Raw genomic sequence first — 58,689 nt, forward strand, 5'->3', positions numbered from 1 at the left:
GAACTGGGGTTGTTCAGTCTGGAGAAGAGGAGGCTGAGGGGAGACCTTATCACTCTCTACAACTACCTGAAGGGGGGTTGCAGAGAGGTGGGTGTTGGTCTCTTCTCCCAAGTGACAAGTGACAGGACTAGAGGAAATGGCCTCAAGTTGCACCAGGGGAGGTTCAGGCTAGATATTAGGAAAAAGTTCTTTACCGAGAGAGTAGTGAAACATTGGAATAGACTGCCCAGGGAGGTGGTAGAGTCACCCTCCCTGGAGGTATTCAAGGAGCGTGTGGATGTGGCATTGTGGGATGTAGCTTGATGGACATGGTGCTGTGTGGTGTTGGGTGGGTTGGTTTTTGGTGTGTTGTGCCTTGTTGTTGTTGTGTGGTGGTTGGCTTGCGTGGGTTGGTGGTTTTTTTTTTTTTTTTTCAGGTTGGACTTGATGATCTTACAGGTCTTTTCCAACCGTAGTGATTCTGTGATTCTGTGATTCTGTAATGGTGACTGTGTCCACACGACATCTCCCAAAGCTGGACATGAAGAGCTGTGGTCCCTGCCTAGAAAAAACTGTGCTGGCAGGAGTCCCAGACTAGCTGCAATTTATACTGGCACAACTGGACTCTCTCTCACTCAGCCTGTTTTGTTCAGAGGTTTAAGCTGCGGCTTAGCTCATATTTGCTGTTTTGCAGTGCCTCTTTCCCAGTGTTGTGGCCTGGCATCCCCATCCAGGTAAACTGGATGGTGTAATGGTGAGGAGGGAATGGGCTTCTGGTTTGGGGGACAAAACCCTTCCTTCTCCCACAAAGAATTCAGATCGTTCTTTTCAGGTGAATGAAATGATACTACATATTTCATTTTCTCTTGTTTTATTACTTAATCTCACAAGAAGTTGAATAAGGGGATCATAGCTTCATTTCAAGGTAAAACCATTCCACAAGACAGAAAAAGCAAGAAATTTCATTTTGAAACTCAGGGCAAAATGCTTCAAAGTTTTCTCCATTTTTTTTTTTTTTGGCTGAAACAGCTTGCCAAATTTGGCCTGAACTTGCAAAGAGACTTGATCTGCCAAAACCTGCATTTTTCAGTGAATTAATGATTGTTATGAAAAATTTCAGCCAGCTCAGACAAAACCCAGAGCTGTTTCAAAGAGATAAAGTTAAAATGGTGCAAAAATCTTCCCAGACAAGCCTTTATGGTTAGCTTCTTAAAGGAATGCATGTACCTAACTCCCTCTCAAATGACGGAGAGTTAGTACTTAATTCTTGGATGACATTGGCCCTTCATGCTTATATGGTGACGACTGTTTTCGACAGCAGAAGGGACTGAACCAATGACTACCGCGAGCAAAAAGCAGAGTTCACACTAGCTCCATTGACCCCCGTCCAAGGATTTGCACAGACTTTTTTACAGTACTGTTTGAGCAGCATTTGGTAGCACACCACCTGATGTTAACGGATCTGGCCCTTCTCCCTAGGAGCAAAGTTCTGCACTTGGCAGGTTTCAAGCCCGGCTTGCTATAAAATGCACATTCTGCTGAAAAATCCCAGTGACCAGCTCTGCTCCTTGGCCTTGCTTCATTTTCAAATCAAAGCACAGCCTCAGCATCCTCCCTCATCCTCCCTTTTATTTCCCTCTTGGCAAAAAATAAAGGCGTATATTTTTCCTAGGACACTGGTATCTCTGCCCAGAACATGCCATGATATTATTTTTAACTCTGTTTTCTCTTCCTTGCTTTTCTTTATGGAAGAGCCTTGGAAGCCCTCTTTTTTTTTCATCTGCACCCGCATCTGCTTTGCCCTTTCCTTCCCTTCCTCTCGCCTCTTGATATGAAACCCTGGTCCGATTCCAGCAAACTGCCAAATGTACCGTGCAGGGAGCTGGGCAGAAATACCTCGGCCGATTAAATCACCCTTTTTAAATAGCCTGAGCAGTTCATGTCAACTCTCCCTGCCAAACAGTTTCTTGCCTACCCATCTCCGTTCAGCAGTGCGGCGGCCAACCTCTCTTGCTCTTGACTTGTGCTGAGAAAAGGCAGCTCACAAGCCAGACAGATATGTAGACATCCCCTGAAACAACAGGAGGAGGTGCAAGGGAATAGTAAGAAGCATTGCTGGGCAGATCGGACATGGCATTTCACCAAAACTTCGTTGTTCCCTTGCTGAGTGTGGAACAAGTGTTGTGTTAAGGGTCTTAGAGGGCTGACTGCTTAGTTGCAGTGTACCTGGGGGTTGTAGGTGAGTTTGGAGCTTCACTGTGCTGGGGCTGCTGTAGGTGGATATAGGGGACCCTAAAATCTAGCCTTCTGCATGGTGCCTCTGTGGAAAGGCTGAGGGGGACTTGGTGAGGTGGGAGCTACCCAAAGACTGGCAGGGAGGAGTGCCGGGCACGTGGCTTAGGTGGAAACAATGATGTCTGGAAAGCCACGGGGCAGTGAGGTGTTTTTAGGGGCTCAGATGTGTCTTGGTGACCACCAAGGTCCTGCCTTATCTCTGAGACACTGCGGTGCTTCCTGGTACCTCGAGTTTTCTTCTCAAGGGCATGGGTCAAAGCGGCTGCCCCGCGCACGCACGGTGGAGCTCCCAGCAGCTCTGAGGCTCCTGTTGACGCAGGGAGGAGGAAGGACGTGACTCCACCTTGCTGAGCACTCAGAACCTTGCAGGTGTTGCATACCAGAGAAAAGGTGAAGGAGAAGAAGAGGCATGAGGAGGTGACCTGAATTCCTCTGGGCTGGCTGTGGTCAATGGATGACCAGGGAAGGAAAGGCCCTTCTCTGGCTAAGAACCAGCTTTCTCTTTAGGATGGAAAAGCCTCTTCCCACCCAGCCCATCAATACTGGTGAAGGGTGGGCTGGCTGGACTGCAGCAAAGACTGAGACATTGTCCTCTGCACGGTGTGTGCAGGTTCAAGTGCACTTCTGCAGCTGATCTCCAGGCATTGCAGGGCCTTAATGTTTCCTTGTCCTCATTCAGATCCAGGCCATTAGCACTAACAAGTGAATGGGCCTGTGGACCAGGGGAAACCCTTTCCACAAGATGTCCCAGGGGCCCAGGTCACGGTGGGTTTACAATCCACATGAAAACGGAGTGGATGTTCATATGGATAGAAAGAAAAGCTAATTTTATAACAGCAAGACCTTAAATAATACACCAGGGCTTTGTAAGGGATACAAACCCTTATGTTTGAGGGGAGGAGGTAAATAGGGTCTAGAAGAAATATCCCATGGGAGCTGCTCATCCTGCTGCTGAGGGTATCTGGCACCTTCCTTTGATGCAATTGCTTCAATCCCCAGTGAAGCATCACCCTGGAGCCAGCAGCTTTGGGGGGGGACCCTGGACCAGAGCATCCTGCACACAAGCCCCGTTATTGCACGCTTGTCTGCAAGCGCAGCCCGTGCTTGTCCTTCCTGTTCCCAGGCAGAAGTCAAGGTCTCCGCGGCAGGAGAGCCTGACGCAGGCAGCTCCCCCCCGTGACGCTCCTGCACCCGGGTACAGAACATTCCCGTGGGGAGGCGTGGGGTGGGCAGGGGGGCCAGGGTGCAGATGCAAGCTGCCTGTTACCTTGAGCGCTGGGGAATGGCTCCGGAGCGAGCAGGGATACGGTTGGCTTGTTTTGCAGTCCTACTCCAAGCAAGAGGAGGAGGAGGAGGAAGAGAAGGAGGAGAAGGAGGAGGAGGAGCGGGGCCGCCGGCAGGGATTGCATGGGAGACTGCATTGGAAATAGCCGGCACAGCTGGGCTCTGTCCCGTGGCCTTCACCTCGCTGCTTTGCTAGGGTAACAGGAAAGGGGGGGACTTGGCTGGGGAGCCCTTTGATTTCTCCTGCCTTCATACTTCGGTTTCTTCCCAGGTGGAGGCGAATGGGAGCACAGGGGGTACCTTCACTCTCTGGTCCCGAAGGCAAGCAGACCAGCATGGATTGGATCCATCCTATTAAGCTCTCTTCACCTTCAGAAAAGGATGGCCACCTTCAAAATGACCATTGGGAAAGGTCCCTGGCCCGTGATAACCCCCAAACCACGCCTGGGACTCATCTGGGTCAGTGCTAGCCAGGCCAAGCCAGACCTGTGCCAGACTAAGCAGGATGGACAATTTGGAGATGGATGTTCAAAGGGCTTTCTCCATGTTTCCATGTGAGACAGAACAATGTGACAGTCCTCTTTCCCTCTGTCCATCTTTGTGAGCTCCTCCTGCTTCAGAAGCAACATCAGTTGGGCATCTCCCCTGAGATGAACCATCCTGATATCCCTTCCTTTGGCATCCAAAGAGGACAAGGCTGTGAGAAATCCTCTGAGTAAAATACAGCCTGTCCCCAGGGCTCAAACCTTCCTTACTTGTGTACAAGGAGCTGAGACTGGGAAACAGGAGGCATGTTTAGTCCACCAGCCTGGTGGGTGGCTGCCTTTATCCCAACAAATAGTTTTAGATTTGCAGGTCACACCTTGGGCTAGGATGTTATAGGTACATGCTGAAGGCTTTACAGTCTTCCACCATTCCACTCTTTTTAGACCAAATACCTAAGAGAGAAACCAAGGCAATGGTTTAGAAGCACCTACCAGTGCTTCTCTAGCACCGCACACACAAAGCTGTGCATGTGGAGCACACACACACGAGTGCTCCCACCCCTTCAGCCTTCCCCGACTCCCCAACCCACCGTAGCTGACACTTAGCCACAAGCTGAGCCTCCCTTAGCAATTTTGGCTACCAGCATGCCTCTCCCCGAGGCTCCCAATGCTGTGGGAGTGAGGAGAGGGTAGGGGAATCGGGGGGAAGGGTGTAAATTACTCACTGAGGATGCTATCACGTCAAGCCCACTGTTTACAAGCTGCTGCCAGGTTATTGAAGATCAGAGAGTCGCTGGGTCTAAACACAGCTACTCCTGGAGTGCAGCGTGTCGAAGCTGGTTGATACATGTCCACCCGCTGCCCTTGGGTTGACCTTTAAGACCTTGGAGTTATCAGAGGGAAGCGACCATGCGGTGGGGCTGGAGGACCACCTACGGTGCGACGTGAGCTGTGTGGTGATCTTGCACAGCTCAAGGAGAGGAGATCTAGAGATACAGCCTACACAGGGGGCTCTTGGCCCATATAGATCCAGGGCTGGGAACCTATATGAGCATCAAAACACCTGGGATAAATGATTGCCAGCTTATAGACAGCTTTTTCCCTGTCTATCCAGTTGGGTTGATTAACCTCCTCTGTGGTGTTGGCCCATGGAGCAAGGTGGCTCTGTCCACCAGACGAAAACCAATGCTGGTGATTTCAGGCAAAATTGGGCTTAGTGAATATATCTGTACTAGCAAATTCCACACAGACAGTAATTTGATCATCTGCACTGCTAAATTGTTAACATGCTCCCAGCATCAGCTTGGCCCAGCTCAGCTAGCATAGACCCAAACGACATCAGACCGGAGACAGCACACACCAGGGACCATTCCCAAAATGTATTTTGGATCTCTCCACCCTGTTCTGGAGGCTGAGAGAGTTTAATAGTGTGGACGTGGCCAGACCAGGCCAGCTGGCCTTGGGGTCAGAGGACAGGCCAGGTACTTTTTTTGTTTATCAGCACAGCCATAATGAGTGGGCTCAAAATTTTAAGGTACTGGAGAGTCCACACCAACCAGAACAGCCCCAGCAGCATTTGTCCTGCAGAAGGAAGGCCATTGAGGTCCTTGGTTGAAGATGGCAAATACAAAGGTCATTAGATGAAGATGGTAAAGGGAAGGTGCTGGTAGAGAAGGAAGGTCAGAGCACACCCTTGCTCTAGTGCAGGGTCCAATTTCAAGTGCAGAAGGACTTATTGTGATACTCATTACTGACCTCCTGGGCAGGACAGGCCACTTGTTCTGAAGGTTTGATCTGGATAAGAAAACGTGGGGCAAAGGCTCTCGCATTTACCTGTTCAGAGCAGCTGAACATCCCTCTGCTTGCAAGAACACATGCCCCAGTCAAGGCTTATCCCTATGGCTTGTAGGTGCTCTATGTTCTGCCTTTCTTCTTTGCCAGAGGGATATCCTTTCAGCAGTGGGCACTGCCCCATATGCCTCCAGTACTTACCTTTCTTAATATATCCCTATGGGTGAGCTGGGGGCCTGGATGGGACCCCTAGCTTGTGGGGCAGGGGAGAGCAGCAGGCATGTAGGGCTCAGTGGGAAGAAGGTCTGTTGTTGCTCACATCACATTGCTAGTCCGTAGCAGAGGGCAACCTGGAGGCTAGGCCAGATCTTTCTTGCAAGGTTTTCTACCCAGATAAAATAGGTGAGCTCAGCTCTGGGCTGGGTTCCTACATGCCGCTCTCCACTTGTAAATACACTGAAATTCCTGATCCGGAGCTGTTCCTCTGCTATTTGCTCAGAGTCACCAGGCAGACCCTCAAATTCCAGGAAAACTCAGAAAACTGACTGCAGTGCCTGTTAATGTCACACACAGAGGGATGCAGATATGTGAGCATCAAAAGCCAGCAGAAGCAGATAGGTCCAAACTAGATGTCCTCATTCCCAGACACCAATATGTCTATAGCTGCCATTTCTGATCAAGTGGGTCCACATGAACGGCCCCACACCTACGTCCACTGAACCTTCCTCAGAGTGTCACCCTCCTTATCACATTTATTGTTTTTATCCTTCAAAGACTTCACTACGAGCTGGTAATTGCACCCCACCTTCCTGTAACTGCCTGCTGACCCTTGATGGAGAAGTGGTGACCACCCCAATGGCTAAATCCAGAAGCAGTACTTCAGGCCCTCATGAGGCCAAAAGAAAGGCACATTGTTAATACCTGAGTTGGGTGTCAACATGAGAGCTAAGCAAGGTACCCCGTCCTGAGGCCCACATTGTCCAAGCTTGGCTGCCAAAAGGACTCAGCACCTTGACTTGCTTCCAGGGACCTCCGCTTTGCACCTCACTATGAAGAATTTCCTCAAAAGAGTGGCATCTTTGGGAAGGAGAGGCCAGAATGAAAGTTGCAAGATAGGACCAGAGACTGAAATAAAACCACTGCTCTCCAAAGTTTCGTGAGGGTTCTTGTTGTAGGTAGGCCACAGGGGCACAGGGTGGTTCAAAGTACAGAGAGAAGATTTGGAGAAGGGGTTTTTTTTCCCCACTGTTTCAGTATTTTTGAGATTTTGGAAATGTTGTCATGGTCCGCCTGAGACCCAATAAGTTTTCCATCCAAATGAGGCGTTTTGGGAAATGTGGGTGAATGAACTGTATTCTCCATGTGAGGGTTCCTTGTAGTTGGATTTTTTGTTGTCTAAAAAGATGTGTCCTCCAATCTGAAGCTTTTTCTGCATCTGGGGCATTCATAACATCTCTTTTAGCTCCTGTAATGGGACTGTTCATGCTACAGACTTTCCCTTATAAAGGACATCCATGGGGTCTCTCTTCTCCTCAGCTGCCCATTTCCTTGAAGCTCAGAAGAACATACTACCTCTGCGATCTTCACCCTTCTGGCCAGGGAATCAGGGCTACAGCAAGAGACACTTTCCTCCCTCACCTGGGTGGCCAAAAGCCAGGTGATACGAGGTTCAGCAGTGCTGTCAGAAGGAGAAGGGTTCAGGGGAACAGTGTCACCAAGGCCCTTGCTCTCTACACCCAGGTGATGATGCTCAGCTACTCCAGGACAGCTTCTCTTACCTTATCCTTTCCAGCTCTTCCCCTTTGTGTGCATTTGTAGCACAGGAGTTTGACCCCAATAGCGGTTCTCCAAGGCACTAATTACTAAGCTGGGCATTTAGCATTCCAAATATCCAGGTTTTGCCCCAAGAAGTCTACCAAATCCCTAGTTTCCTTGGTATGAATGTCTCCTACCCCTCTTTTGTGGTTAACTGTTTGTCGATCCCAAAAGTCTGCCTGACAGATTCAATTCAAGTAAGTGAGTGAAATTCAAGTGAAAACCTCACTTTTGTCCAGATATTTTCAGGTGGCATGTAGCAATAAGGAAAGGCTTGGGTGTTACAGCAGTTTCTCTTGGCTTCTTTTTAATCATGGAGACACCTCTAGTTTTGAAGAATATCCTCTCTCAAGCAGTGCCACCACAGGGATTTTCATTCAGAGCTGCCCAGTGCAAAGATCATTCATTCCTCCTCACGAGGTGCACATGATTTCATTTTTTTCTGCCATCACTCTGTTGCCCATGTTGGCTACCAGGGGCTCATGCACCAATGTTTGAGTTCAGGGTTGAGTTCAGCCTAGAGGAGATGCCCTGACTGGTACATCAGGGAGACAAGGATGCGCTTCCTCCTTGGCACTAAATTTTGGTGCAAATGTTATAAGAGTGACAAGCTACATGAGCGTTACTGCTGCACCGTGCCAGGGGTGTTTCCCTGGGCTGTGCACCAAGCTGGGATCAAGACCCTGAGTCCCTTCACCATCTGTGCCCTTTCCTGGTGGGCCAGACATCACACCCCCGAGCATCCCCAGCCCAGGGCAGGGGACTGACCACAGCAAAACTCCCATCACCCTGCCACGGCTGCCTTTCTGCTATCTCCACCCTGTGGCTTCAGCATGCCCTGGATAAAAAGGAAAGAAAGATAAGAAGACCGGGAAGAGGGATCAGGTGAGGACGAGTTAAATATAGATTTGAAAGTCTGGGGGAACTGTCTTGCTATCACAGAGACATGATCAGTAGAACCTCTGGCTTGGGTACAACGGGGGTGACATCTGGCTTTCAGAGTATGGTGGTGGGAACTGGAGGCTCCAGGGAGATGCTCCTTCCTCCTGCTTTGCTGGCACGGGTCTGGAGCTCAGGTTTAAGGCAGAGGGGGTGAGCTGGCTGCAAGTCCTTTGTTTATGACCGTGAGGACAGCAAGCACAGACTCACAGAATCACAGAATCACAGAATCACAGAATCACTAAGGTTGGAAAAGACCTGTAAGATCATCAAGTCCAACCTAAAAAAAAAACAAAACAAAAAAACCCACCACAAAACAAAAAACACAACACACCAAAAACCAACCCACCCAACACCACACAACACTATGCCCATCAAGCCACATCCCACAATGCCACATCCACACGCTCCTTGAATACCTCCAGGGAGGGTGACTCTACCACCTCCCTGGGCAGCCTATTCCAATGTTTCACTACTCTCTCAGTAAAGAACTTTTTCCTAATATCCAGCCTGAACCTCCCGTGGCGCAACTTGACTCCTCACCTCCAAGGGGAGAGGGGAGATGGATCCCCTGATGCCAGCTCCCAGGATTGTGAGCGGGGCAGGGAAGTTGGCCATTCCTTCTCTCCAGCACTGAATAAACTGCTAATTTTAACCAGGAGTGACCTTGAACAGACTGGTGGGGAAGGAAACCCCAGAGACAGGAGGTCTGGAAGCAGCCTAGAAAAGGAGCACCCATGGCAGGTCACAGCAAAGCCTGTCCACAGCAGCGGGCAGTTGCAGATGTCATGGGCAGAACGGGAGGCGTGGGACAAGAGCCCTGGGTGAGCAGAACAAGGAAATCAGCAATTTAGAGACTTTCCGAGCAGGGGATGGTGTCGTAACACCTGACTCAAATCACTGAGGGATGGGCAATTGTCCAGAAACAGCTCCAGCCCTTCTGCCTGCAACCCAGCAGGACGTAAGGGATGTCTTTGAGACATCCCACAAACCTCTCTGGAGCAGCTATTGGCCCTGAGTCTGTAAAGAAAATGCTCTCCTTGAGCCTTGTTATCCATGGAGGGTTTTTCTGGCCGCTGGCAGAGACGGGATGTTGCACTGAGTGGCTGGTGGGGATGGAGATGCCTTTCCTTGGGCAGATTTGCTGGACACTGTCTCTGCTTCACATCAGTAACACATCTCTGCTCTCTGCCACCCATGCCACCTGGCTGTGACACATGGCCCCAACATCTCCTTCGTTAGGGGGTTCTCAGGGATGGCCACCCACACTTTTCAGAGCCAGCCTGGAGCTTCACCAGCCCCTGGGGAAGCTCTGAACCAAGATTTCTTGGAGAAGCAAGCCAGATGAAGTCTCCCTTGGCTGTAAGCACTAGGCTAGCTAGCTGCCTGGCCAGGGAGGGGGCCCTCCTGGCAAAAAAGTGGCCATTGTTCCTTTTGGTGGAGCAGCTTGGAGACCAGAGCTCAGCCCGGCAGGCAGGACACTGATGCCCTTGTTTGTTCTGCAGTATTTGCCAGGAGATATTTGCTCTGCCGCATGTGGGTGGAGGTAAACCAGAGCAAGGGGAGGGCTCTTCACCACCTCCCTTCCCTGGCAGCCCTGCCTCGCTTTTCGGTGGCAGTGTGGCAAGCTCCAGGCAACCTGTCCTGCGTGGAGCGGGCAGGGGCACTTGGATCCACAGGGTGCCAGGCTCTTTATATCACCCTGGGAGAGGTCCTGAGCTCCCGGCACATGCCAGCGTGCACTGTTGGTGAGGCTGTGCCTGCCAGTGCTGTTCTGCTCAGGACTAAACAAGACCCTAGCATGGGATGGCATTGAAAAAAGCTCATATCCCAGGACATGACTTCGATACATCGCTGCTTTGCTTTTGCTTTACACCAGCTGACCAAGCCCACCTCACAGCTCCAGGGTCCAGCTGCAGCCTGTTGAAATAGATGCAGACCTCTCTCTGCTGGGCAACCTCCTTCCCAAAAAGGGTACCAGCTCCCCCATTAGCCAAAGATCTGGAAATGTAACGGACTTTTCTTCTTCACCCCTGCCCTGGCTGAGTCCTGCACACACAGGGTTGCAGTGTAAGCCAGAGTCAGGCAGTTTGGGGTGTTAATATGACATGGGGAGAAAGTAGAGGAGCCTTCCTTGAGAAGCCCTAGGTCTTTATCCCATGGGTATGGCCATACGCTCCCACCTCTTCCTTCTCCCTCTTCTGCTCTTCCATCTCGGATAATCTTGTCCTGCTCTGATTTTAACCCAGCTTCCTAAAGACATTCAGGAAAGCCTATAGTGTGGGCTATGCTTAATCTTTTATTAGACATGAGAAAATCCACATTGCTATGAATGCCTGGGTTACGGGAAAAGCCTCAGCTGGAGCTCACACCTTACTAGACATCAGAGAAGCCACCTGATTTCTGCAGTGCTGCTGCTCCCCGCAGCTCTGCCCTTTCACTGGTTTTCCTTTGCTCTCCCTCTCGCTCCCACGTCTCTTCTCTGAGCACCTGCTGATTCTTCCATGCCTGTCTTACCCCCTGGCCCTGGCTCCAAGTTTTCAGATGCTCTTTTTGCTTTGCTAAGATGTCACAATGCACAGCTATTGCCTGGAGAAGGTTTTACACTGCAGCCACGGGGATATTTCCACATCTGCTAGGTGGAGAACTGAGAAATACCACGGAAACCTTCCCTCCGATGCCTCAAACCACATGCAAACAAGGAGTTAATTGCAGATGAACTCAACACCAACGGAAGACCAGGTATTACCTGCACAGATTAATTTTCAGACAGAGGATGGGGATGAAGTAACAGGACCAAGGGTGCGTGGGAAAGCAGTAGCAAAGACCAATAATGGATGTCTGGGTCTTTCCATATAAGAATTGGAAAGATCATTCCAGTGGTCTTTGAAAAGACCACCTGGCACCTGGGGAAGGAATTAAAGGACTATCTTGGTTGTTATGCAAGATATATATATATATCATTAGGTACCCCTTTTAATCCTTCTCTGGGCCATTCAGAGAGTTCATACTCTTTTTACGGCAGGAATTGCCTCTTATCTTGTAAAACACCTTGCATAGCCCGATGCCTGCACAAAATAAACAACATGCTCTTCTCGGGTAGCTTCACAGGGTCCTTGTAACGGAGTTGTTTGTGTGAGTGATAGCATCCCTGCTGCAGATCACTTGAGAATCACAAACTGAGTGTGAGAGCCTGGATCACTTTTACCACCTTTCTCCTGCTCTGAGACTCACCTGTGAGCCTCTGGCAGGAGCTCACCCATGGTGAAGAGACACCTCTTAGCCTGCCAGGTAGGTATGGGGATGAGGGGGCTCTTGCAGAGCTTGCTGGGGCCATTGGCGATGTCCTGACCCTCTGCAGTACAGTTATCTCCTGGGCTGGAGGTCATAGGAAACAGCATCCCACTTCTCACCTGGGTTTTTGACTGAAGTCCCTGAGGTACATGTCCAGGATGCAGACTGGAGTGCAGGTCCTTTTCTCTCCAACTGAATGACCTCTGCTGTGGTGGAGTTGTGGTGTCCATTTCACAGTGTTTTTGGTGGCTGTTGCGTAAAACCATGGCTGCTCATGGGGTTCACAGTCTCCTTCCACCCCCTGGAGAGACTCAAGTTGGTGGCACAGCCCCCAGCCCCACTCCCCTAAGCAAAAATAAAGTTACCAGTGGCTTCTGCAATGGCTTCATGGTGGAAGCACACATGCAGCCAGGTGAGTGTCTGCCCCATCCGTTTATCACAGGCATGGCAGGGAACAAAATTCGACAAACGTTTGTGCAGCATGAATAAAAAAGGCTGTGGTGTCCGGTGCAGAGGAAGCACAGCTTACAGCCTCCTTGTTATGTTCACCCTGGTCTTGGCCACATGTTGCTATTGGCCATAAAAATAACCATTTCCTTTCTAAATTGAGCTACAATACTTGACTCTTTGGCCTTGGGTGATAATGAACGAATCTGCTAAGCACAAGTGCTTAGCAGAAACCCTGTGACGACTCTTCCTGGTTTGCTGCAGCACAAATGATCCTAGTTTTCAGTTCAATAAACTATTTGCAGCCCAGGTGTCATACATCTTACATTTGTTTTTCTTTGAAGTGTGTCTTCTCATCAGTAGAAATCTCCTAGTTCTGCATGGAGTTCCTGGTAAATGTGAAAGATCAAGCTGGAGTTCAAGCAGGGGGAAAAACGATTTCTTCAACTCCAATGAAATTATTGAATAAATGACTAATAAATGCTTCTTGTTTAAAATGGGCTTTGTATAGTTACAGCACATACAACTTGTCTCCTGGAACCATGAAACAAGTGGACCAAGCCTGTTCCATCTTAAAGTAGTGCTAGGACCTACAAGCACGGGGTTCATGGGGCCCAGGAACCAGGTTGTGAAGATGGAGATGGGTGGACAAGGTTTGCTGATGATTCGATAAAGAGGTCTATGTAACCTTATCCAAGCCCTGGCCACATGGCTGCTCCCCAGCTGTTCACGTTGAATTGGAAGAGGACTTTTGATGGCTCACAGAAATGCTTGGGAGGAAGCTTCATCTTCTTCCATGAGGAGCGAAGCTGACCGTGGATCTGCTGTGGAAAGCGGTTGCAGATCAGATATGTTATGGGTGGGATAAGAAAAGAGCTCTGAGACACCAGGGGTTGATTCACCCCCAGGTTTGGACACTTTGCAGGGGTGAAATCCCACCTCCCAAACACAGGTGTCTAATGATCTTTTCCACACCCCGAGGTTTCCCATCCAGCTCCAGCTGCAGTCCTAGAGGGGTGCAGGTCTTTTATAGACCCCTATCCACCAGCTCTGTGAAAACATCCCAGACACCCTAGGGTGTCTCCACTAGATCCAGGATTTCTGAGACTGGATCATCTCACCCAGTTCCCTTCCTCCTGGCCTGGGACACTTATTTTCTGCTATTAAATCCCCCTTCCCTCCTGAGGATGCAGGGAATGACATTTCCAAGCTGTGCAAATCAGCCATCTCCAGACACTGGCCTCCCATGAACTCTAAATTAGTCGCTATGTGCTCTTTCTCCCAGTTGCAAGTCTGCAAAGGAGGGATAAACAGCATTTAAAGCCAGGCAAAGTGCTGTTCACGCCTACAGAAGCACGTTATCCCATTGGGAACACCTGGGAAGTGATGCTGGCATCACAGTGAGGGATTTTGTCTCATCACAGGTGATGGATAGGGACATTATGGCACTGAAGATCAAGGCCTTGGACTGAATGTAGCTGCTGATAGCCCAGTTCTCCCTACAGTTTTGTTACGAATCTTCCCACTCCTCTTTCCTTCTAGGCTCTCTTGCAGCAGTGGCATGCACAGGTAACTCTGTGTCATGTGCTGGTGATGGGCAGGTATTTTTTCTGGCACCGAGGGGTCTTCTCTGCCATTTTTCTCTCGTAGCATCCTTGTTTCACTATGAAAAGCATCCTCTACAGCAGGACTCAAAATCTGGTTCATGAGGTAGAAAACAGCAGACCAAGCACCCTGGGGAGATGGTGCTCAATGCCATAACCTGAAGGGGAGTCACAGAATCACAGAATCACTAAGGTTGGAAAAGACCTGTAAGATCATCAAGTCCAACCATCAACCCAACACCACCATGCTCATTAAACAATGTCCACAATGCCTCGTCCACACGTTCCTTGAACACCTCTAGTGATGGTGACTCCACCACCTCCCTGGGCAGCCTGTTCCAGTGTTTCACCACTCTCTTAGTAAAGAAATTTTTCCTAATATCCAGCCTGAACCTCCCCTGGCGCAACTTGAGGCCATTTCCTCTTGTCCTGTCACTTGTCACTTGGGAGAAGAGCCCAACACCCACCTGGGTCCCAGCCTGGTGCTCACTCCTGCAGCCCTCACGCCCCTTCAGTGTGCCATCTGTGCCTTTTTTCTTCATCCTCCACCCCCCCAATCCATCGCAACTGCTGATCGGAGACCACCCTGCAGCCTGACATAGGCATTAACCCCAGAGCAGTGGGTCCGAGATGCATCGGAGAGCAGGGAAAGGGAGTTTGAACCCTCCTGGTGCTGGGTGCGGAGCGGGACCTGCTGTGGGGTGGGCATGAGGCATCGATGCTGCATCAGGAGCTTGTGCAGTGAAGGGCTCAGCAAAGAAGGGAGGGTATTTTTTATTTTTTGGATACTTTAATATTTTTTTTTTATTTCCCCCTGCCAGCTGGGTGGCAGGAGCCACCCAGATTTGTGGGGAAGGAGGGACATCTCGTGGCCACAGCACGAACATCTCTCCTGCCTCTGGGCTCCAGGGCCGCCTGTGCCGACGATCGGTGGGGTGCACCCCGGCATCCCCCCTTCCCACCCCAGGTACCACCCCAGCATCACCCCGAGCTGCCCTGGGGAGCCCCATGGCATCTCCCCTTCTCCTCCACGGGCTGGGGGTGGGCATGGGAAGCACAGGGACCCGTTCTCGCCCTGACGCCGGAATAAAGAAATGGGAAGCAGTCATATCCAGTTCTTTATTATTGACTTGGGGCAGAGGGATGGCACCACCTGGAGAGGTTGCTCCAGAGCTTGGGGGTCCAAGGAGGTGCAGAAGGACACGTTCCCACCCTTGCCCTTGGCATGAAGGGGGTTGTAGTATTGCCGTCAGTGGCATCAGAAGGGGGGGGAGAGACTGTGCATCCCCCCCGTACCACCACCCCGGCCATGGTCCCCTCTTCCCAGGGCTGCAGTTGCAGGGCTGAGGGGCATTTCTTTCTCCAGGTGGGTCACGAAGGAGTCTGCTGTCCTTTGGGGCAGAGGCGATGTCTGTAAAGTGGGTACAGACCTCCAAGACAGATGGGGAAGGAGCTGTGCCAGCTCTCAGCCACCTCTTTAGTCTCCATGATAACCACAGAGCTGACAGCATCCACCTCCCTCATGTCCCTCCTTCTTCCCCATCTCCAAATGCATTGTGACTGCACACAGGAGAAAGGGAAAGGCCTGAAACGAGCCATCGCCGGGCTGTGCAGGACGGTGGCTTTCCTCCAGATCTGTCTCCAGGCGCTGGTGGGACTGTGGCTTACTGCTGAGGCTCCGGCTCGTACTGCTTCTCCGTGGCAGTGTAGAAGTCCTCGAGGACCGACTGCAGGTACTCAAAGGTTGGGCGCTCCTCAGGCTTGTTTCGCCAGCATTTCAGGATGATGTTGTAGAGTTCACCAGGGCACATGTCCGGGCAGGGCATGCGGTAGCCCCGCTCCAGGTTGCGAATCACCTCGGGGTTGGTCATCCCTAGAGGGAAACGCAGCCCAAGAGGAGTTACTCAGCACCCTGGGGGTGAAGTTCAGTGCTCCCAGTAGCTCACATCCAGGCAGAGCTGGAGGGGCATGAAGGACCGCGATGCTGGGCCATACCTGGGCACCATCCCTTCTTCAAGGTTGCAGCCCCCCCTCCATCCCTCTATCCCCTCCCTGACCCCCTGCTATAGGTTTTGCCTAGCAGAGGTATAACTGAGGCTCATGGGAGCCTAGGAGAGGAAACCCAACATGAAGAGATAGGGATGTGTGTCTGGCACAAGTGTGCACGCTTAGGGATGTGTCTCCAAGCATAAAGCAGCACTAGATGCTTTGAAGCTGATGCATGCTCCTCCTGTATTTGCAGCACACTCTACCTGGATAAGGGATCCTGCCGTAGGTTATGATTTCTGTCAGGAGGATCCCAAAAGACCACACGTCAGATTTGATGGTGAAAACTCCAAAGTTGATGGCCTCCGGCGCCGTCCATTTGATCGGGAATTTGGCACCTGTCCGGAGGAAGCAAAGGGAAATAGCACGTGGACGTACAGCATCTCCTTCTGCTCCCACAGGCACGGGGAAGCAGTTCCCCAAAAACTGAGCCCTGGGTCCTGTGGGCTGTTGGCTGCATCAGGGGGCTGCGATGGGACTTATTGATGGTACCGTGGAGTTATGGTGATAAGGCCAGAGGAAGGCAATTGCTGCCTAGCTCCTGGTTTTATTAAAAGGTCATTTCTACCTGGCATCTCTTGGCCTTTCTTGGTTCTTTTTCCAGTGCAATCAAGGCTATTTTGTCTTAAAAGACTTTTTGATATGTATATCCTTATAAACATCCATAGATACTGATACACAGAGGCCAAATAATGAAAAAACTTAATTCATTAGGTAAGTGATAATATGCTTACTAAAAAAACCTAGGTAAACTATTTTAATGATGAATTTAGAGGAATCTTCAGTCTTATAGCACCTTTGCACCTCTTGTGTGTTTAGCAATGGGATCTCAGGCATGGAGCTGGGAACGGTAGCACAGACCAGCGCCGTGCACGCCGAGGGCGCGATGCTGGGAGCGAGCAGTGCCTGTTGCATCCCTTGGGTGTCAAGCAGCTCTCGTGAGAGACCCACCGCTCTTTAGGTAGCAACCTGCCGTGGGAACCAGTGGGCTTCTGCAGCCCAAACTATGTGTCTGTGCTATTCAAACCAATGCTTAGAGCATCTTTACTAGACAGCAACAGTAGGATTTTATTCTGTATAAAATCACTCACTGGAAGAGGGCTGTTTTTAGAAAAAATGCATAAACAATACAGCAAATATAAATTCTTTGGTTCCTTAAGCTGCATATGTATATTAAAAACAAAAAAGTCCAAATTTATTTTGTCCACCAAGATTTTCTTTTGTGTGCTGCGGACAGCAATGACCATAAGATTGCAATTTCAGTTTAGCTAAGACCAAAAAAAACCCCAAACCCCAAAACACCTTGATAAGTAGGAAATGAATGTGTTAAAGACTGCAGAGGGAACCACATTTTTATTCGTATATATCTTTCAGGACTGAAAGCCCAAATGCAGTGTGTGAAATAAGTGCCTTTGTTCTTGCACATCATACTGACAAGTAGACTGACGAGGCTCGGAAATGCAATCTATGAAGTGAAAATTGTTCAAAGTAGATAGAGGGTCAGTTGTTATTTCAGATTAAAACTAGCTGGAAAAGTGCTGATAGGAACTGTTTTTCCATTGGAAATGTAGCTCCTCTGGGTATGTTAACAGAGTTATACTGATTTCACCAAAACTTTTCTTAAGGATAAAAACTGCCTTAAAAAATTGCAGCAATCTCACAGTACATTTCACAAATTACATTTGCGAGCTTTTACTGCTTTGAAATAGTTTTACATGTTGAAATGGGCATAATTTGCATCATGAAGTATTTTGGGAACAGTAAATTGAAATAAAAGTTTCCTATCGTATAAGAAAAAAAAATCTATTAAATTTCCTTTCCCCAAAGTATTTTTAAATGGGAAATTTAACTTCATCCCAACTCTAGAGGAGGACAGAATTACAAAATTTGAAAGTCTTCTGGTAAGTGCCACTTATGCCAGACTTCATTGTTTTATTTCAGTAATTTCTGCTCATTTCCCCGATGCTCTATAAAGTCTCTTCACAATCTGAACGACATGATCTCAAAATTGACCTCAGAGTCAAATGTCACTACAGAGAAAAAGTACAGAGGAATTTGACTCAACCCTGTTGTCAAAAGGCTGTAGACGGACCTCTGCACCAGCCAAACCAGCTGTCACCTCTCCTGGCCACTCTCTCCTGGCCACCACCAATTCAGATATTCAGTCCCAGCAAGGGGCTTGGCTTTGCAGGTGGTCATAAGGAGACTTCACATCAGCATGGGAAATACTGTTTTTTGTATGCCTTTTTTCTTTGGTTGGTTTGGTTTAGATGCTCGAAGTACTCTGTTCCCATGAGAAACACCTGCCAAGCTGCAAACCCTCTCCCATGTTTTGTAAGTTGTCCCTCTGTTATGGAAGGGGCTTGATCTGGTCTGGGCTCAGTTTGCCCGGGACATCTGGAAAGCGCCATTAGGTCCAGATTCGCGGCTCCAGCTCCCTTCTGCAGTGCGATGACTGGGTTACGCTGCTCTTTCCTTCCCTTCCAACTGACTCACTGTGAACACGTAGGCACAGGCAGCAGGTTTCATTAGCGGAGGTCAAATTTCTCCAGTAACACAACCTGAGATTCAGCAGGACTCCCCGAAACAGTGCCAAAAGACTTCTTTCCCATTTCCCTCTGCAAATTTCTCTTGCTCTTTGTTGTCCCCAGGCACTGCTGCCGCTCCTGGGACCCTATTTTTGGCTCTCTTGCTGGCTCTGCCTGCTGCCTGGGTGCTGACAAGGGCAGCAATGGATGCTCTGGTCTCACACCATTGGCAGTGGTGCCCCGTGCCTGGTGCCAGCCCAGCCCTTGGACATCCCATATCTTGGCACATCTACATGGTAGGAGGATTAGAGATAAGGGAAATGTGTTGGTGAGGCAATGCTGGAAACGACACCCACCTTCTTGTGCCAAGTATTCGTTCTCGATGATCCTGGCCAGGCCAAAATCAGCAATTTTGCAGCAGAGTGTCTCTGAGACAAGGATGTTGGCGGCTCTCAAGTCACGGTGGATGGAGTTCATTCGCTCGATGTACGCCATTCCCTCTGCCACCTAGGAGAGGAGGAAAAGTCCATCTTCATGAGTCACCTCCCCATGACAACAAGCTAGCCTGACTGCATCTTACCCACCTTTACAAAAGCACAGCATGCATATAGTGTTGCTCCATGGATGGGTGGATGGACAGAGAGATCAACAGACAGATAGATAAACAGGTGGACAGATACATACAGAGATAAATAGATATTGCCTATGTACATGTGCATATATGCAGCTCTACCAGCATGCACCCAGCCTCCAAAAGCTTTAACCAGCCAAGTCAAGCAGAACAGAAGCATCACTCTCTGTTTCGGTCAGAAGTTACGGCTGTGAGTTATGTCTGTAGCGAGATACAGAAATTTGAAGCAAACCTGAAGCCACATCACTGGATTCCCAGTTTCTGCCACAAGATTTTACCCTCTAGTTGGGATTTTAATCACAGACACTCCAGATGATTAAATATGTGAATTAAAAAAAGAAAAAGCCCCTCAAAGAGCTCATCTGTCCCTCGGTCACAGCAGCAAACTCCAGATCTAGGAGGAGAACTAGATGTTATTCAGCAACCTCCTCTGTTCTCCCTCACTGGTCTGCTTTGGGATGGGGAGGAGACTCCTGGAGATCCCTCTGCACTAAAACTGAGATTGGTGTTTTCTTTCTCTGTGCTGGATCCAGACTAGGATCCAGGACACAATACAGTTCCTCTGTGATACCTGCAGGATGCAACAGAGCAGAAGACCCAGATATCCATAGGAATATGACTGGGATAGAGACTATGTCCCTGGACAAATCCCTTGTCCTGGGCCCATGATGCCTTCTTCAACCACCTCCAAACTTTACTTTGGGAGGTTCTTGCTCCCAAGATCACCTTTTATTGTTTAGCTCCTTGGGGCAGGGACCAGCCCTGGGGAGGTGCCTGGTGTGTGATGAACCCCTGTAAATCTTTTATTGCCGGGTGCTGGGAGATACAGAAAAAAAAGAAATTGCAAAGTTGCTCTATCAGTCAAGTCTCAGATTTGGGTTAGGCATTTATCGGGAGGGTGAGTGGATGCACGCAACCCCTGCTAATAATGGTTAGTACCTATTAAAGCTTTTATGTACTTGTGGGTGAGGGCAGAGAAATTTTCCACTCCATACAGATTCATATCAGCATCTTGACTTACATGTGGTTTTAAACAGGATACTAACACATACTTTCCAATGCAGCATTTCTAACCTGTGTCAACACCCTTCAGCGCAAGTGCTGTTTGCTGCAGTGGAAAATGGAAGAATTGATGTAATTTCCTGTCCTGATGTTAATGAGATAGTACCCGGCGATGGGCCCGTTCCAGCCCAGCGTGCTTTTGAGCATGTACCCTCGAGACTGACCACAGGATCAAGTGCATTGGCCCAGAGATTTCTAATTTTAACTCTGACGGATGCTACTGTATCCAAAATTGCGCTTGAGAGCGCTGGGTGCCTGATGGGCTGTGATGTCATCCCGACACCGCAGAAGAACAGATTGCAAAATAGCCTGAGAGACTGCCCGTTTCCTCCTCCTCCTCCTCCCGGAGCTACCCAGTGAGTGGTTGAATCCCTGCCATGGGGCCGTGGTGCAGGGGTGGGAGGGGGAGCGATGAAAGCTGTCCTTCCGATTGACGCTCATGCCTTGAGGCATGGGCAAAATTCTTCTTACCCCACGTGCTGCGGGTGGCTTCTGTGGGTTATTACATTGCTGGGGTGTGTGGGTTTGGTCTGTGTTCGACTATCCTGGTCCTGGAAGCGGTGTGCATTGCAGGATGCTGCAAAGAGTGTGGAGGGATGTGAAAGGGCTGTGCAGGGCGGGTGAGTGCTTGCAGGTGCCCATGGAGAGGTGACATCCACGTGCACTTGCTCATCCCCAGTGATGGTGCCCACTGTGGGGACTATTTGACCATTGATGGGCTTCTGGTCAGCTCAGGCCATGCCATGCGATCACACTCAAGGCTTCAACCCTGAACTCGGAGAGGAGGTTTGGGTGCACAAGGTTGCCCTGGGATGGGTTTCTCCCAGGGGTTCCTGCAGCCAGTGTGTTGTCAGACCTGTACCACCCTGGTGCCTGGGACAGACAAGATCACTGACCTCTCTCCCCAGATGCTTCCACATGCCTGCCTGGAAATGCTTCGTTATTCATAGAACCATAGGATCGTTTAGGTTGGAAAAGACCTTTAAGATCATCAAATCCAATCGTTAACCTAACACTGCTAAGTCCACCACTAAACCATGTCCCTACGCGCTTCATCCACAGGTCTTTTAAAAACTTCCAGGGATGGTGACTCCACCACTTCCCTGGGCAGCCTGTTCCAGTGTCTGACAACTCTTTCAGTGAAGAAGTTTTTCCTAATATCCAAACTAAACCTCCCCTGGCACAACTTGAGGCCATTTACTTTTGTCCTGTCACTAGTCACTTGGGAGAAGAGACCAACACCCACCTCTCTGCAACCCCCTTTCAGGTAGTTGTAGAGAGCGATGAGGTCTCCCCTCAGCCTCCTCTTCTCCAGGCTAAACAACCCCAGCTCCCTCAGCCGCTCCTCATCAGACTTATGCTCCAGACCCCTCACCAGCTTCGTTGCCCTTCTCTGGACACGTTCCAGCACCTCAATGTCTTTCTTGTAGTGTTCAATTCAAGTTATAATGTTGTGTTAAATAAATGCATGAGTACTCGTAGCTTCTGCTGTCCCTGCCTCAAAGCTGGGTATAATGTTGGCCAACAACTTGGGTCACCCCTCTGACTATAGTTGAGTGCAGATTGCTCTGGCGACAGCACTTTCCTCTTCCGTAGAAATGTGTCAAGCCAATTTCTGGGGTAATGCTCCCACCAAACCCAACGGCTCTGTAATACGGGTGAATTTGGACCATTCTGCTTATCATCAGGGATTTAAAACAAGCCACAGGCTATAACTTTCAAGACAATGAATGAAAGAATGAAAAAGGGAGGGAGGAAAGTGGGGAGGTAAAGAGAGAAAGAGGGAAGGAAGGAAGGAAGGAAGAAACTAAGGGAAAGATACTAAACAGGGCGGCTGCAGCTGGCCCCTATAACCTCTCACAGACAACAAAGATACATCTGCAGTACGGAAGATTTATCAGTAGTGAAGAGGGAAAGCACTGCAACATGTTCCTGGGGGTGCAGAGGAAAATAAAAATGACAGATGAGGACACTGCTTGAAAGTATTTAAATATTTTCATCCTGGTTAAAGCAAGAAGAAAAATCTTTCACTATCATATAAAGTTTGGTCAAATATTAAGATTCTTCAGTTTTTAATACTGTATAAAATAACTCTGTGTGATGGCTGGAACCAAGGGGCCAGCCTTTACACATTGTTTGCTCAAGCTTACTTTGACCCAGAGCGGATGAGTGATCTCATGGGTAAATCCCAGACCTGCACATCAAAACAGCTGTATTCAGCCATCACTCTGATGCTTCATGGCTTTTTTCCAGTATTTCCAAAATTAGCCTAACTCTGCTCTGGGTGAGCTAAACTCTGTCAACAGCTGGCTAGGACCAAAGTGGAGTGATTTTGCCAATCTCATCCTTCATGTACAATTTGTTGCCAAGATGCTGCCACTCCGGTTGCAGTTTCCCTAACTTTGACATCTCTGAGTTTAGATGCACTTCTGGACTAAAATGTTATGGTGCAGCTGCAACATTTACAGCCTGAGGATGCTTAGAGGGAAACAACCCTATAAAGACAAAATTTTTTTCTCATAAGGAGCAATATTCCCGTATTTGAGGGTCAGAACATCCTTTAGGCCTAATCATCAGAAGGGAGGAAATGCTGAAAGCCAGCGCGTCTCTACATTGAAAGTCTCTTTGTTGAGCTTTTTCTTCCTTTTGTTAAAAAGAGAAACAAACTTGTTTCCAGCTCAGCAAGCCAGAAAAACAAAACAAAACAAAACAAACCCAAAATCCAAAAAACAAACCCCAGCTCTTCAGCACTGCACTAAGTTCCCCAGAGGCTGTCCTAAGGACAGCAAGGCATTGCTGAGCTGACACGCACATCAATACAAGAGGGCTGACAGAGAAACCCTAAGAGAGCACACCAGGAGGTGCTGTTTTTCTCCGTGAAATCGATGCTCTGACAGACTTCAGACTTGCCAGAATTTCACTGAGGCAATAACAAATCATGGTCTTGAGTCCATTTCCCAGCGGCTGTTCACTAACCTGAGCAGACATATCAATGAGTTTGGGGAGATTCAGTTGGCTTCCTTCTTCTGTCTTCAAATAATCCAGCAAACACCCTGCAAAAGTGGAGAGACTGCTGTGATTCTTCTGAATAAGCCTATTTGCTTTATCCTGGTGCTTCTCTGAATATATGCAACAAATCTGCCTGCATCCTAGAGAAAATCTGAGGAACTACAGTGGGTGTCTGCTGGAGCATCTTTCATTAGGAAAGTTCCCAAACGCAGCCCATTTCCCCCCTCTATTTTGCACAGACCTTTTGCAAACTGCTGGGCATTCTTCACTCAAAGCCTCATAGACAAGAAAGGCAAAAGAAAGGACAGTTTCACCATAAAGGGAGTAAAAATCTGAAACAAACTTCCAGTAGGAACAGTGGAGATGAGAACTTTCAATATTCTTCAAATGGAGCATAGCCATCTTGTGAAGTAGCTTTTGAAATATGAGATCACAAGAGGCAGGATTTCATTGCCCAGAAAGTCCCTTCCAGTACTAGAAACAAACTTCTGGATCACTCAGTCCTTCTGCTTACAGATTTGGTACAACGCCCTCCTCCCCACCCCCTTATGATGGGAGTACCAGCTGGCTCATTGACCTGATTTTGCAGAAACCCAACAAAAAAGCTCTGTGAGGCTCTTTACCGTTGGCCATGTACTCTGTCACAATATAGATTGGCTGCTTTGTGACTACTGCATATAGCCGGACCAGTTTGTTATGCTGGAGCTGCTTCATCAAGTTTGCCTCTGCCAAGAAGGCATCAGGATCCATGCTGCCCTCCTTCATGGTCTTCACAGCCACCTTGACGTTGTTCTTGTAGTAGCCTGCAGAGAGATAATGATGCATTGAGGAATTTTGGCGTCTCTATGGGCTCTATCAGGCTGCAGAATAAGGAGCAGAAGAGCTTGTGGATCAGGGAGCAGAAAACCACAGCAACAGCTTTCAATCTCCCAACAAGGAACACATGGTAAATCTCAGTGCCAGTGGGCTCTGAGCAACCGGTAGGTATGAGAGGAAAAGGGAGAGACATGGCACAACTATCAATCCATGTGGCTTCATCAGGGATCATCCCTGCTCTGGGTGGTGGATGCCCATGGAATGAGCCCACCCTCATGCAGTCCTCCCAGCCGTGCAAGACTCTTTCTGGGTGAAACCCCCAGGGCCTCCCACCAGCCGGGTTCTCAAATAATCCAAACACCATCAAAAAAGCCAGGACTGTGCAGTCAGGACGTCAGCTCAGTCTGGTCCTGTCCACAATCTCAATTGCCAAGGCAACAAGCAACCACAAAGAAGAGAGCAAGGGAAGCTGAGCTCACCCCACTTCCTCTCCCACTGATTAGCAGTGGGCAGGAAGGTGTAAGGGATTCAGACTTGGGTTATAAAGTGGAACAGGGAAACAGAAACAGTGGGATAGTGTCACCCAGGTACCCTGCTGTGCGTAACTTAGGATCCTACAACTGCGCCCAGGATTCCCAGGAATAACGAGAGCATGTCTGAGGAGATGAGTACATAGTTACTTCAACACCTCTCGCATGCATCTAGCCTATGAAACCCATGCTCAACCACTGATCTGTGCAAACACCACCTGTCTGGTCCTTCCCAGGAGTATGGCATCTACTGCTGCATGTGTACCCATAAATATGTGTTCATACTTTAGGATCCCCCCCCACTCAGGCTAGTCCTGTCTTAGGGAAAGAGGGCTTTCCATCTCCTTTGTTTTTTTTCCTGGAATGGGGGGAATTTTACTTACCCATCCACACTTCCCCAAACTGCCCACTGCCAAGTTTCTTCACAAGCTTCAGAGACTCCCGTGGGATCTCCCATTCGTCCTGTGCCCAAGGTCTCTGGGGAACCAGGGATATGCAGGGAGCTGTGAGCCGCTGGCACAGGCCATCCCCCTTCTCTGTGTGAGGACAAAGCACAGGACAGTTCAATGGGATGGGCTGAACTTTCAGCCCCAGAGCTAACCTCCTCCTCCATATACATATGCCATGAAAAAGTCAGCCCATGAGAAACCTCCACAACCACACACATGTTTCAGCCACAGGGATCAAGGCACCCAGAATGGACCCAATGAAAGGAAAAAGCTCAAAGGGAGCCATAGAGGACCAAATTCTCCTGCCCAGCAAGTCCAAACCCTACTTCTCAAGCATCTCTCCTGTATATCCCTTCAGCATTCATCTCTTCCCTGACGGGAAACACTCCCTGGTTATAGGGCTGTGGACAGAGTTTGCTCTGGCAGTGCCCTAGGATGAAGAATAGGACGTGGGTGCCCAAATTCTGCTTGGAGAAGCACACCTTGCCCATGAGAGTGGATGGAGTGATGGTGGTGGCGAGTAAGCCTGTCCTCCCTCTGCCCACATGCCCATATTCTGTTAGGAGACAAACCCATTAGGGAAGGCAAGCAACTTACGGCTGTAATGATGGATTAGCTCTGGCAGGCTGGAGAAAGTCATCCTGGGGGAGATGTAATACCCCCCACCATCTAAGGAGCGGATCCTGTAGTGTTTGATGATGTCCCCGTGAGCAGAGTTGCTGTCTCTCACGGACAAGGAATAGGCACCTGGAGAATGAGCAAAAGAAGGAACTGTGAGGATAAGCAGCACCCTACTCAGGGATCAGCTGCCTCCTCTTTCCTCAGCTGCCTACAGCTGCAGACACCTCTCCCAGCCCTTGCTAATGCCTTCTCAGGGCAAGTCCCACCAGGCTGCAAAGCTGCAAACTTCCCTCTCTCCAAGGAAAGTGGAGAGGATAAAGGTTCATCAGAGCTTAACTGGGCCTGTCAGGGCGTGATTGAGCAAGACCTGCCTATGCCATGGCCAACAGCCCCAAGGAAGCAATACGGCAATCCATAGCACATCTCCAGCCAGAGCAACCAGACGCTCCTTAGGTCATGATGGTCTTCCCACAGCTCCACGTTTCCTGTCTGAGCTCTCATCTGGACAAAACAAGCGACTGCAGTCTCACCAGTTTTCACAAACACAGTACTGACAAGGAACTAAACCACCCCACCAGCACAACCAGAATTTCAGTTGGTGGGAGAGAGAAGGTGAAGAGATATGTGTCCCTTTTCAGCATTATCCAAGGTCCCCATGTCCTTCTTTTTCCCTATAACCCTTGTGCCAAGGTCAGTGGTTCAGCTGGGAGATACAGAAGGAGGTACAGGAGAGGGGTGCAGGAGAATTGCCTTGTTCAACCATAAACTTGTGACTGTGACTAAACCACATCTAGATTCACATCTAGATTCAGGTGCTTTCTGACCTCAAGGGAGCTACTCAACGACCTGCTGTTCCAACCTGCTATTGTCTCCTTATAATGGGTTTATAATCTAAACCATGAGCGGTTTTTTTTTGTGCACAAAACCATCACTAGACGTTGCTACAGAGCAGCAACTTCCAGCCTATGTCAGTATAAATTTCAATACAGCTTAGTAATGTTTTTTTTTCCCTTTGTCTGGATCATATTTCCGGAGTAAGTTGTTATAAGCCTGCTGGGCTGTTAGAAGTCTAATACGTCACCCGGGTTGATAGGCTGTCTTTTTTAATGTTTGAAAAGGTGGGGCTATATATGTTAAAAAGTATGTATCTGTCATGTAGGAACATAAGCAGAAGTGGGGCCTTCCACAGTGACTCTGAAACCCTAATCCTGCATGCGAGGGGAAAGTTTACTAACATACAATGCTCGCTGGCTGGTGTTTCTGCATCGCAGCACCAGCAGTTCCCGACACTGCAGCTGGAAACCATCTGCATTTTTAGAAAGTAACAAAAGAAAACCACCTCTGTGGATATTTGCTCTGCTGCAGTGATTATAAATCTTTACAAGCAGGATTTGGGAGACTAAAAATTTTCCTAGTGCTAGCAGTCGTTTCTTGGGGGACTCCCTTTCTGCAGAGACCAGGCTATGAGATATGGTGGCACATTGTTCGTGGAAGACCTGCTGGTTTAAATGCAGGGCCAGGGAACCTCAAGACTGGAAGTACGCAGCCTCATCGTGGTGGGCTCTTTCTCAACAGAGGTTGCTCTTCTGAAACACTCCTTCACCATGAATGTCAGGCAGAAGACAGACCTCAGAAGCCCTTTTGACTCCATCACTGCTGCAGCTGAACCTCTGAGAAGCAGCCCTGCAGCATCTTCAACAGGGCAAGAAAAAGCTCCAGGGAAGGGCAAAGGAATGGCTCATTTTTTTCAGTCCATGTCTTAGTGACCAAAGGTCACTACACAACTAAGGGTGTCTTTCCCAGGGAGTGATCTTTAGTCCCTGGTGGGTGTAGAGAGGTGTTGGCATGACTTGCGTTTACAGCGCTCAGCACAAGTCCTTCTAGAGTGGATTAGTCACATTCACACTCCCTAGCACTTGGCCCCAGACCTCCTCTGTGTCACCTACGTGGCCCTAAGTTGCTATTATTATTATTATTATTATTATTATTATTATTATTATTATTATTATTATTATTATTATTATTATTTTCTATTATTATTATTTTCTATTATTGTTGTTGATGATGATGTTATTTTAATTCCAAAGTGTTTGAAATAATGTGCAGGCCAGGCTGCAGCCCATCAGATTTGGGCTTACATGGCACGAGTCCAAGAGGGTGCTTTGCATGCCTGGGACATGGCTTAGGGTATGTGTGGGATTTTTACAACGCCAGGCCTGCTAGAGGAAGGAGCCAAACGTGGTGTGAACCCAGCTGTACTGACGGCAGACAGCATTGCAGAAGGGAACGCAGGAATTAACGACTAACATGTGTGCAAGTGGGTGCCTGGGGGCCGAGAGTCAGCAGAGAAAAGGAGACCTGATCTGTCTGTTAATGCAGTCGTACCCAAAACGTCTGCTCTCCTGCAGGACCCCCCCCTCCAGACCCCACTGACCCTTTAAACCCTCCTGCATCTTTCAAACCAGTGACACACAGCACACAGCAGTGACAGGGGATCCGGGCACCCTCCAGGTCAATCTATCAGCTGCCTACTACCAGCATTAATACTTATCCTGTCATTAGAGCTAATGACTGTATTTCATCCCAAGTCAGAGTTTAGTTTGCTGGAGTGAGTGTGGTAGAGCTTTCCCTGTCATTCACTGTGGCCGATTACTGTTCCCTTGGGAGGTGCAGTGGCAAAGCACTAGGGCTGAAAAGCTTCAATTCTCTCTTCTCCCAGTGACAGCAGCAAATGAAAAATGTTAAGAGGAGCCGGACAGAACTCCTAATCTCCCCCAATAATAGCCAGGATGGCCAAAAGAAGTTCTTGCTCCTTTGCCATAAGGGACATTCGCCCATCCTACAGTCCTGCATCGCATGCCGGCACAGAGCTGGGCTGACACACAGCAGTCCACACCTGCACTCGACACCAGCTTAGAGCAGTGTGAGCACAACCAAATCTTGCCCTGGGCGGGTCTGGGTCTCAGAGCTCCTGGTCTGGGTCTGGGATCCCAAATCCATCCTACAAGGGCTCTCAGATCCTTTCTGTTCAAAGGGTGGCAAGTTTTGTATGGCAAAGAGCAACAGAAGATGTAAAGGGTGGGGTTCAACTTCATGTCATACCTAGGGTTCATTCAGTCACCTAAACATGGGTGTCTGGTACCATCTGAGATGCTCTGGGGCATCTACATGGGCTTGGCAGATATGGTGCAAAACCACACCTTCTAGGGGAGCATCTGGAGATGACTCCAAGATGTTCAGGTTCTGGCAACCAAATCAAACCCCACGGGCTACAGCAGGAGCTCAGGCAACTACCACGTGCGATATCTACATTTTGATGCCTGCATCTCAGACTGAGTGCCACTTTCAAATTGCACATGTGGCATCTCCGGTTCCTACAGGTCTCATCAGGCTCTTAACTCCTTCCCGATGGGAAACCCAGGAGCTCAGATGGATAGGGCGGCTGAGCTCTGCGAGGTCCCTCCTGCTGGGAGCACAGACACGGCAGTCTTGCTGCGAGCCAGGAATTCATGACTCGGCACAGCTGTGTGACTGTGTTCCTGCAGGTTTCAGAATGATTATTACTTCGGGGGAAGATTTGTTTATTTCCAGCAGCTTCGGCAGGGCTAGCTCTCCGCTGATGATTTCACTCCTGGTCTGCTTCCCACCCTGTCTTGACAAGGACCCATCTTCCCGGGATGTTGAATGTGCCTTTCATGCCCTCTGCAAAATGTTGTCTGAAAGTGAAACCCCGAGGTTTGCAGATCTTCAGTATCTTTAACCATGAGCAAAGGATGGGCTGTGAATAGGTGCTGCCCTTAGGCAGGATGCAGAAGGCATCCCGCTGTGGCTGAGACAACCCAATATGAGACAACCACCCTCCAGTCCATGTAGCTAAGGGGGCTACTGCCCTTAGCTTGACTCAGTACTTGGCCCTGAAGGTCTAATGCTGCTGCTGATATGTAAAGTGAATGAAAATATACGTCGTGGAGGAGGAAAATAGGAAGAACCTGTGGGGTTCAAAGGGCAGGGTTAATTCCAGGGCATTGCTCTGGACATCTTAGGTGGGTCACAGCATGCTTTACATTAGTGAATTCAGCTTCACGGCACATTTGGAGATGCGGGGCTTTCTCTTTTCCCCTTCTCTTTTGAGAGGAGAAAGCTGTGGTTAAGACGGATCAAATGGTGTCACCATGGCCTAAAGCACAGGGTATTCAGGTAGAAGCTGATCACATAGGATGATTCAGAGGATGAGGTGTTTGAAGGAATAACAGCCATATTTTAAGGCAGAACACCAAATATCACTAAAGGCACAGTTAAGACTCACATTTCAGAGCAGAAGCTGATCTCTGACCATTTGGGATAAACATGGGACTTTCATGGAGTGCAACATGCCACATCTGCTAATGCAGAATATCACACACCTCCAGCTAAGTCTGCTTCTAGACAGCAGAGACAGGGCATTAAAGATTGGGTCTGACCTGGTTATTTCTCCTTGAATCTCAAGACTCTACCACTTCTGCAAGCCCTGTGTGACCTAGACCCACCCACACTCCGAAGAATTGCAAGGAATTATTTAATCCTATGTTTGCAGCTCGTGGCTAGCAGAAGTAGGGAACAATTGTCCTGAGTAAGTGCAGGGAAAGGTTTGATCCCATCCATGTGCGGCATCTAGAGATGCCACAAAGACTAGGATCATGTGTGGACAGAGAGCCTCACTCTTTCCCAGACCTTCAGAAACAATGCATGGGTGTCTGCTGGGCTTGTGCATGGCATGTGTGTTTCTCCCTACCCTTCCTGGGTGCAATGCAGTCTTCCCATCTACCCAAATATTCCAGCAAACAAAGGGGAGAGTGGGAAGGGGATAAACAGAAGAGCAGCATGTGGTGACTAGTCCAAGCCTGATCATTTCAAAGGCACCACAAAGGCAGTGGGGAAACCAAAATACAAGCAGAACAAGTTACTTGTAAAGGGAAATGCTTAGAAACAAGTTTCTTCAATGTTTCCTGACCTGAATGCTCCCTAAAAATTCTGAAAACTGCAAATCTACATGGAAAGCAGCCCTCCTACTTGGCATCAGCTCAGCAGGGACATGCAGAGGTGAGCCCAGGCATGGGGCAGGGGGGAAAGTTAAAGTAAGCTGCTATAAAGCTAGCACAGGACCTCTGCCTGATGGCTGGAGGCAGAGAGCTACAGGAAGATGAGCATCCTGTTGCCCCACTTAGCACACTAGATATCACACCAGTTCAAGACCAGAGCTCCAGTTTGACTCTATTAGTCAAATCCTGCTGTTGGAGGTGGCTGAAATGGCCAGGTCTACAACACAGCCAGGGCTCAGACTACATCTGTGAGTCAACTACACCATGCCAGAGTCTGCTTTCTAACCCTGAGGTCACACCCATGCCGTGGAACTCTCTCAGCTTCCGAAACAGGGTGACTGCACTCAAATTAGCTATTGGGAATGCTGCCTGGTTGACGCCAGGACAAAACCTACACAGAGACTGTGTGGGTGACCCAGCTGTCGTATCCAGGCTCTGGCACTATTTAATTTACTGGTAATGATGTAGACATGGAGGAAGGAACAGACACTGCCTTGGAGACCTCCCGTGTGAGTGGCAGGGGACAGAGACGAGAAAGGAAGAAGGAGAAGCTACAGTAGGCAAGAACAAGTTGTAAAATGGAGGATCCAGTTATCTGTTCCCACTCTTACTGTGTGGCCTGGGCCTTGTGGAAGCATTTGGGAAGCAAGTCAAGGAAAAGAAGGTTTCATATTACTTCAGATGGATGTTCCAAGTCTCTACTGATCTATTAGGAAGGCACGAACCACCTTCTCCATGTGGAAAGACTCATAAATCCATTTCACAGGAAAGAAACCAAAGCACAGCAAGACTGAAGTACTTTCCTGAACTACTATATGGAGCTGGTTCAGAGCAGAACCATGGGACCACCATGAGGACAAGTGATAGGACAAGAGGAAATGGCCTCGAGTTGTGCCAGGGGAGGTTTAGATTGGATATGAGGAAAAACTTCTTCACTGAAAGGGTTGTCAGGCATTGGAACAGGCTGCCCAGGGAGGGGGTTGAGTCACCATCCCTGGAGGTATTTAAAAAAACTGTGGATGAGGTGCTTGGGGACATGGTTTAGTGGTGGACTTAGCAGTGTTAGGTTAACAGTTGGACTTGATGACCTTAAAGGTCTTTTCCAACCTAAACGATTCTATGATTCTATAAGCATCATTTCCTCCACGCTGTAAATGCACCTGCTGGCCCAGAAGATGCAAGGAGAGAAAAGTAGGAAAGAAAGAATATGAAATTCCCATGGAACAACCTAAACTATCTTCCAGACTATCTACAAATTAACAGCACAGAAGAAAGAAATTGCAATTACACTGTTAAGTGTTACGGTTAGTAACTATATCCACTGCTCAAGAAAAGTGACCACAATGCTCTGCCCTTTCCATCCTCATTGGGTCATGTCTTCAAAAGCCACCACATTCATAGGGAAGGAAAGTGGATGAAGTACACCTTTCCTGCTCCAGTCAGTCCCCTTCCAAAAGTCCTGGTTTGCATCAATTCACCCCACTACAGAGTATCAGGAAAAACATGTTTCCTCTGGGAAAATGTTTCACCAAAAAACTTTTTCCAAAGTTCTGTGAGTTTCTGCTGCAAGCAGGAGAAATGCTTCTTCAAGAGTGTGTAAAAGAATATCCATTCACCAAAAAAGCAACATTTCCTCGGGCAGAAAAGGAAAAGAAACTCCTTACACATCGCTTTGGAAAGTCTTTTCTGCTTATCTCTGTTCCTGCATCTCTGCCATGAACCATGGTGATAAGAGCCACCCTTACCACAGCCTGAACTACACACACAAGTAATATAATGAGCAAATCTTTGCCCTCCAAATCCTCAGCTCACTTCTACAGCCCTGCTGAGCCTAGCAAGCACTATTTTGCCCAGCCAGATCCAAGAAACACTGACACAGCTGAACTTTGCAGCTCAGGTCTGAAAGGTTTTCCAACCTGTGGCAATAACAAGGATTTACCCTTGCTCTGCGGATCTCACCTTTGCTGGTTTCACTCTCTCGGACAAGGAAAGAGCCAACTTTGTTACCAGAAAACAACAGCAGCCGTTCAGCATCTTTTCTGCTCAGGGTTTTAAAATACCACCTAGGAGACAGAAAAGGCAAAATCGTTGTTTGAAAAGGAAAAGCTCTAAAAATACCCAAATTATTTCCAGTTAGTTCATTTTTTTTACCATTACACTCTGCAACTGAGGGTTGTTTTTATCAGCAAATAGTTTTTTATCTGCTGGAAAGTGGCAGTAATAGACTGTTTTCAGTAGATTAACACCAGATTTCAGTCACTTTGGGCTTGTTTCACAGCCTAGTAATTCAGCCAGAGCAGAGAGTAGATGGTATGTGCAGTACCCCATACACGAGAGAGGTGCAAGCTCAGCCGGAGCACAGCCTCTGAGGCACGCAGGGACCCACGGTTCACCGGGTGAGTGAGTAAGCCCTGAGCAGTGCTCAGGCAGGCTGCAAATAAAGCAGATACATGGGCTGGAGGCTGAGCATAGGGTGCCCATAGCCATTTAAATGTACCCTTTAGAAACAAAGAGCATTTATGTCTCAACCGCATTTCTGCACACTGTTAAATATTTGCTGGATTCAGTGATGGTTGGGTCCCTCCAAGACTAGATTGTAAGTGGGGCTGATCATTTATAGCTGAATGCCGTAGAGGAGAATAAGACATGGAAACAATTTCTTCTGCTGCTTGTTTTATAGGCATAATAAACCCTTTTGGCTCAAGTCTTTCTTACCACCCTCTTTGCAGGGAGCCAAACGCGAAGGCTGTATCTGGGCTAATGAAACAAACAGCACCAGGCTGTGGGTCTGGGCACTGGCACTCAGTTGTCTGCCTCACTAAATTGTTGGTGTGGTCCCTGGCACACCCGAGACCTGGATCAACGCACCCTTGCTGAGTGATCTCCAGTCCCAGTTTGCACACAGACACAGTCTTGGAGGCTGAGGAAGTTTAACATTATGCGTGTGGGTGGACTGGTCCAGTGGGGCTGGAGGATGGTCCCTCGCACTGTTAATTTACCAGTACAAACATAACCTTTATGTTTTTTCCCCCAAATCGTTGTTTTCCATGGTGGGTGCAATCAATGGGACAGGAGTCTTAGCCCACTTCCCCCGTAGCAACATCATCCTCCCTGCTCCACACCCACATGGTGCTTAAAACTCCTGAACTTTTGGGCAGCATTGCTGGGGATGATGAAAAATCTCTTGCCATCCAGCCCAGCAGTGACATCTTCCTGCCATCGAGCAAAGCTGTACCCATAGCTTGTTGAGAGACTGGGCACTGCATCAGTGTTCACCATTCATAAGCTTACACACTTACTTTTCCTCTTCCAAACTGTCTACTTGTGCGACGAAGTTACTGGGGATATAACCTTTCCTCCCGCTGCTGAGGGATTTCGCCAGCCACCAGTCCCCCTCACTGCAAAGCAAGCAGAAGAGAAAGTGTGAGTGCCCAGAGGAGGTTTCATGACAAGCTAAGGCTGCGGGGACAGCATGGTTTCGGGGCTTTTGTGCACTGCAAATAGGCCAGCACTCCTTAATCCACCCTGCAGGTCCCTCTCGATTTCCTAGGAGCACCATCAAGTTGAAGGCTGTTGGTGTCTCAGGGACTTCTGGAGGTGACAGTCTCTTTCCATGAATGCAGAGGAAGTGCAGAGTCACCACAGACCCAGACCTCTGTTACGAGCCCCAAGTGAGAGGAGGGAAATCTGGGTCACTGTGGGTTTATTTTGCCTCTTGCATAGGGACATCGGGGCTCCTCCTTTCTGCTCTTTCCTTCGTCTGCCAGACACTCCACTGCTTTGCTCTCCCACCACTGACTCAGCCACCAGCCGTGACCAAAAGCCATCCCCACCCAGCAGTTTCCCCTGCCCCCTGGGTCCCAGCCCATGGCATCTGGGTGAGAAATGTCACCTCTGGAGGCCACGTCCCAGAGAGGTCAAGGATGGAGCAGCCCTACAAGGCCAAATGACCGAAGGACCCAAGCCCACCTTTGCCCTGTTACGAACTGGGCAGATGGACTGTCATCCTCTTCTCTCGTGAGTTTGAGATGAAGGTGAAATGAAACCACGCGCCTCTCTGGCTCGATTCTGTCCTTTCCTCTGACTACACCCAACCCACATCCTTTGCAAAAGCACAATCAGCACAAAATATGAAAAAGGAGCTAGGTTATTGTTGTTATTTATGCTACTTCTGCGCCCACGTACACCGGCAGTGAAGAAGGTCCCAGTAGTATCCAGGCAGGGACACTACCCTACCCAAAAATATCTGCAACTCAAGAAATGCATGGAAGCGTCACCTTCTCCACCTTGCAGACAGAAGAGAGTACCCAGAGTCACACTCTGGAGCAAAGCTAAGGCTCTGGTGAGCTGCAAATTGGTGTCTGACCCCAAGGCCCCCTTTTCCCAGCCTCACCATGCTCATCTTTGAACCTCCCTCTGGCAGCAGGTCACTTACTTGGAAAGGACTTGGAGTTTCTCCCCCTTGACCAGCTGCAGGTCACGGTCACTTGAGGCAGGAAAATCGTACAGTGCAATCACAACCAAGTTGTCTGAAAGAAGAAGCAGCACCATTGAAACCAGCCCGTTCCCTGGCGGCAGGGTGATGCACACCCGGGTGTATGGAGGGGCATTTCACCCCCCGGCACACAGGGGCTGTCAACCTCTCCGTCCCCCAAAACCCAAGCTTTCCACCAACCCAGCTTTCCTGCTAACCACAACCTCTGCCCCGGGGACTAGTGCTGATTCACCTAAGTGTTTCCTGTGTATGTGTTTTTAAAGCACTCCAGATCCCCCTATCCACAAAACCCAGTGTGTCAATAAGAAGAAAGGGCTTGTGTGGAATAAGAAGGGTCATAAATAACCTGCCAGTGTTTGGCCTGAGTTTTACACGATGGTAAATGAAAACTGCTGCAGCAACATTTCCCAGGGTGGCTCTGGGATTTGACTCAAAAAGATGAGGCTTGGTTGATTGAAAAAGGTATAAAGTCATCTTAGTTTCTGTTATTTGAACCCATTGCTAGGGTTTAACAGATGTTCTTTACTCAGCCTGTATCCTGACATCCCTTTACGCACTGTTCCTTGCAGATGTGCCACCACGTTTAAGTCACGCTGCTGCTTTCGACCCAGCACCTTTATAGTGCCTGGTTGCTCTGCTGGGCTGCAATTCCCAGGGGAGTGGTGGAGGCTCCAGGATCTGCTTCCCCCTCCCTGGCCCTGATACACTTTAAATGCTCCACACCACAAAACTGGTGCTCTGTGTCTCCCATTTTGCTTGCAACCCACTGGACCAAGGCTGTGAGCAAGTCTGCGTCTCCATCCCCTACCCTACTGCGTTGCTTTTACTCCAGCCGTGTTGGTCAAGCTTAAATTTTGGCACGGCAAAATGAACTTTCACTGTCTGGTGCAGGCGAGCCGTGCTGTGCGTGGCAAAGTTGCCGCCGGGTACGTGTGCTGCGAGGCTGCTAACCCACCCCGGGGCAGATCTCTGCAGGCTGGAGCTGAATCGCTACCTTTGCATGCCCGGGTTGTGCTGGTGCTGCTCTTGGAGAGGTTGTGCAACTGTTCACATGTGCTCTGCAGGCTTGCAGCTACTGAAGCAGAAATGAGCAGCTATTTTGGGGCAGATCAAACTTTATAAAGAGGATCAGCACATGCACACAAACACAAAAATCAAACCAAAGCACAATGGTGAAAAAGAAAAAGAAGAAATAAAAATAAAAGAAAAAGAAAATAAAAAAGAACAAGAAAATAAAAAAGAAAAAATAAAAATAAAATAAAAATAAAAAGAAAAGAAAGAAAAAGAAAAAGAAAAAAGAAAAAGAAAAAGAAAAAGAAAAAGAAAAAGAAAAAGAAAAAGAAAAAGAAAAAGAAAAAGAAAAAGAAAAAGAAAAAGAAAAAGAAAAAGAAAAAGAAAAAGAAAAAGAAAAAAGAAGTTAAAGAAAAAGAAAGAAAAAGGAGACCATTTGTTGCAAAGAGGTTTTAGCTTGTACACAGCCTAATTAATGCACCGAGAGCGATGGACGGTCTATTATTAGCATTTTTCAAAACAGACTGTCAAGCCACAGTCTCTGTGTGACCTTTTCAAATAATGCCACCAGCAAGAGAGCCAGACTGGCCCTTTGTCATCGCAAGATAACGTGTCTCTGGGGCAACTTGGGTTTTGTGTCTGTGCAAGGCCTGGCTGCTGCTCTGCTGGTGATTTACTGGAGAGGAGGGGGGAGAAAGGGTCAGAGTGGGAGGACATGTAGCTTTGTAAACAAAGCCCTGAGCAGTTCCCTTCAGGCTTGCTAGGAGGAACTTGGAGATCCAAGAGAAGTTTCAGCAGAGCCTCACTCCCTCCTACGTGTGGGGAAAAGGATGATCCGTTGGTCACAAGGGAGAATGCTTTGAAGTCTTAAAATAGCTTGCATGGTTGGGGGCTTCCCCTTGAGGGATCTCAAAGTGTTTGGCATTAGCAATGCACCCAAACTCTTGTTGCCTCCTTGAGAAAGTTGTTATCACACAGCTTCTCTGACATGAAAGGTTTTTGGGCCTCTGCCTACTGTAAGGTGTCCACAACAAACACGCTCATCCACATGCACCATCCTGCTCCTCTTGAAAGTAAAATAATGCAGTGGTCACACTTTCGCTTTGAAAAATAGAAGCAAATGTGTAAACATCTTCAAGCACAGAGTGGCTGTGTATTCAAGAAAATAAACTGAAAAACGTAGTTTTGATCTTGAAGCAACTGACATAAGTACAAATAAATGAAACAAAAAACAAAAAGGAGAGAGGGAGAAAGAAAAAGAGCAAATATAGCAAGGACAAAAAGGTTTTATATGCTGAAAAAATATTATGATCACCTCTTATCCCCTTCTCAACATAGGTGTTGAGAAACACTGCACACTTAAGTGAGCCAGAAGAATAGTGCTTTCTGCTCAAGCCAGCAAGACTTGCAGTCTCATGATGAAAGTGACTCTTCCCGTCTCTGAGTCTGTCACCCCACTGAGAAACAACGTCGATAATACTTTCTTGGCCTATTTGATCAAGTTAGGTCATGAGTGACTCTACAGCAGAAAAGCCGTCGGGACTGCTAGGAGTGACTGCTTTGCAGATAATGCTAGCAGCCCAGAGACTTTGATTGCGAGCCAAATACATCTTGGCTCAGAGCTGCTGTCAGGGAAGTTAGATACCAGCTCGGTTTGCGTAGGCTGAGTGCCAGTTTGATGTCTTAATAGAAATAATTCAACCAGTCTTCCCACCGTTGCCCCATCATGAATGGAAGGTCTTTGCAACCACCTCATGGCTATGCAGCCAGGCTGAAACTGTGCCAGGGTCCCCCAGAGGACCATCAACTGGTTTAGAGCCGTGCTAGGATGGTCATGGGGTAAATGACAACTCGCAGTGCATGTGCTGGCCAGCTGGGTGCACTGAGCTATGAGTTACTGCTGCTGAAAATGGGACCAGCTTTCTGTTTCAGCATGGCAGGGGCTGGTTCCCCAAGGTGAAAGTCTGCTAGAAAAGGATGCCTTCAAAACACACAACTGCTGGCGGCATACCGGCCTCATTGCTGCTATCAACAAGAGGAACAGCATTAGATCCCGTTGGTGGAGATGCAGCAGACTACACGCGGGGACTGTTGCATCTCGCAGCTGGTCAGCAAGCCCAGGTGTGACAACGCAGGAGATGTCTTCTGGGACATCCAGGCTTGCACTGCAAGAGCGCTTTCTGCCAAATACCTTTCTGCCTTGTGTTTTGACACAGTGAATGTTTTTGCAGATAATTTCTGCTTTCCTCAGAAAATCATATCAAACCCAACTCATAACTTTTTAATTAGGAAATCTGAACATTTGGGGCATTTCCCTCTCACCTTTCCTCCCCCTCTTGCTTTTGATTGGCAATACCCATTTTTGATGAGAATTTTTAATTTCCCCTTGAAAAGTCAGCCTTTTCAGCAGAAACAACCCCTCCTTTTCTCAATTAAGCTCAAAACCACGTTTCTCACAGCATTCCTTTCAAACTCAAATCCGTTTTCAGGGAATAACAATAAAAACAATTAAGAGCTTTGGTGTTAATCTTGAGATGTCTCAAAAGACCTCAATTTCTAGATCATGCTTAGCTCCCACCCCCTGAAAAACAGTTCTATCTATATTATGGTTAGCCAAAAGCAAGCGAAGAGATGGAACAAGTTGCAGTTCCTCAATCAGAAGAAATGGCCTTGCAGAGAGACCGATTCTTTGTACAGTTGCAGGTTGCCTGAGGACAAGTACCCAAAATGACCAGCTCTCTCCATCAGTAGTACTTAAATCCAGCTGTGAGCAGCTGGCAGGGTGAGGGCAGGAGTTATTCTATCTATCTGCTATGTCTTATCTATCCAATGCAAGGGAATAGCAGCAGCCAATGACACTGTGAGTATTTAGGGAATCGCAGTAAAATGAATGAGAGAGTCACACAATGGAAGAACCCACCCCAAGTTAAAAGTGGATACTGCCAACAACACAGTTGAATCCAGAGTTATGCACTCCTTGCCTGCCTTTGTGTTACTTCCATTAAGCTAAATAATGTCAGGAGGAGTTAGGCTTCTGTTGACAATAAATAATAAATGATTTCTGAGACAGTGGTGTGAAAGCCTGAAACTGTGAAACAAGTTGCACAACACCGAGATCAGGAAAAAAAAAAAAAAAGTCAAAATGCAAGGAATGCAAAAAAATGAAAAAAAAAAAAAAAAGAAAGGGGTTTTTTTATATTATTTCACACTTCCATAGTTAATAATTTTACCCAATTGAACATGAAGTGCTCCCACAGGATATAGTTCAGCTCTTTGATTTTTTTATATGGTTGAATTGCCTGGAGTTTGTACTTTCTCAATCAATTCATTTGAATTGCCTTCTTCAATGAGAATATCTCAGATATCTCAAATATCTTGCACTGTTCCTATCAGCCCATTTTGCCACACAGGACAGAGTCAGACATAGCATCATTTCTGGAAACTCAGGTACTGGTAGAGAAAAATAAGAAGTTCCCCAGACTGTCAGTGTGAATATTCCTCCAAAACTGGAACTGAACCTAGCCAACCAAAATATTTTTGAGAGCTGAAAATGGCTAACCTGGTACTTAATGCATGTTTTAGCACTTTTCCACTTCTGCCTTCTGGCATGAAGCAGAAGTAAAAGCCATCTCCCTGAAGATAGCTTCTGTTGTGCTTCTCACCAGAGTGAGAAGGTTGATAAAAACCCCATGAAAAACTGGTGATGTCTGCTCAGTTGTGGAGGTAGGAGAGCACGGCCACTTGGAAATGTGCCATGAAAACAGTTTTGCAAAAGAAAGCATGGTTTCTGGAAAAACGATACTTCCACAGAAACACACCCCAGTTCACATTGTTGAAGAGCTGCACCTCCGATGAATTTGATCTCCATAACAAATGTCAGTTTTGAAGAACATTTTGGTGTTGCAGGAGTTCCTCTGTTTGCCCCATGGCAGAGACCCTCCATCATCATCCATAAAATCTAAGATCTAGGTCTGCTGTTCCATCCACCCTATTTATTTGTCAACCCATTTTTTCCTTTCCTCATGCCCTGTCTCCCCTAATCCTACACTTTTGCCCACGTGAGGAACTTTTGTGTGTTGCTAACTGCTTTCTTCCAAGCTTTCTCTATTTTTTGCCCTCTTCTAATTCTCTCTGTCTCTTTCTCTGTCCTTAATCTGCAAAACTTCTTTGACACAACTATATACAAATTACTGTCGGAGGCTGGGCAGAGTTAGCAGAAGGCTTCCTGCTAAAAGGCAATCATCTACCAAACGCTGTCTGCGACCCACAGATAATTGCAGAGGTGGATGAAGCCAACAAAGAGTCTCCAAGCAGGGGATCTGTGCATCCTTATTTTATGCTCTTTCCTTTCTTCTCATTCTCTTTGTCGTCTCTCTGGGCTCTCTGATGCCTGCTACTTCCTCTGAAATTTTCAGCTGGCTGGATATAGCATCCACAAGTTGTCACGCTGCAGACAGGGCAGCAGACAGAGAAATCTCATGCAGTTGAGGTCTCAGATCTCACTTTGCTCAACCAGTGAAAAAGGAGTGCTTTTCCCTCTTAATTTCTTTGATGAGCAGGGGAAACTGGCAGCTACAAACAGTTAGCGATGTAAACTGAATCTTCCGAAACACACTGATAAACTCCCCGCCTGGCAATGCTGAAGATACAGAAACCGCACGCCTGCGACGTGACGGCTTGTTCTCAAGACCTACTGTGGAGGGACCACCACCTTGCAAAACCCCAGGGGAAGGTGAAGAAAACAGCAATTGAGCTAAGAATCTTACCTTGTACAGAGGCTTGGTTCAGATGAGGGATGCTGATAAATTGTCTGCCCTTTGGTAGAAATAGAAAGAAAAAAGAAGACATTCATTACTTTGCTGTGTTTGCGGGAAGACCTGCTCTCAGCTTCACAGATGAGTGCGAGTCTGATCTGGAGCCCACTGTAGTCAGTCAACAGCCCCTGCATCTGGCTCCGTATGTGTTGTGATGGCTTTAGCACGTTTTTCCATGATGTGTTCATAGCTGTCTTAACTGTCAGCTTGAATAATCCTTGGATCCCCTCTGAATAAAAGCATAAATCTGCTACCTACTCATTTAGACCCTGGTCTAATTAACTCCTGTTCACTGATGCCAGATTTCGGATCAATGGGGGGTGAGTCATGAATGGTCCCATTGAGAAATGACAATTGCGATATTATTCGAAGCAGAAAAGCTGGGATACTCTTTGGCATAATCGTCCCAAGGCTCATGGAGTATCTTTTGCTCAGTGATATGCTCAAAAAATGGAGGCAGTGACTGTATTAGTAAATTAAACAGCAGCAAGGTACTGCAACTCATTTAGGCACACTTTAAAAATGTTGACATGGTCCCTAGTTTGGTTTGGCCTGGACCCTGAGGGTGGCCAATTGACCATAGACCACTCCCAATCCGCAGCTGGGTTGCAACCACCCTGTTTTGTGGGCTAAGAGTTTAATACTACGGAAATGGCCCAATGGGCTCTGTTGGCCTCTAGCCAACTTCAAGCGCGAGTCCTGTGACCAGTGCAAGGTACAATACCTAGTGACTGAAGTGGGTGTTTGACCACTGCCAGGGCTATTTATACATGTGCAAAAGGAGTGAACTACAGACACTCAATTAAAAACTTCTAGTACTTTCTGTCTGCACCACCCTTTGACTCCTACTTAGCAGCAGTGTGGGGTGGGAGAGCTGCTCACCCACTGCCCTTTCTAATTTAACTGAAAGAAATATGGACTTCTCCTGACATGTGAGAGCTTAGTGCCCGTGGCAAAAAAAAATGCGTGTCAGAAGGTGATTGATGATACTATATTTACACAGACAGCAGCTCCTCTCCAGTGAGCTGGAGAGAAGGAAATTTAGGAAAAGAACATCCTCTTGGTCAATCTGACACCTGCTGTCACGAAAACTGGACTTCATAACCACGGGAGAACTCAGAAATGAAACTAAAGGAGCAAAAACCATCTCCACCTGTCATCAAAAGCAATGATAGGCAATGCCTCCCCCCTCTCAGAGCTCAAGACCTGAGATGGTTTTCACATGACAGTTGCACCTAGAGTTTCTCTTGTGCTGGCTGTCAAGGGCAAGAAAAGAAAAAACAACTTCATGTTCTCTGCACAGCAGAAGACAGATAGATAAAGTGATTTCCAAACTTTAAACGACGAGTTTGTCATATGAGGTCTCCTAAATCCTGACCCAGTGTCTTACTGATCTGTGCCCATGCAAGCAGAGGCCTTCTGAACTCAAAAGGAGCAGCTCAGCACTCCTGATTCTCAGCCCATCCCAACACAGATTAGTTGTAGACCCTTTTTAGTGAACCTGTTCTCCTCCTGATGGTAAAGTTTCCGTTGCGGTTTGCAGCTCTGAATCTTAGCCTGAATCTGACCCATCTTTGTGCCGTTTGCAAGTCAGCAACATAAGCTTTGGTTGCTGAGGTTGGGTGCTGAGGGCAGCAGCCCTGTCTAAAAGATATGGGGACCAGCTCTGATGAATTGTGTCCAAGTGATGCACGGCACACGGGGCAATGGCCTCTGTGCCTTTTCTCCCTTGCCCCTATCCTGCTTTCCAGTACAGCCCATGCAAATATCTGAGCCAGGCTCAACACGATATAGCCTTTCAGAGCACCACCATCCCTAGCCCACTCAGACAATTCACGGCCATAACATATCCCCAAAGAGAAGATGGCATCCTTTTTGACAGAGAAAAAAACCTAGAGCAAGAAAGGGTTGATTGAACAGTTCACTCCACATTGAGAAGCTCGTGGGGGGAAGCCAGGCATAAACATTTGTTTTCTGCCCTTTGAACAACATTTCCCAATTGGTGACCAAATTTTAAGAAATAGAAGTACTCAAGTTCCTGCCGGCACACACAAGTATTGCCTGCATCACTCCAGACACTAACTGAGTTGTGGAGGACCCCAAAAGGACACAAAACTGATGGCTTACCTTGGGTGGGGCGGGAGGAGGTTTACTCTTGCTTTTTGGGTTGCTTCCAGAAGTGTGTTTCTCATTGGAAGTCAGCTGATTTTTGCTCCCAAGCAACCCCATCCTGGAAGGAAGACCAGAAATGACTTTTTAGTGAGACTGCTCTTGGGAAAAGGGGCAGGTGCTGAGGGACGAAGCAGTTTTCTCATTCATGAAGAACAAGTTGGAGAAGATGAGAATGCAGGGCAGTGGGACAGTGGAGAGAAGAGTCTAAAATCATTCCATCTACAGTCCTCCTACTACCTTGGACCTTGTGAACCCCATAGTTCCTGTTCCCATACAACTCTGGTGTTTCACACTTTGCAGATGAGGCTTAGACAGACGCTGTAAGTCACCAGAAAAAAATGAGCACAAGTGACTGTTTTGGGTAAGTCCCCTCTCTAATGCAGAGATCTCCAGCTGGCATTGAGCAGACTTGCTCCAGAACTGGGTGATGCCACATGCATGCACTGCTGGAGGGTTGAAGAGGGGGTGCTGGAGATCCTGGGGAATATCACTGTGCTGAGCTGTTCAGATGTACCAGGGCTTCAAGAGTATCACATACTCCCCGGACCAAGCCCAAGCCCTACCCGTGCTGCTCAGTGCCTTCTGTAGGTCATGTCCCTCCCATGCAGCAAGAGCAGCACACGGATGTGGTAGCTGTCTGCACGGTACCAGTCTCACCCTTCCTTGTGCTTAAGCAGCATAGATGCACGGCTTGTCCATGGAGGCACGGGTCCTGATGAGACACTTTGAAGGACTGCAAGAAGCTTGGGGAGGCAAATATAGTGTAGCTTGCATCCATCCTGCCTGTAAAGTGTGGTACTAGGGCTTGACCCAGCTGTCCATCTGCAGTGCTCTAGTACCTTTTGAGGTGCCCCGGGGTCTCACAAGGTGTGTGTCTCCCATACATCGTGGATTATGTTTCCCAACTCCATGTGTGTCTCAGACATTCTGGACACCTCGAGGAGCGCTAGACACAAATGAATCAAACCCTTTCCATGGGCTATCCTCTGGTTCACCCTAGGGTTTCCACACTTGTGCTTGAAGGCTGGTTTAACTTTCAGCCAAGAAATGTAATTTCAGCTCTGATCAATACTTCTGGCATAATACTGGATCTGGGTAGTCAAGATAGACAAACCACAGCAAACTCGGCCTGCTCAGCCCCCTGAAAATGTAGGGAGGAGTTGAAGCCAGCATTACTGAAGTGCTGTTGCCACGGATATATGAGGTATCTACACCATCCAGCACCAAAGTCTGCCCCAGCCCCTGCTTTGAACCAAAAGCATTGAAAGGTGTGGGCGACAGGTCAAAAAAAAAAAACCCCAAACCCACGAACACTTGTAGTGGGGCAAAGACATGTCGGCTCCTGTTCTTGCCAAAACACCTCAAGGTCTGCAATGAACATGGAGGGTTGGGGGCTGGAGGTCCAGAACTTCTGATTCTGAATAGTGTTATTTGCCAGGATAGTAAGTGAGAGTAGCTGGACTTCCCTTTTCACCCAGGGAACTGCAAGGTTTCGTTTTAAGTCAAGGCTGGATGATGACAAGTTTTAGGTACCTCTAATTACCAACAATGAAAGGCACAGAGTCTACCTATGCATTGGACATCTATCTATGGTCCTTGTTGCTATCTCACTGGAGCATCTCGGGGTCTTTGGTACAGTCTGCCCCTGAATGGGAGGTACAGACGCAGCAATTGCTGTCTTTTCTACAGAATTAGGGGATGTGAGATATAGCACAAGTCAGCAATATGCTTCAACAGCCAGTCATGTCACCAGGGTGACCTTACAAGAGGATTGATGGACCATCTGCAGGACGGTGGAGGCACAGTTTGGGATTTCGAGTTGCTCTCGGTGACGGCACTGGTAGGGCAGAGTGGGAAAGGGCATGGAGGAAGGTCCACCTCAGCAAGTCCCATCAGGGGCTTGTGGCCATCCCAACTCCTCTGACAGGGTTTTAGGGGAGTGGGGACAATGCTCTAACCTGTGCATCTCCCCATGGTGCTCCGGTGTCCAGGGCGACATTGCAACCCTTTCTGCACCACGCTGACACTGGAAGCACCTCTCTGCATGCTTGTACAAGCGGAGCTTTCTCCCCGCACGCATGTGTCGAAGACACACCCGTGCAAAGCAGTGCAGAGAAGTGAACAGCATGTCCCAGCACGGATGGAAAATGGAACCAGCAAAAAGTCTCCCACAAAGGTCACTCACTCCCACCCATGCACAAAGACATTAGCACAGCTCTGGGTATTCACAGTCCCTAAGAAATCCACCCTTCACGCTCTCCAGGTCGCCTCTGCAGCCTTCGGCAGCCAACGCGACCATCCTTCATGCTGGCAGGTGCTATACAAAATCCCAAAATAGCGCCGCAGACAAATGTTGTCAGATGCGGAGAGCTGCTGGTGAGCTCCCAGCCTGCAGCTGGTGGAGTTTTCATTTTTTAAAAAGTAATCTTTTTTTTTTTTAAAAAAGGTGGCTGAGTTGAATGTATGCTGTTCCGCAGTGTTTCTGCTTCTGATTAATGTTTTTTAAAATTAGCCTCAAAAATATTTTGAGAAAAGTAACTGATAGTTGTCCCAGCCATTTTTTGCTGTTTTTTGGGGGTTTTTTTCCCAGTGGAAAAGAGCGCTGGGGAGAAAACAGTAACTCAGAAAAGCATGAAAATTTCCTTTTGTGAATTTACAGTTTTTCACATGTAAAAATGTTTGGTTTTAATAACTGACAGTGGGGAAACTCATTTCCTCAACTTTACTCAAGTTCAGAAAAAGAAGATTTATAAAACAAGTTCTTTTTAAAGCAACTAGAAAACAAAATGGAACAAAAATCTTTAACGCAATGCAAAATTTTTCCGCATGCTTGAAAAGTTTTATCAAAAAATAGTCCAGCTTAGCTGCTGATAAGTTTTGTGTAAAAATATTCGATGCAGAAGTCTTCCTGGGAGAGTCAAACAAGCCTTTGCTGAAGAAGTCAATAGACACCAGGACAGTGAGCTCTGTGTAGCATCCAGCTCTGAAGGCATGTGGGATAGAGATGCAGGCCACAGGCAAGCTGGATGCTTGTATAGGACCTCTGAAACATGCTGTGTGTCTTCTGTTGTAGGGCAACAGAAGGTAATTTTAGTAACCTTCAGAGGGGCAGCTGAGATGACATTTTGGCTAGCGAGAGCTGGATGCAGGTACAGACGTTCCAGCATCAATGGGCCAAGGAGAGGTCTTCTGAAGGTCCCACCACAAGGCCCTGCTGCAGCAATGCTTTTGCTGGCATTTAGATGACATCCTCATGGTGGAGAGGAGACGATGTGACTAAATGTCCTCTCACTCCCCCATCTTCAAAGAGGATTGGAGTATATATCCCACAGGAGCAACCCATCAAGCTGAACTTGGAACTCCAGGAGGACCGAGGTCCAGTAGAGATAGACACAAGTCTTTGTTGACCACAGGGTTTGGAGACCTGCCTTGCCCCTATGCTCAGCGTGTTTTGAGTGCCCAGGGTGGGCTAAAGCAAACACGACAGTGTCGAATTGGAATTACTGGATGCGCTTACTCCTTTTGTTGCAGCAGATCAGAGGGTAGGACGGAGGTACCTGGACAAAGCCAGGAGCTGCAAGCATGGGCTTATTGCCCATCTCATCTTTACGGTAAGCAGCCCTGCACCATGGGCACACCATCTACTGCGTTTGGCTGGTTTCTGCTACCAAAGCAAGAGAGCTCAAAAGTTGTTTCTGATGTGAATGCAGCAATGTCTTCTGCAACAGGGATGTGGATGACACAGATAAACAGCCTTGGGATTGCATGGGCGGGTGCGGGGAAAAAACGAGACAGAATCTAGCAAAAAAGCAGAAGTCTCGGCTCATCTTTTGCCTCACCCCCATGAAACTGTGCCATGGAAAAATAGGTTAAGACCCAAGCAAGCCAATAGTCTTTCACTGTGAGGGCAGCTCCAAAAAACCCCCCAAGCCCAGTGAAATCACAAAATGAGCCCCCTTTCCATTCAGATTCTAGGGTACGTCCAACAAAGTGTTTTCATAGTTGATCAAGATTAGATATTTCACTTCATTTTAAAACTTCAGAATGTCTTTTTTAAGAAAACACATTTTAAAAGGAAATGGCATTAAAAACTGTAAAAAAATACTTTGAAAATGCAGATATAGCCAATTATGAAGGGGTTTAAATGCCTAATTTCTTTTTGCAAGTCCTCCCCCTTCCAGAAAGAATTGCTGAAATCCACTCACTTTGGATACAATAATTTAAGTATTCCAGGTTTACATTTTTGCATCAGCAAGGAGCAAAAAAGTTCAGTAGAAAAAAAATATTTCCCCCCTTTCTAGGCACATCCCAGATGCATTAAATTCTCTTTTTCCTCAATGAAATAGCTCTTCAATACCTTTCCCGACCTGGCACCCTTGGATTTCTTTGCAAGACACAAAATCAGAGAATTTGAAGAGCCCAGTGAGATCAGCTACTTAAATAGGAATGAAAATTCACTACCAAAGTGTTTTCTGCTGTGACTGTTTTCTACTCTTGCTGAATTTTGGTCAAGTTCTTTTTATCTTTTTTTTTTTTTTAAATGTTTAGCAGCTTTGTTGCTAAGAGGTGGTTAGAAGACAGCTACAAACAAGTGTGCTGTGCTATAAACAGCACTGACCACGCAGAAGGTCTGTCTCAGAGGCAGAAGGTGGAGGCTATGGCCACCGTCTTCTTGAAGGACACAGCTGAACACCCCTCCCTGCAAGTGGGAGGGCAGAGAGACCTGCTGTGATGATACACACAGCACTGGGTCTCCAGCTAACATCAGGGAGACTTTCATAGCCAAAGGCTGCTGCTCGTTAGGACCAAGCTGTGCGAGGAGGAATTACAGCAATGCAGAAAGTCCCCGTGAAGAGCTGGAGAGCCCAGAGCAAGAAGCATCACAGTTAAAAAACTGGGGAGTGAAGCAGGTGTCTGGCTTGCATGTTGCATCCTTGCTGAAAAACTGGGAATATCCTACTGGCAACGTTCAGTTCCCATCCTGTCCTGGTCCTTGTTGGATAAATATACCAAGTTGTATTTGCGCTTGCATTGAGGCCTCTTTCAAACACTCTGGCCAGTGTAAAAGGTCTTTGAGGGAGCATGAAGGGCAACTCCCAGGAGCAGCCGGGATCTCCAGCTAATGCTGGTGAGGTGCTGTGCTTGGTGCTGTGCTGCTGCAGGTCCCAGTCTCGAGCACAGCCAGTGCGGCCAAACTGGTCTTGCCAATGTCTGTCCCCTGCCAGCCCAGGGCAGCCGGAGGACAAATCCAGGAGCTCTGTGCTCCTGTGATTTACCCCTCAGTGTGGCGTACACATTGCAGATATGAGATGGGAGCCCACTGGCTTACTTTGGGATCTCTTGCTGCAGTCCTAGCCAGCTTGCCATTTCCATTGCCACTTAAGTCTGCCCTGAATCTACCATCTTTCTTAGGCCATGCTTTGCACGTGAAACTGGCCCAAGCAAATGAACCAAGCAGAAAATCTGGCTGTTTCAGGGCTTTCTGAAGAGCTGGGATACCCCATGGGAGAAGGTTGTGTGTGAGGCTGGGGGGTGGGAGCGCACAGATTTCCAGGACCCTGAGTTTAAGCAGACGCAAAAAGTTTCTTGACGGGGTGGGGGGGGGAAGATAATAAAAGCTTCTTGCTATCTCCAGAAGTAGAAAGCAGCCGCCTGTTGCCAGAGTGGTCATTCGCTAATCAAAACATCTGTCTGGAGGAAAAATGGCTGCTTACATTGAGCATTGCACCCTGCTGCAACCAGGCAGATGCTTGGCTGAGCTGCAAGAGGCTGCGGGCCAGGAAGCAGAGCCAGGGCTCGGGGTCCCGGGGTGGGGAAGAGCAGGAGGGCAGACTGCTTATCCCGCCTCCCTTAAACACGCTTTCCTCATGATCTCACCCCAGGCATCGCATCGGCAAGGTGGGATGTCTGCTGGGGACAGCTCTGCAGGACCTGAGGTCCTGCAGCAGCAGGAGGTGGGATGCGCTGGAGCAGGGAAGGAGGAGGATGGGGCTAGGAGAAGCAGGCACATCTCTTTGGGTACCTGGAGCATCTCTGGGGTTCTTCGGGTGTGAGAGGTTTTATCACGAAACTGCATTGCTCGGCGGCAATTTCTGCAGTGGCTGGAATTTCAACCCAAATTTCAACTCGCATCTATCTGCTGCCCAACATGGGTGTGGACCAGACTTATGGATGGGCTATGGGTGAGTTGGACCACAGCAGGGAGAAATCCTTTCTGCAAGCCACCCCCCTCTGACATCTAAGTCCTATGCAAGTGGCCACAGGCTATGCTCGCTTGGCCAGAATCCCTGATGCTCTGTTTCGCAGCTCTTTGAGGGCACATCATGGTGGTCTGTAGGGATGCGGGGAGGTCCTGGCCCTCGCAGCCCTGGGAACATGAGGAGGTGGATGGGGTGTTCCTCCACACCTCTATGTGTGGCCACCCACATTTCTGCCCTGGAAAAGGCCCTTCCTGGACGCCCTGCATCCCAGAGGCTGCCTTTTCCTAGCAAGAGGACAGCATTTTGTAGGACCCTCGTGTCCCAAGAGGAGCAATGAAGCTGGTGGTAGGCTGGTGCTCAGGCATTCGATGCAGTCAGAGATCCCCTCCTTGGGCTGGGTCTCAGAGGGAATGATGTTCCCTCCCTCCATCCTCAGAAGAGGCAAAGGACTGTAGAGAAAGATGTACATCTCCAGTTCCCCACCTGAACACCTCCAACCACTTGGAAAGCCACGTCAGAAATAGCTACCGGGTGCCAGAGCCCTTCCCCTACTCATCACAGCTGTGTCCAGCTCCAGCCAGCCTTCCCCACACATATACCCTCTCTTCCCCCCCAGGCCCTGGGGGGACAGGGGAGGATGGGAGTACCAGGGCGTGCATGCCTGGCACTTGTTTGTCCTCCTCTCCTTCTGCAGTAAACCAGGGAACAGCATCCCTGCAAACAATCCCTTGGGCCTGAACCTTAGCAGCTGATGGGTAGTGCCCCCATCATCTCTCTACCCCACAGATCTTGGGGCAGGGAAACAGGGCAGGGGGGGCATGACGTGAAGGAGGGATGGGAGAGAGGAAGAGGACAGAGAAAAACCTGCTGGGCTTCTCCCCACCCTCAGTGGAATGTGGATGGGGGTGAGATGTTCCCTACTTGCCTGCTTCCTACGCAGCTGCTCCTGGAGACACGATCCGAGGATGGACGAACCACTGGTCCGACCCATGACAGATGCTCCATGGGGCTGAGGGCCCTTGCAGAATTTCTCTGTTAGAGACCTCTGGCTCCCACCACGTCCCCACCATCCATGGGACCGACTGCTTTGAATGTTACACCCCCAGATTGCAGGAGCAGCCTGATTTTGCAAATGCTTTTAATGGGCTTTCTTTTTTTAATCAGGTCTTTGTGTCAGAACTGACTTTTTTCTCCCCCCCAAGGATTCATTGCTCTATTTTGAATATAAAAATGATCAACTGGGAGGGAGTGGGAGTTGCACTTCCCGGACAACCTGGCCAATGAAAATAGCAGTGAGGAAGGCGAGAAACCCAAAGAGAATCCAGACACAAAACCCAGCAAAACCCACAAGCTATTAACAGCTGTCATTAGAAACAGCTACAATGGCTGTGAATGGATTGTGTTTCCACTATGCAAACCACCATATTTTAGGAAACAGATGAACGCACTGGCTTTGCAATGATCTTTCCCTTTCTGTGATTAAAAAAGACCTTTTTCAGATGAAATGCATCTTGTTCCAGTGAGCCCCAACCCTCTATGAACCTACTCAACCGTAGCAGCGTGGTCTAACGAATGAAGACCTGGACAGGGACTTGTGGGTGACTCTGCGGAAGTGACTTTCTCATTCTGCCTCAGCATATTCAATAGGGAGACTGAAACGCCTCTGTCTTAGGAGATAAATGTTCTATTAAAAGCAGGATTTGTTTCTACAGACTCCCGTAGGGTGCATAAAGAGCTGGCTGCTCTGGGGTGTTTTCAATGCATTTTCTTAAGCTGTTGCAAAGATGAGGCACCCAAAAACCACTGTGTAACCCCCTGTGGGTAATTGTGTGATGTCATTCTTGTGTTACATGGGGCAGCAGGACAGAAGGGACTCTTGGTCTCAGCCACCTCGAGGCTGGAATGACTTCACGTGGTTTGCACTTCAGCTGCTCTCACTGAGAAGGATAAACACAAGCTGACATCCACCGAGTGTGATGCACAACCTAAAGGTCGCCCACACGCCGGTGATGTTGTTTACAGGAGGAAAGGCTTCATGGAGCAGATCTAAGCTGAGGTCAAGGCAAAGGACCTTTACCAACCATAAGACCCAAGGACAAGACGAGGCTGGCTGAGGACATGACGATGTGTGAGAGGGAGCAGCTGCTCCAGGATGCACAACCCTGATGCCCCAGCACTGTTCGTGGGGCTGTGAAGTGCTGTCCCTGGTAAACCCCCATGGGAGGCACGGTGTGGAAATCAGCCTTGGTTCGGCAACTGCTCTGTGCTCCCGACAAAGGAAGAAAACCCCATGGAGGGCTGCAAGGCTGTCTGGGCCATAAGCAGGGGTCTGCAAATGCTCGGGGGGTCATACCATGCCTCTTACCCTAGAAGGTCAGCACAGGGTGCTCTGAAGACAACTGGGACAGACTCCCACCCCATCGCCCCTCGGCCAGGCATGCTGCAGAATCAGGCCTGCCATTTGCATACCAAGGAGATACAGAAAGGAGGAAGCCCTTGCAGATTCATCAAACTTCTCCCTTTCTGGCTCAATTCTCCTCCAGCTAAGGACAGGGGAGATGGGAGACAGGTGGAGACGGTCAGGATGGGGCTGGGGAAGGAGAGGACAGCTTCAGGGTTAGCTGGAGCACTTTGAGCTTTAGGGCAGGGGCTCATCCTTTGGTGGAGAGTGCATCTGAGGTACCTGACTGCTCTTTGCTGAGTGAGATTCACTTCCTATTCCTATGAAAAGGGAAGTTTCTTTTTTAGAAAGTTGCTTGTCATCCACCGCTGAGGTAGGAAGGAGGAGCTACCACGAGGTGCAGCAAAGGCTTAGAAATAAGCAAGTGTCTGCCAAGTCATCTTGGGAAAGAGGGCAATAACACGGCAGCTCCAGACAGAAACCTGCTTCTGATTTGAGACACGGTCCCAATGCCGATGGTGGGGAAACCCAGCGGGGCTGCTGCAAAGATCCTTCCAGTGATGGCCACTGTTCAAGTGGCTCAGAAGCAAGAAGTAAAAATAAAAACGATTAGATATGGTGTGGTCTGCCTATTGCAACCCAGGGAGGTTTTTTGGTATCTAAGATATTCTGGCTGTGCCCCTACATGTTGCCTGGGGCACATCCCTTCATCCCTGGGCCTCTTCTGTTGCCTCCAGGCTGGACATCTCATGGACATGAGATGAGACCCGGAGTCAAGAAGCCCAGGCAGTGAGTGCTCTTCTGCAGTTTGCTTACTCAGGAATCACAAAATGACAGCCTAGGGTTGACCTGTGAAAGCAGCTGGAAGGAGACCCCTGAGAAAGCATGTGAAAAAGGGCACTAAAAAGAGAGAAAGTCTCTCATAGGCAGCTCCTGGGTCACTCCAGATGGGCTCCACCTGCCCCTCTTCCCTGACCTGAAAGAGCAGGCTGTGATCTCACCCGGCTGAGTAGGGTCTGTCTGGCAGTGGTTTCCACCCTGTTTTCATACACCAGATGTTCTCCAGGATTTTTGCAGGCCTCTACATGAGGTGTGCAATCCCGAGGCTGGCTTGTCTCTGCTACCTTTTACAGTTCCCTGTAAGACATGCATGGAGACCAGAGGTCCAGCCCATGCGGTAAATGCCCATGGGCTCTTAGGCTTGCCCATAAGAAAGACCTCTAGGACCTAGCACTCCACAGGACATGGAGAGGGACCATAAAACGTGGCAGCCTCCCTCCAGATGACCCACAGCCCACCAGGATGACCCCACAGGCAGACACCTATACCGGTGGCCCACGGCATAGCCTCCTTCTGCAGCAGTGCCCACTCCCACTGCATTTTATCCAGTTCACACCAAACCAAAAGTGTTCCTGTTAAGGTGTCTGCTGCAGAGGTGACTCCGGCTTTGATCTGAAACCACCAAGAGGGATGAAGGAACCTCTGCTCTTCCAGCTGGCCCCTCGGGCTTCTTCCCTATACTGCTGCTGTGAAAACTGGGCAGCTCACTCCCTCCAGTTGTTGTTTTCATGGTCTGGCCATGTTTTTCTCTTCCCTGTCAAGAATGAGTAGCCTAATTTACCATCTGAACCTCTCTGTTTCCATTCCTCTAGCAGATTAAAAGCTTATTTAATGCAACGTACTCTTGCTCCTGGAAGATGCTGGTGCATTATAACCACCCCACCGGCCTCCATTTTGAGCACTTAGACTTTCTGAGCTCTCTGAGGCAGCACCTCAGTAAGTAAAATCAGCAATATCAGGGCTCGTTCTCCCACGGGGCTGCAGCCAAACCCCTTGTAGTCCCCATCCCGTGCTAGCTTCTGGTCTGTCTTTAGGAAATCTAGCCCAATTGCTCAGGTTGCACTGCCCGCCTGTTGGGTTTCTGCTTTCCAAGAGACGTGCTGTCCCTTTTCCCCTGATTTACTAACCTAAACACGTCACCGTGTTTGGGGTGACACTCAGACACAGGCACCTGGTGTAGCCCCAGGTACCAGATCACCCCGAGCGCAGGGTGGTGATGGGCTCCCTCTTGTTTCACTGTTGTTATTTATTGCTCAGTCTTGTGGGCATTGCAGGGCTGTCTTGAGGGAATGGGATGAAAATGCAGCAGTGGCTTTAGCTGATGGTAACTAGGGGGTATTCTGCTAGTAGGGACCACAAAAAGATTTCGTCTGGCCGCAGTTAGGAAAAGCATTTCTTGGAGGGAGAAAGTGACTTTTTTCTTTTTCTTCTTCTCACATATAAATAAGAGGACTAATGAGGAGAAATGCAAAAATTTTAAAAAAGACACCTTTCAGGTGACCTCATGGAAGTGTGAATTTCCACTGCCCAGAATCAGTACAACCGCTTGCAGAAAACAGCCACTGGAGAAGCATCTAGAACAGACCTCTGCCCCAAGGCAGGATCAGCCCCCTCACAAAACCTTGCTGGAGGAGCCTGTGGTCATTGCTCCCGGGAACCTGCCCATGCTGGATGTGACGGTGCTGATTCTTCTCTCCTCCCTGCACCAGTCCTCCCTGCCAGGCTTCCTCTACACTGCTCACACCATGCCTATTCTTGGCTACTTGCAGCAGCCAAGACCCTGCCTCAATATTATTTCCCTTTTGATGCTGGTAAAGAAACCTCCCCCTCCCTGCCCCCAGTTTCTAATCTCTCATTCAAAACTAGAAGATGAGCTTGACTTTCAGAATTAAAAGAATATTCAAACTTCCCTACGGTGCTCGAAGGAGATGATAGAAATGCGGCAGAACAAGGCCAAACCTTGCATCCAGGTCTATTGCAGACATTATTATTTATGGCACAGAAGTGATGGGGCTGCTCCACTCTCAGGTTACCTCATCTTTGATCTGGTCTGATTCTATTGCGTCAGAGCCAGAAGGAATCTTCTTTCCTCAAATTTCTTGCTTTGCCAGTGTCCATACTCTCACTAGCATCAGCAGGTTGATGCCTGTGCAAGCACTGAGTTTAAACAAACAGGATTTCCTCTCACCTGGCTAAGACCTCTCCTGTACAGAGTCCCATGGTCTCGATTCCCTTCTGTGCACGGTTGTTATTCACTGGCAGACCATTCAGCGACTTTTATACAGAATGTTTTTTCCCACTTTTCCACCAAAATTTCCAGGGAAAAAAGCATGCCATGGGAAATCGCCACCCTTGAAAAGATTCTGTCACTAAAACACCATGCATATTGGCATCTTTCACTGGAAAAAGAATAATTCCCCATGAAAGTTTGCTGTATCAATGTCTCAAGCAGCTGCGGTCTTCTTCCTGTGCTTCTAAAATGGCGAAGGCCAAATACGTAAGAGACATCCGGGAAAAACTCCCGAGATAAAAGTCAAGTTAAAACTTTTATATCAATTTCTCCATTTGCTTACTATGACCTTACTTGTCCCTCCTTCCATCACGTATAGCAGATGATGCCATGATTTTTCCATAGATCAAATTTAATCTCTATTCAAAGCCCACTTCCCAAGCATCATCCTCCCATACACATATTTTGAGGTGTTCTGCCCCAAATTTTCATGGTTCCAAGCCGTTCACCATTAGCAGCTATTCACATAAATGTGGATGCCATCACGTCTTGGGTGTTGGGCAGGCAACAGGCTGGGCTGAAAGAAGTCCTGCAGCTCCTCTTCCCGCGGCATTTTATCAAGGTTTTTCTTTCACACCCCAGGGTTTCATGGAGAAGAGGGGTACCTTCTTATGAGGACACTTAGTGTGACCTGATGGTCCTTCACCACTAGCCACCATAACCCAGGGAAGCACAGACATCTGAGAAAAGGGGAGACCATGACCTTCTGTGTATGAGGATACACCATGATGTGGTAAACCGGGACCCCGGGGACCTGGGCACAGGGCCGATCGCCTCTTTTGCCTCTTGGCCATCAGGACCCTTAAACAGATGGCACAAAGAGTTTTTTAAACCAACCTTCATCCACCAGAAGTGTTGCATATTCAACCATCAATAAGGCAGACCAGACATCCTGGACAACTGAATAATTTTTCACTCTTCTCCCCTCATTAGGTAGCAAAGAATTCATTTGTAAACCATGTGTTTTCTATTTCTGCTCTGTCTCCTATGTGCCTGACATGCAGGACCCAAGGGGTCCTGCACGCTGCTTTTTGATCAGTAACACATTTCACGGTTTCCAGAGGAGCAGAAATGATCAGTGAGATTTGGTCAAATTTGGAGAATAATTTCACATTTACGTAAATAAATAAAGAGGGGGAAATGTAGGAGAGAGTTTTTCAAGAGCCCATTTCACTTCAGAAGTCACATATATTTCGCAGGATGGCAGAAATGTAGGACTGGCCCTTAGAAGGTCATTAATCTGGTAGACCTCCACTGCATCTGAGAGGCTACCTGACTTGTGCTTCAAAGCTTTCAATGATGGAAATTCCCACTACTCCCCAGCAGTCTATCCCAGCCCTCCAATTCCCATAGCCTTAAAATGACTTCCTAATGATCAGCACTGGTTTCCTTCACGGAAAGACCTACAACTCCTTGTCCTACCCATGGTGGACAAGAAGTCTTTGCAGTGGCTCCAGCAAATGAAGCAACATTCCTTCTTGCAAAATTTCCTCATTGATCACACTTTCCACACCTTTGCTCAACTGTGTCCCTCTCTTTCGGGCATTTATAATTGGGTTTGGAAGTTTGAACAGGCAAGCCCACAATGCTTTCTGAATTAAAACTGACTAACATTAACAAAAGCAAAATTGCTCTGTAAAACCACAGAAACATTGTTCTCCCACTCAGTTGCAACATTTTCTTGGAAAATATTATAATTAGAAACCTATTTTTTATTTCAACACAAGGAGTTGCTGTGTTTTGAGTTTTGTTTTTTGGGGGGATACTTTTGGCTGGCCAGTGAAATGAATTCGCGTGGATTTAACCCTGATATGGAAAACAGGATGACCTGTGAGAAGCACCTGGCTTGTCCAGCATGAAATACTGGAGGTCTGGTTTACGTTCGTATTGCCTATGTTGTGCCTTAGCATTTATTTTTGAAGAATAACCGTGACCCTGTATATCCTGTTTTGTACGGGGATGTGCTTTCTTTCGAGTTTCACAGTGATGTCCAGCGGTGCAGCCACTTCTACAATGAGCATCAGGACCCTGAGGTGGTAATCTGTTGCCAAAACCTCTGCCAAGGGGGAATTGCATCCTTTTTTAATCCCTTCAGCTACTTCTAATCTTGCAATTTGATGCTGACTTAATGAGAAAGCTGACTTGCGCTATATAAAATGAAGCCGTGAATGGAAACTTTGGTGCTGACGAGGGCTCCAGAAGGATTTAGCCCCAGGTATCTTGCTAAATTCTTGCCCATGATTGAACCCCGTGGGTCTGGAGGAAACGATTGACTACAGGGGAGCTCACCCACACGGAGTCAATGCTTCGTTGCCTCCAGAGTCTCGTCAACCATAGAAGAGCAGCGAGGAAACTCCCTTTTTAACACAGAGAAAATGGAAAGAATGAGGGGAAGGAAGGAAGACAAATAATGATGAAGTAATAGTGTGCCCAAGTGCTCCCACCCTGCCCAACACAGTGCTGTGACCCCCATGAAATCCACGGTGACCTGTGTCCACTCCTGACTGAGATGGCGAAAAGCCTTGTCCGCACCTAAATACGGTCTCAAGAGCTTTTTGGATTCTGGTGTGCCCATAAAGGTGGCACTGAGATTTAAAGGCTGAAAGGTCAGTCAAGAGGAAAGTCACAAAGCAGAAATAAAAGAGCTGATATCCTTGTCTGAAATGGACGCACAGCCCTAATTTTGCAGAAGTGGGATGTTCAGCCTGGGATATCTTGGGCTTATTTAACAGGCGCTGGGGAGCACAGCATCTCAACTGAGAGCCCAGGGTATAAATGCCTGCCAGAACTCCCCCGCTGATTAAGCAGAACAAAGAAAGTAATTAGAAAAGCAGATAAAAATCAGTAGCACCTTCCCAAAATTTTCACTTAAATATGTCTTGGGTCTTTCCTCCTCCAGCAGAAAATTCAGCCCTTGACTTCATAACCCTCAAGGTGCAGTGCTAGCCCTATTTTGGCAGAACAAAACAAGAATGAGCTAGATGTTTTTTTCACAGATTTTTGTGCATCTGTATAATGATAATGCTGCAGGAGGTCTGGGAGAAAAAACAAAATGTGGGCAAGAAATCACAAGCTCTGCAGCCCTCAAATCTTCTGATAAAAATTATTTAAACCTTGACAGAATGACTAATGGAGCATATTAATGAGGGTGCCTTTGCTGCCCTGCAGCTGTCCTTTTTTCTTCTTAATTTCCATCTGCCTTCTCTACTCCAGCATGTACCAGAGCAGGGACCACGTGTATGTGTTCTGTGTGTAGCAGGAACCCTCACTGCTGACAGCATATGCACCTTGTCCTGATTTTGCACTGTTAAAGATCCATAATCAATTAAATATCACAGCAGTCCTGCAAGAAAGGCAAGAAATGCCCCCATTTCACAAGCGGGGTAACTGAAACACCTTGAAGAGCATTGGCTTGCCAGGCATCACCGGCCACAAAGCCCTGAGCAAACACCTGAGGAGGTCTGAGATGCAAATACCCCAGGATGCTGCAACTGTTCTTCCCTCCCAGAAGCGGCAAAGCAAACAAGGTGGCTTCTGAGATATCCAGGCACTGTGGAAATTTGAGCCTGGCCTAAATTTTAACCAAGAATGGAAGTTATGGACCTAGCGTAGACTCTGCATGTGTGGGGATGGGAAGTGACCAGGGGAAGAAGCCGTAAGTCCATCCTTCCTATAACTCCGTTGGAGTTCTCCAACTTGCCAGAAGCTTTGTCCACAACCACTGTTAGCCTGCCACTGGTTTTACCAGCTTGACTGGAGGAGC

At 48.2% G+C, this 58,689-nt stretch overlaps 1 protein-coding gene across 1 annotated transcript; it reads right to left on the minus strand.

Moving 5' to 3' along the window:
• Window positions 1-15,597: 15,597 nt before the first annotated feature.
• Window positions 15,598-50,400, minus strand: BLK (BLK proto-oncogene, Src family tyrosine kinase). Its single transcript, XM_059835827.1, has 13 exons — window positions 50,321-50,400; window positions 43,151-43,253; window positions 40,976-41,024; window positions 35,139-35,232; window positions 34,003-34,101; window positions 32,663-32,766; window positions 25,602-25,751; window positions 24,939-25,091; window positions 23,833-24,012; window positions 23,177-23,253; window positions 18,864-19,014; window positions 16,186-16,317; window positions 15,598-15,806 (listed from the first exon to the last, which is right to left on the minus strand). Exons 1-13 carry the CDS (start codon window positions 50,398-50,400, stop codon window positions 15,598-15,600), a joined length of 1,581 nt encoding a protein of 526 aa, XP_059691810.1.
• Window positions 50,401-58,689: the final 8,289 nt, after the last annotated feature.

The sequence above is a fragment of the Gavia stellata genome, chromosome 2 (assembly GCF_030936135.1).
Source record: "Gavia stellata isolate bGavSte3 chromosome 2, bGavSte3.hap2, whole genome shotgun sequence".
Taxonomy (NCBI): domain Eukaryota; kingdom Metazoa; phylum Chordata; class Aves; order Gaviiformes; family Gaviidae; genus Gavia; species Gavia stellata.

Coding starts and splice junctions, on each gene's coding strand:
- BLK (XM_059835827.1), bottom strand. CDS start 50,400: ATGGAGCATCTGTCATGGGTCGGACCAGTGGTTCGTCCATCCTCGGAT. Junction 43,254..50,320: donor AGCAGCTGCGTAGGAAGCAG/GCAAGTAGGGAA, acceptor TCTTCCTTCCAG/GATGGGGTTGCTTGGGAGCA. Junction 25,092..25,601: donor GCTAATCCATCATTACAGCC/GTAAGTTGCTTG, acceptor GTCCTCACACAG/AGAAGGGGGATGGCCTGTGC.